Source organism: Haliotis rubra, unplaced genomic scaffold, assembly GCF_003918875.1.
Source record: "Haliotis rubra isolate DU_JTF1 unplaced genomic scaffold, ASM391887v1 Scf71, whole genome shotgun sequence".
In the NCBI taxonomy this organism is placed as follows: Eukaryota; Metazoa; Mollusca; class Gastropoda; order Lepetellida; family Haliotidae; genus Haliotis; species Haliotis rubra.
Window position 1 is genome coordinate 2,332,571 of NW_025767424.1, and position 72,089 is coordinate 2,404,659.

Genomic DNA, 72,089 nt, shown 5'->3' on the forward strand with positions numbered 1-72,089 from the left:
GTTCAGGATAATGTTATACGTTTGGAAAAGAAACGCAACAGCATGATTGATCATCTTTTCAACACAGCATACATTGTGCACAATGAAAACATATATAGAAGCAAATGCAGTACTGTGCAACATAAAAAAATCACTCAAACTAAAATTACTTTAATCAGAACCTTAAAAAATAGGGTACTGTAATTTTGACGTAAGTTTTAAAAGGAAACGTTGGTTGATGTGCGAAGATACAGTTATATTTATGCACAGATGAGAAATTTACAGCCATTTGAAAATAATTGTGCGGTATTAATAATTTCTAAAATTCAGTTTTCCGTTTTTCTTTTCAAACTATTTGAAATAGGCTGTCGAAAGTACATAATACAATTTCATCAGTCATGGAATGTTGACGAGCGAAATCTTTACTGCATAAATATAAAATAAAATGAAAATGATTTTTTTAATAAAAGTGAAAAACAATTTCCGTAATCGTAAGAAAACGTCATAACAATTTGTTTATGAATCACTATTAAATATCATATTAAAAGGAGAACGTATCTCGTACTGAATCCTTTTCATCAGAGAATGAATATATCACATAAAAAAGCATTCAAACTTAACACATGTGAAGCAAATAATCTAAGAGGACAATTTTAGTTAAAAGCGACAAGCACTTCACAAATGGCGGTGTAAGTTGTGAAATATGAAGGATTGAAAAAAATACATTATTGACATCGATGCCGTTTGTGAAGCATCGACCGAAATATATGTAAAGATTTACGACGTATATTTTACACGAATATTTATGAAAGGGCAACCATATTTTTCGCCCAATTTACTTGTTAAATGTCTCCTATAAATACTTACAATTTATTGACTGCTTCGGCATGAACCGGTTCAAGATATATCATCCATGTTATGGTTTTATTTTGAGAGTTTAATTAGTAAGTCAGTAAATATCGTCTATCCAAAAGTCATCTATAAGATTAAAGGTAAGGCTATAAACTTTATTGGTTGTTAAATATGTATGTTTCCGACGCATAATGAAGTTTTATTTAAACATGACGCCGAATGGACCTTTAGCGTTACCATCATGGTATTATACACGATGTGTTTCAAATCTTATTTGTTAAGAAAAATAATTTTAGACTGTCAACCATCTTGGTATACGTTGACATCGCTGGGCCATTCACATGCGCGCGCGCACACACACATGTACACACACGCACACATGCACACACTAGACTAATGCTAAGTCTCTGAGTATATACTGTATATATAATTTTGATAGTAACAAACAAGCCCATTTAAATTGAAAAGGAGCCCTAGGCAGACAAGAGATTCCTGAACCTGAGGAAATCTAGACTTGCTTTATTTAGGGCTTTAGCACTGCAGAGAGGGCTAGGCATTAGGGAAAATAATGTGGTTCAGGGACTGTGAGACAGACTACTGTATGTCAGAGTGCATGCGTTTGTGTTCAGTACACTACACCGCAAACAAACGATGTTAATGAAGTCTTACACACTTGTTAGGAAACTCTTCTCCGCAATAACACTCTTTAGTTCTGGTGTTCAGGTGTTCACTTCCTGGTGTCAGGTGTTCAAAAACAACACGCTCTGTCATCAGCAATGATGTTAAACATTCACTACCAGGGCACGCTCTCCCTTGCATTGGTGTTTACATTCAACATCAAGAAATATGATCCCTGTCTTTGGTGTTCACTGTTCATCACCACGACGTTGTCGTCGTGGGAAGTGTTCTCTAAGACGCACTGATGTCCAAAGTTTATCACTAGGAGCTCTCACCGACGTGTTCAAGAACAACAAGCTGTCTTTGTGATATAGATGTTCAACGTTCATCGCTCTCTCTGTTGCACTGGCACTTCTGTTCATTACGAGGGTATTATGCAGTTTCTGTTCAACAACATAACACCATATCTGTGACATTGGTCTTCACGATTCATCACCAAAAAACTCCTTTTTTTGGCAAGTAACTCTCCAAGTTCATCACCTGCTCACATGCTTGTATGTGAAGTTCTTCACGGAGACCCCTTTGTACAAGTAGCCAATGTTCAACCAACTTTCCACCCAAGGGCACTGTATACTTCGTGTTTAACAACATAACGCATGTTCGCATGTATCACCTGGAAGCTGGACGCACCATCAGTACACTCCTTCCGTGGTACGTGGCGTCGAAGAGTTCGACAGCATGACACTCTCTGTATGGGACTGGTGTTCGGCAGCATGACCATGTCGGTGGCTCAGGTGTTGGACACCATGACCTCTCTGCGGCTCTGGTGTTCCACAACACGACCCTCTGTGTGGCTCTGGTGTTCCACAACATGACCCTCTCTGTGGCTCTGGTGTTCCACAACACGACCCTCTCTGTGGCTCTGGTGTCCCACAACATAACCCTCTCTGTGGCTCTGGTGTTCCACAACACGACCCTCTCTGCGGCTCTGGTGTCCCACAACATAACCCTCTCTGTTGCTCTGGTGTTCCACAACACGACCCTCTCTGCGGCTCTGGTGTTCCACAACATGACCCTCTGTGCCTCTGTGTTCGGCTCTGGTGTTCCACAACATGACCCTCTCTGTGTGTTCCACAACACGACCCTCTGGTCTGTTTCCACAACATGACCCTCATGTGGCTCTGGTGTTCCAAACATAACCCTCTCTCCCACAACACGACCCTCTGTGTGGTACCACAACAAGTTCGACAACATTACCCTCTCAGTGTGGCTTGGTGTTCCACACAACATGACCCTCTCTCTCTGGTGTTCGAAACATAACCCTCTCTGTGGCTCTGGTGTTCCACAACACGACCCTCTGTGTGGTGTTCCACAACACGACCCTCTCAGTGTGGTGTTGGTGTTCGACAACATGAGTATATCTATGTGGTACCAGCGTTCGACAACGTGACTCTCTACTTGTGGTACTGGTGTTCGACATGACGGTGTTTGAGAACATGACCCTTTCCCTGCAGTACTGGTGTTCGACAACACGATCCTCCCTCTGCTTTTCAAAAACAGGCACGTCTCTGTGATGTTCAACGTTCAAGATCATGGAATACTCTTCGTAGAATTTGTGTTCAACAACTGGACATTCTTTGTTACACTGACGTTCAGCATCCATCACCAATATGTTCAGTTCATAGATCATAGCACTGTACTCTTCAGTTCATAGATCATGGCACTGTACTCTTCTGTTCATAGATCATGGCACTGTACTCTTCAGTTCATAGATCATGGCACTGTATTCTTCAGTTCATAGATCATGGCACTGTATTCTTCAGTTCATAGATCATGGCACTGTACTCTTCAGTTCATAAACGATGCTTTGCCAGGTGAAAAAACCTGCACACTATATCTGTTTTCCATCCTTATACTTTACTAAGACCAAATACCAAGCACAAAGAAATATGTTAACTATTTCAGAAAAAGTCGAAGGAACACCACTAGACAATCAAGATTTGTTATTGGCAAATAAAGGTGGATTTGTAACTAATTATTAATGGAAACAGACTATCAACCATTTCACAATTGTACCGATCTGGCAGTATTGGCTTCAACGCGATTAGCAAGACAATAATGACATATTAGTGTCACATTTTCATCTTTCGTACAGATGTAAAGTGCTTGTAACTGTGTAGTGCTTTGTGTAAAACATTCATAAACTCAAAACTATCGCTTATAACAGACCGCTATGATATGTAATAGTTCCAAGCGTTCGTGCTTCAGCATAATGTACATGTGTCATGTTAGACGTGTTACCATGGATATCCATGCTAAAATTACATATGGTGGATTAGCACAGCGATCAGAGTTCTGTTCATGTAAGAAGGTGATTTACTTTATGCATTTGGCATTGGGACATGAAAAGAATCCAGATGCAAAATGACTGATTACTGATTCAGAACACACACAACACATTCATATTTATGAGCTAAATTCACACAGCATTTTCAGCCCAAACAAAAGGTTCATGCTCATGGTATTATGTATGGTAATTCGGGAGTTTAGAACCTTTCATGTTGTTTGAAACATGAAACCGAAAAAACACCCGAATAACCCTTTACACTTACCTTTCTATTTACATGGAGTTAACATGAGACAACTACCTATATATCAGATCCAATATCCAGATAACGAAGCGTATTAGGTAACGATTTGTATCGATGCAATGAGGTCATTACTTCAATTTGTACAGAATTAATGAAACCAATCATATACTCATGCCAATAATGGTTGTCACCCCACTCTCAATCCCAACCCCACACACACCTCACACCCCCAACCCCCACCCCCTCTCCAATTAAAAAAATTGAAGGGGGTGACAACCATTATTGGCATGAGTATGTATGTGACGCATGATGTAGATAGTAAAAGTACAGAACTTAGAATAAATGCAATAAACCCGCAAATTGGAACCGAATGGAGAATAAGTCTTGGATGATTGTGGCGCAACCTTTATTGACATCTGTTTAATTATATAATTTAATATTATTTGAAAATAATAAGTATGAACTGTTTTTGCCTACAAAACTATATGTTGGTAAATAAAATAATGAATAAGACTCCATCTACCATTTATGTGTTAAACTGAAACACATGCTTTGTGTTTGTGGAGATTGTGTTAAGTTTGTTGTAGCGTCTCGATGCGAAAACAGTGCCACAGAAAACGTTGCAAGAACACTGGATTACCTCCCAAAACTTCCCCGGCCAAGTCCCCACACTAAAACATGGAGGTTGTAATGTATTACAATAGTGCTCCTAGCTCATTTGGCAGCTCAAACTAGGTCAGCAGAACAACGTCACGTGACAGCTCCCCGACTTTGCAGCAGACTATCGCGATTGGCTCTCCGGTTTCCGTACTGCGCAATCGGTGCAGTGATTGGCTACGGGCGCAATGATTGCATTGACTGGCACAGTGCCCAGCGGTAGGGGCGAGCTCGCGGCGTGACGTCATAGCTAAACACGAACATCCACCAATCAGACAACATCCACTATACCATGGCTTGCATAATCACAGCTCCTGGTTGACGTAGAAACCTTGGTCTAATGTGGCAAGCCCTTGGCATCTTGCTTCCAATACTAAATCACGACGCCATACACATATCAGCAACACCTTGCGTATTATTGAAAGTGATTCATCGTTCACTTTGGGAAGCTCAAATAAACTTTAACCGGCAATTACCCCTTCAAGATACTTTTTTGCATCAGCCCCCACGCAATAAACTAAGAAACCGTATTAGACAACATCTGTTCCTGTTTAATTCTGTTCTAAAACCACTTTGTAGTTCTATGCTCATTGTTACAGCCACAACTGCGTCAATGTGTATCATATTTATATTTTATACAATAATTTAGCATTGTGAAGATAATGCTACTCAACATGTTATTGCAGCTACACATGTATTTGATTCTTCAGTGCTATGACAATATATCATTACCTCTGTATCTAACTTTACTACAAAATCTTCATCATCATCTATAACAACAACAACTACTACTACTACTTTCCACTACTACTACTACTACTACTACTACTACTACTACTACTACTACTACTACTACTACTACTACTACTACTACTACTACTACTACGACGACGACGACGACGAACTACTTCTAACTACTGCCTGCTGAAGCTCTTCTACAACTACTACTACTACTGCTACTACATCTACTTCTACTACTACTACTACTACTACTACTATTTCTACTACAAGTACTATTACTGCTTCCACTACTACTACTACTACTACTACTACTACTACTACTACTACTACGACTACTACTACTGCTTCCACTACTACTACTACTACTACTTTCTGCCAGTACTGTGTTCTATTTCCAAATACCACTTCTGACGTGTTGTCTTGAGAGTTACTACCATGGCTAAAATAACTTCTAATATTAATGATGTTCACAAACAAAATAGTTCGCTGCTCCACATAAAGAGAACAACCTGGATTTCTGCCAAACTTTCAAGATCTGAGCCTTGTCCAGATCACGTGACCTTAACCTATCATTATGACCTACTCTCATCTTTACAACTGCGTATATTACTCGTGTGTTGTTCTCTATCGTGGTTCCCAACGCTGGAAATTAGCCAAGACCATTTGTCATACATCCACTACCCTTCATTTCCCCAGTCCCTCCCCTTTCCCCAGTGATAGTAAACACAGGCTTCTTCTTCTCAGTACGATGAGAGACCGATGATACACTGACCATCGCCCAGTAGCCCCTGGCCTAATCCCCTCCCCACTTACCCCACCCCATGGTCCGACACCGGAGAGGGTGCAGACCAAAGGTGATCCATGGGTCAATTATTGTTTGTTATTGTGCACACAAAGGTCTGGCTGGACAGATGATGGTTTTCACACACGCCATGCTAATACACCATACGGTAGTATACTTTCTCAGACATGTTTCCATGGATTCTTTAGAAGAAGCAATAAAACATACACTAGCAATTTTCGAATTTTAGAAGTCTTTATGACACTGGGTAATTGCATGTTTCAAAGCACACATCTGCATCATGAGCCCTGTCTCGTGTTACAACAATATATCGGACAATGAGTTGAATGTGGCTATATCATATTTATAACCCATACTGTCATGGATACGTGCAATCTGTTCTTAAAATTCAGAGTGATGACTTCAATTCGCACGGGTTGGCTACGAGGGTTGTTGCCAAAAGAAGGATCAAACATGTAATGATCACACATGCGATTTATTGTGTATCATATTCCATGTTGAAACTATTGGGGAAAAAATACATTGTTATTATAAAAACTGTTATTTTGTCAGTATGTCGGTAGTGGTGTAACGAATATATATTATTGCAGATAAATATGATCTGTGGTCTTGAGTCTTAAGATTGCTAGAAAAATATTATATTTAAAAAAGTATATAGTCATTACACTTTCTTCAGGAAGTTTGTGTTATATTGAAGGCTTCATTTGTAACGGTCCAACAAATTAACATTTCCAAACACCTGATGAAGGACTCCGAAACGTTGTGTTCCTCATAATAAAGTAGTTGACATCCATAAAACTCTCTTCTTTATGTGTATCACTTCTTAATGTAATTCAAAGACCTGATTTTCTAACAGGAAAACGATTACGGTTATACCATTGACACGAGTTGGATATAAAGTGATGCTTCCATGATATAGACATTCAATAGAAACTGTTCTTTTTCCAACAGAAAAATGGGACAAGGGTAGCTGAAACTTAATAGTGCTGATAACACCAGAAAGCGTAATAATCTTTGCTGATTGTGTAAATCACGCAGTACCTTGTTTCGCACGTTAATCCATAATGACATTATCGATATATTGGATACTCATAGTGAATAAGAACTTCCAATAACAGACATCCAGTGGGATAAAGGACTATAAAATGCCAATAAAATTTACATAAGTGAGTACGGTACCACGTTGTTTGGTTATTTAGGCAATATCCTGAAATGGATACGTAGCTGTTTTGTAACATGTAACCATTCAATATAGCTAAAAGCTGAATAAAGACACTGTCTTCAGTGTGTTACAATGTGACAAAAGCAGTTGATGAAACACGGTACAGCAGGGCATGCTTAGGCTCATGGCGAACACCCGGTGTCATCACTGATTCTCGGTGATTCGTTCACGTAATGCTTTAAGTCAGAACAGAAGTTTTATTACGTTCAGGCCGAGATACCTGGCATAAGAGGTACACATATACAGTTCAGAGTACGCAGATTCGCTGGATTGATTACATGGATTGATTGATTTCCAGGGCAATATATTTCGGTAGGTAATCGATATTTATTATTTTAAAGAAACTCGGCAACAGTCACCTTAAAACCTTTAGTATGTAAATCAAGTAAAACTATACTCAGCATCACTTAATTCAATCTGAATCTTTTGCCCCGAAAATTATCCATATCGTATGAAATTGTTTAAAATCCATGCTATAAGTAAAACTCTATTTGGTATCCCAAAACTAGTAACCAAGTCAGGCATTATTTTAAATAAAAATAAATTAATCAAGAAACTAGAAAATCAAGTAACACCAACTTAGCGTAAAGTAATCCGTCTTCTGTAAATCAAGTAACTCATCATTAGTAATCCGTATGCTGTAACTTAAACATATCATTTTACGTCAAGTAAAAACCTATACAGTAAATCAAGTGATGCATCACTTAAGATTAAGTCATGATAATCTGTAAATCAAGTAACACATCACTTAACATTAAGTATTCAATATTCTGTAAATCAAGTAACCGATCACCTGACATAAGTTTTCGATATCCTGTAAATCAAGTAACACATCACTTAACATTATGTATTCAACACCCTGTAAATCAAGTAACACATTACTTAACATTAAGTATTCAATACCCTGCAAATCAAGTAACACATCACTTTATATTAAGTATTCCATATTTTGAAAACCCAGTGAAACAATGCTTAACAATACGTAATCCATATTTTGTAAATCAAGAAACATAATTTAACTTCAGGTAATTCGTACTGCGTAAATCACGCAGCACATTATTCGACACCCATTAAACCCATAATGCAAACCAAGCAGCACACCATCTGGCATCCAGTTAACCAAGTAACACATTACTTAGTATCAACTATTCAAGACCAAGGCACAACAGTAAGTCAAATGTTAACAAGTAATCAGTAATTTGTAAATCAAGTAACACAACACGCATCAAGTAATACATATGCTGTAAATGAAGTAACACATTTTACAATATGAACCAGTTCCTGTTATGTTTACGCAGTATGAAAATTCAGTAAAATTTTATATCTAAAGTCATTTTATATCAAGTCATCTTCAGTAACCAGAGGATGAACAGTATTAGTGTTTAATGTGTAAATCAAATCTAGCAAGTCACCCACATTGAGTACATGCCCTTAGAGGTAATATCAGACAGTAGGAGATTAATGTCAACTCATATTAATGTAACTGTGTTATACATATTCCAGACTAGTTATATAATCCAAAATAGAATTTAGAGAATAGGTTGTTTCAGACATCCATGAAACTGGAACACTGCCACAATTCTAGACCATTGTGTCCGCTATATGTGATGTAATCCGATGTTGGCACCGCAGGTTGATTTGATGGGAAGATTTGCGCGTTTCGTGTGTACGGATAGTAATAGCAAGGTTGACAGAAATGAAGAGCGTAATGCAGTCGAACTGAGTTAATCATGGAATTGTAGTTGGGTTGTTCGTGTGGCATTATCCATAGGCATTTACTGTTGAATAGGAATGAAATATATTTTATTGCATGTCACGAATCATTATTACATCGATTTGCAGTTAGGATTAATTAGGTTGGGTATTTGGAACACATTTGCCAACATATCTTTATGTCACTCTCTACAAGAATTCATCCAATGTTTTTCTCCAATGCTAGGACATTCGAAAAAGACTGGATGCCATGCCTTTTGTTTGAAAATGCGTGGGAGTCCAACTAAAACTATTTGACATGCACATTGTTACATGTTCGGTCAGCCACCCACTCATCCTTCTCCAGACGAATTATTCATGCCGTTCTAATTCAAACTTCAAACACTTTATTCTTGAAATGCATGGGCATCAAATTGAAACCGATAAATTAACCGACATTTGGCTCTGAACAAAGACTTTCCTCCCACGCAAATTCTGAAATATTGAACAGCCAGCGGTTCGTAATTAAACGGATTTCATCTCAAGAAAATGCGCACTGAATGCCCATCCTGACCGCTTCAAGGTCAGTAGATGACACGGGTTTGACCCAGCTGAGCATTGATGCAATATTTGTTCTACATTGTCTCCTGTGAGATCTTGTTTGAGCGTTTTTGTTCCCTCGGGTCCAGGGCAACCCATGACAAACTTAACCAAGTGTAGCTCAAAGATTAGGTCTCCGTATTTAGAGTTCACTCTTGCCACTCTTGGCTTTTAGTAACGTACTAAGTAAGAGTGGGGTGATCTCGATGATAAGTGTTAAAAACTGTTTTGTGGATAATACCCTAATGGTTGTGCATCCATTAATAAAAGTGACAAAACCATTTCCACATCCATACAAACAAGTGACACACTTCTTTGCACATTAATCAAAATAGAGACAAAACCATTTCCACATCTTTAGAAATAAGAGACAAAACCATTTCCACATCCATAAAAATAAGTGACAAACCCCTTTCCATATCCATATGAATAAGTAACAAATCCTTTTCACATCCATCAAAATAAGTGACAAATCCATAAGTGACAAATCCATAAATATGACTGACAAATCCTTTTCACATCCATAAATTTAAATGCCAGATCTTATCCACGCCCATAAATATGAGTGACAAACCCCTTTCCCCACCCATAGATATAAGTGACAAATCCATTCCACATCCATAAATATAAGTGACAAATCCATTCCACATCCATAAATATAAGTGACAAATTCATTCCACATCCATAAATATAAGTGACAAATCCATTCCACATCCATAAATATAAGTGACAAATTCATTCCACATCCATAAATATAAGTGACAAATCCATTCCACATCCATAAATATAAGTGACAAAACCATTTCCAGATCCATAAATATAAGCGACAAATCCTTTTCACATCCATAAATATAAACGACAAACCCCTTTCCACATCCATAAAAATACGAGACAAATCCTTTTCACATCCATAAATAAAAGTGACAAATTCTTTCCAATTCAATAAATGTTAGTGACAAAACAGTTTCATAAACTGAATCGACTGTACAATTCTGAATAATGAACATGCGTTCATGAATCACTATCACGAAGGTGTTTGCGGAAAGAGTAGCGTATTGCAGTTATCATATCATTGTCCAGCTGGTCATTCATACAGAGGAGTGTAATTAACACCCACCAGGTGGTTCAAGCTAATTTACTCAGGTGAGCCTATGAGAAATGAATTTACGTTTTTTAACAACATCCCAATGATGACGTGTTTTATCTTTTTATAGCCTTGAAGTCAGTGGCTCAGGGTAGGTTGCCATTTTACGATCTCCTTTTATTATTGTTGTTTGATAGCATTTCACTGACACATACTTATGATGTTGTCGGAATCGTACAATGAACACAGCTCACAACAGAGATGTCTTATGATTACGGAAATGTTGTCGCTGTTATTTACTCAGATTCAAGGGATTATAACGTTCAGTAGTAACTTATGTTATGAAGCATACGGTCGTGATGACGTTGTTAGCGTTTGTTTTATCACATTTTTAATATCAGTACACTGACAATATATTAAATCAGGTTGAACGATCAGGTCCCATCTTAACCTTTTGTCAGGATGGTTATATATCCAGCAAAGGTGTCAAATTACATAGAACAGGTTTTTATCAATGGAAATGTGTAATAACAGTCGGATATTTGCATTAACGTTTGTTGAGGTTCTGTTGTCGTTAAACACCTTTTACGATACAATCAATTTACTTTGTGTCACAAAGAGATAGCATTAACGATTAGGCTAAAATGGTTAATGACTCAAGGTGCTTGTCAGTATGCTTAGTCACGGTAATATTTCATAATCGACGTCTTAAGTGATCTCATTAGTTGAAAGCGATGACCGTTCCACACAGGAACAAATTAAAGGTAACTGTCAATGTGTTTTAGTATCAATAACAGATCCATCACCTCTCTCTAGGCGCTTAACAAACATGTATGTTTTTTTATATTACTGATGTAAGTATTCGCTAAGAAGCCGAGAGGTGTTGGGTAGGTTAATGGTGAAAGTGTTCTCTCATCACTCCGAAAATCAGGGTTCGATTCCCAACATGGTACAATATGTGAAGCCCATTTCTGGTGTCCTCCGCCGTAGTGTTGCAGGAATATTGCTAAAAAGGGCGGTGTAAAACGATACTCACTCACTCGTAACGCCGAACAACTGGTTAAGTTTCCCGTATTGGTAAATCTTCTGTGTATTCCCCGTATTCAACAGAGTTGCCCTTGTCTATAGTTTACTTTTTGTCTTGTACTTCTTCCTCTCTACGCGTAGATCTTCGTCTCGATGTGGACTATCGCCGTGATATTGGAGTTTTTTGAATTATATATGAACCTTTATTATTTCAGTATCAGTCTTATCATATGAAATCAGTCATGGTTAGATTGTATCTTGGATATCGTTGTGAAGCTGCATCTTTAATCAAGATTCCGCACAGTGTGTGTTACAGTGGGCGAAGTTGTGATGAATCATGGCCGGTGTGGGCATTTTTAATATCGCTAGGATGTACAGAAGTTACATTTATACCAGAATCGACATTGATATTAAAATACTTATTGATAAGAAAAGTGCAGTCTTATAACAGCTTGTATGTTTTGATTAAATATTTCATTTTACATATATTATGTGAAATATCACTTTATTATGAATTAACTGACAATCCGTAGTGAGTGAGTTGAGTTTTACGCCGTTTTTAGCAATATTCCAGCAATGTCACGGCGGGGGACACCAGAAATGGCCTTCACACATTGTACCCATGTGTGGAATCGAACCCTGGTCTTCGGCGTGACTAGCGAACGCTTTAACCACTAGGCTACGCCACCGCCCCGACAATCAGTAATTTATTATATTAAGTGTTAGCTCATTGCAATGTAATGTAAATACTTAAATATGCAGAAAAAAGGAGACCTACTTTATGTCTTACGACCACTTATATGAGATCCTTGAAGATCAGGGTTAGAAATGATCTTCACCAACCTGTGCTTGTCGTAAGGAGCGACTGACGGGATCGGGTGGTCAGGTTCGGTGACTTGGTTTGTGCATGTTATCGTTTCCTAGTTGCGCAGATCGATACCCATGATATCATTCACTGGATTGTCTGGTCCAGACTCGCTTATTTACAGGCCGTCGTCATATTCCGTTAAAGAGTTAAACAAAAACAACAATGAATCAGAAACAAAGTTTCACTCGTGATGTGCTGCAAAAGAATTTGATATTTCATCAAAGGCTCTTCTCATACTGATCAAACTGATAACTATCAAAAGTCAAGTTGCTATTCTTTTCGATTTATTAACTTTTTGTGAGGTATCTCTCCATTACCTATAGCGTGCCACGTGTGTGCGTGCACGTGTTGTACTTGCAGAACGCCATTACACGGGATAATGTAATCAATCACGGACTCAATTCGATGAAATTAGATGGTGCTTAACCAAATATATGCCAATACCTTGGGCATAATCCTAAAGCAATGTTCTAAATAAAAGTGGCATTTAAGAAAAACTGTACGAAATTAATTGAAATATCACTCTTTGTTTTTAATGTGCCTTAATAGCCTTGATTTTGATTTTTTTTCACATAGGGGTTGGGTGTAACATTAACTCAAACAGCGGCTATGATAACAGTAACGCAAACAGTAACTACGGTAACATCGACACAAACAGTAACTGCGGTAACACAAACAGTGGTGGTTAAAGGGGTCACTTGTCAGACCGAAGCCCTTGATACGCCTCCTTTCTTGGATAAACTCTGTAAAACTCGGTACTGGTCTCCCCCGCCGTGAGTTTGCTGAAATATGGGTAAAAGAGGTGTAAAACCACACCGAATATCTCAGTATTTTACTACTACTACTACTACTACTACTACTACTACTACTACTACTACTACTACTACTACTACTACTACTACTACTACTACTACTACTACTACTACTGCGCTCAGCATTAATGGGTACAACAAGGACTGGTCGGCTCGGAGTCAGTATAATGTGTCTGAGTGGGGTATTCATGATTCACTGCGGCATGTCATCTCAGTTGGCTAGCACTATAAAACCAGCTTCAGTCTGGGCTAGTACAAGCAGCCGCACATACACATACACACGCATGCACGTCGTCATATGAGCGAAATATCCTCAAGTACGACGTTAAACCCAATTTCACCTCACCTCACTACTACTACTACTACTACTACTCCAACTACTACTACTACTACTACTATTACTACTACTACGCCAACTACAACTACTACTACGACTACTACGCCAACTACTACTCCTACTACGACTACTAGACCGCTGGAATATTGCTAAGTGCGGCGTTAAACAAACTACTACTACTACTACTACTACTACTACTACTACTACTACTACTACTACTACCAAAACCACTACTACTACGACCACTACTACCACTACTGCTTCTACTTCTACTACTACGACTGTTGTTGTTACGACTACTAAATCTATTATTACCACTACTCAAATTATGACAATAACTACATCAACTACTACCACTACTACTACTACTACTACCACTACTACTACTACTACTACTACTACTACTACAACTACAACAACTACTGCTACTACTACAACTACAACTACTACTACAACTACTACTACTATATGCTACAACATCTTATACTGCTTTTATTCCCACTACCATATTGTTTATTATTTTATTTTCACCCTACTAACACAAGCTTGATATCATTCTGTTTCTTGCTACGGTGAACAACGCATCACATAACTCTAACCCAAACACCGTCACGTATCCACCCAGACCGCCGTTCTGCCTGTCCTATGAGCACTAATAGTCATTCATCACCGCTCATCTCAGAAAATTAAATCAGGAGGCTAATTTATAAGACAGTTCATAAAACTTTGTTTCATAATCAAACGAAACAAGAGGTCCTGCTGATACAATCATCTCAGTTATGTTTCATATTCGACTCCATGGACTGTCATACGAACGGCAACATAAGTGAAACGATGTAACTATATCGCTAGCATTAGCGGTAACAAACTATATTTTAGTCCACATGACTGACTCCGTCGCATTATTGACGACCCCAGCACATGTTCGTGTAACAAAACTTCCCTACCCGCATAACCGACCCTGCTCACACACCTGACGTGCCCCCAAAGACATGCAGGTAGGCGCGCGCAGGAACCCCTCCGTCCCTCCTCAGGTGAGCGGTACGCTGGCCAATTAGCTTCCGTCTTCGCGGGGAGCAGCTACGAGCGTAATTTATTTGTCGGTTTGGAAGAAACGTAATCAATTAGTAAAATGAAATGGGATTTTTTTGGTGAATTGTGGAACTATGATTCATAAAAACTGCGCAGTTGAGGAAGCTGGGCTTTAAAACTGAGTCATGAGAGATTGGGATGGGCAGTTCGGTGAGTAACGAGCTTACTCCTAGTTTACAGTTGTCGGCATCTCCTATATTCGTACACACAGGCTTGCCTCCCCTGTCTGAATTCATGTGAAAGTGAAGGGGCGTTTAAATCGGCCTATTCACCCATCTCAGTATCATCACGATATATAATGTGTTTGTTTCTAGATAACTATTCTCTCCTCAGTGTTGTATGGTTGTATCGCGTATCGTATGAGAATACAAAGAGAGCACGAGTGCGCGCACAACTCGCGTCCCCTTTTAGATTTGAGATAAGATATTCTGAAACCGCAGTGGTGTTTAAAGGAGCATGTACGGCCTTTTTCGTCCTCTGAAATCATAAACCTCAATGTAACATGTTCACATGAATATGTGTTTTAATGTCTTTACTTTCGGCAGTTCTATGTGCTCTAAATCGTTTAGTGTTTGTTTTTGAGCGACACTTAGTTAAACATGTAGACTGATGACAAGGTACAATGGCGCTCCGATTTTGTCTTTGTCGTTATGTCTAGAGATGAGTTTTCTCTTATGCCACAACTTCCTATTTCAAAGTTGCACGTTCATAGCTAATGGAAAATATATGAGAATTATATAGAAGTACTTTGCTTTGAAATTGTATCACCTTATAAATACTTATGTATTATGAAGACATGTGGAGCGATATTATGGACAGTGTAGAGCGAATCGAATTATTGTACGTGAGATGTACTTAGAACGAGATTGTGAGGGACCCATTCATGTATTTTTCAGCACTTTTTTGCTGTTATGCTCCACAGAATCTATTTTGGTAGATGTTCCAGACAGATTATAGTTTGGTGTGTAGTGTTTGCATGATGCTTTAATGGATATATAAAATGAAATTACGTTGGTAGTTATCACGTGATGAGATGAATCTGTTTTATTATCTGTTACATAAAACATAACAAATCACGATCTATTGTGATCATATGATCCCATAGGCTGACATTTCATTTATGGACACATCATAAGCTGCTAACGTTCGTAACAATCACACTCGCTTCTGGTTATGACCGTTCATTGTTTCAACCTCAGTAGCTCGGCGCTTTCATGCATGGAAGTTCTTACATTAGAAGGCACATTGCAAGTACAGTTTTATATTCAGCGGCTATAAGAGGCAGCAATATGACTATATAATAATATTTTTTAGGAATAGAAATATATGTATTGTGCATGACTAAAATTAATATACCATGCGAAGTGTGTGAAATAGGTTTTGAGCGACAATGGAAGAGTGTGTGGTTAACGTAATACCATTAGGTGCGTGAAGTAACATCTGTCTCAATTTGAATGAATTAACAAACAAGTATCTTCCTTTCTATCTACATTATTCATAACTAAACGATTGGATAACCATGCGATAAAAGCGCTTGTCTTCCACGCTCATACTCGTGTTCATTTCGTCGTATGGGTACATTTCTTGCTGTCTTTTCTTTGTGCCCTCCGCGAGAATATAGTAATATTGATGAAAATGTCGAAAAATCACATTCACTCACTCACATATAACATAATGCCCCTGTTTGGGGTTCTCTCTCATACTGAGTCGACACCTCGATTTAGAATAGGATGCCATCGAAGTGGAATATTACTGTGCGCGGAACTACACATTACTGCGCGCGCGCCCGCTCTCTCTCTCTCTCTCTCTCTCTCTCTCTCTCTCTCTCTCTCTCTCTCTCTCTCTCTCTCTCTCTCTCTCTCTCTCTCTCTCTCTCTCTCTCTCTCTCTCTCACACACACACACACACACACGCACGCGAAACCATGCTATACGTCAAGTCATAAGTATGCTGACATTAAGTACTGTATGTCTTCACTTACATCTTCAGTGGCCTAGTGGTTAAAGCGTTCACTCGTCAAACCGAAGACCCAGGTTCGATTCCACACATGGGTACAATGTGTGAAGCCTATTTCTGGTGTCCCCCGCCGTGATATTGTTGGATTATTGCTAAAAGCGGCGTAAAACTAAACTCACTCACTCATTTACATCGACAACGCTCAGTGACGCTCACAGCATGTCATCATAACTCGGCACTTTGGTTTCTTCATAACATCGATCACTAGACTGTCTGGCGACTACACGATTCTGTACATACACCCGTCATGCAGCTGGGACAAGGCGGTGTTCTCAAGCAACAAACGAACATAAAACTGACGCGAAAATCTCCACAAAGCAACGTTATTGCCAACCCACTACTCCATTCCCATAGAAGTGAGTGAGTGAGTGAGTGAGTGAGTATGGTTTTACGCCGCTTTTAGGAATATTCTAGCAATATCACGGCGGGGGACACCAGAAATGGGCTTCACACATTGTGCCCATGTGGGGATTCGAACCCGGGTATTCGGCGTGACGAGCGAACATCCCCATAGTAAACCCTATAGGATAGAACGTAATTTGCATTGAAGCAGAATCCCCATAATCAATATGCATGTTTTCGATGTCTCCTACCACTCTTAAGCATCCCTACGTTTCCAGCATGAAAACTGCATTGACATATAGTGTGTTTCTTCGATATATATTTTGTGGTATGCAGTGGTCAAAAGTTGTTCTGCAGAGACATCAATGTTATAAAGTGTAAATTGAGTTGTCTGAGTTATCTGAGTCTTGTTTCGAAAGTTAATCAAAGATGTCATAAAATCTTCATCGGGTGGTTCCAGTGTGGAAGAGATCTTGGAGAAATAGTAACAGGTTTGTCGGAAGTAGGTCAAGGCATATTAGATTATTGTGTAACGACCACCGAGTGATCATAGAATGGTCGTAAGATATCTATTGATGACAACAAAGGCATCAATAAAGCTGTGAAATATATGAATGTAGATGCATTTAATTTTCAAACTTTCACATATCAATGGCTAAATTGATGTCCATGGAAATGACCCTTATAAGCAAGCACCATATGGTTTTGTGTTTGTTCAGATGGACATTTGACTGGCCTTTGCATGTGTTTGTGACGCGTGCATGTGTTTCTCCTGGACTCACCACTGTTTGAGAGTGAAACACATTATTTATTATATAGCACGAGTCGCATAATAGACTCTAGCTTTAGCAATTTCTCATGAATATGGAAGGTGTTGCGTGCATTCTCATGAATATAAAATAGGTTTCATATTTTGATCACGGTCACAATGCTACCTCAGAGGTGTCATCAAGTTATGAACTGTCACATCACATGTACCAGCTGATGCAACAAAACCACGCAGCTGTCACAGGGTGGCTACAACAGACTATATACTTTGTCAGTTTCAAAATATACAGTTAGCGACTCGCTATATAACGACTGACTGACTGAGTTTGGTTTTACGCCGCTTTTAGCAATATTCCGCTATATAACGAAAACACTGCTTAGGAGTAAAGGAAACAAGGCGATGGAGGTGTCAGGCAGTGGTAGAGCTGTCAAGTTGTGGTAGAATTGTAAGGTAGTGGTAGGGTTGTAAGGTAGGGGTAGAATTGTAAGGTAGTGATAGAGTTGTCAGGTAGTGGTAGAGGTGTAAGGTAGTGATAGAGTTGGCAGGTATTGGTAGATTTGCCGGGTACTGGTTGAGGTGTAAGGTATTGATAAAGTTGTTAGGTAGTGATAGGATTGTCAGGCAGTGGTAGAGTTGTAAGGCAGTGATAGAGTTGTCAAGTTGTGGTAGAATTGTAAGGTAGTGGTAGGGTTGTAAGGTAGGGGTAGAATTGTAAGGTAGTGATAGAGTTGTCAGGCAGTGGTAGAGGTGTAAGGTAGTGATAGAGTTGGCAGGTATTGGTAGACTTGCTGGGTACTGGTTGAGGTGTAAGGTATTGATAGAGTTGTCAGGTAGTGATAGGATTGTCAGGCAGTGGTAGAGTTGTAAGGCAGTGATAGAGTTGTCAGACAGTGGTAGAGCTGTCAAGTTGTGGCAGTAGAATTGTGAGGTCCTACGCAATATGACAAAGCCGTCGTGCGTAGTGACTTCGGTCGCCAGTGGATAAAAGCCGCGAGTGGGTAGTGGGGAGCTGGAGGTGAAGGGTAGAGTTCATGGTTGTGATAGTTGCCGGTGGTGGTGAAGTGCCAAAGGCAGTGGGCAGGAGCTGGTTGCGGGTAGGTGGTTTTGTCGCGGGAAGTGCGATTGCCTGGCAGGCGTGGTATTCCAGCTGGCTTAATGCTTGTCGTGCGGCAGCTGTAGAACCGGCCGCGATAAAGCCGGGTCAGGAAGTGGCATCTCTTTACCGTTGTGATAAAGCTTGGTGATGTAGCGGTAGAGTTGGAGGGGAAGTGGGTAGAGTCTCGGCGCAAGGTTTCGTGGATGAAAGAAAGCCGGGTGGAAGTGGTGAAAAGCCAGGCAGGGTATTGGTCAGGTAGTGTAGAGCCGGTTCGTGAGTGGGTGGAGCCGGTTTGTAGTGGTAGAGGCTCCCGCTTATTGCGATATTGGTGCTTATTGCGGCGGCAGGAGTTCGGTGGCGATGCCGCGAAAAAGCATTCCCCTGGCGCGGAGTGCAGGAGTTTCCTGCGCACGGGTATTTTCGTAGTAGTGGCAGAGTCCTAAGTGATCAGGATAAAGCCGGTCAGGCAGTGGTAGAGGTAAATGAGTAATGGTGATACCTGCGAGCGCATAAAGCCGCCAGGCATCGCGTATTTCCGGCGTTTAGCGGCAAAACCGTACGGCTGCGATAAAGTCGTCGCGGCAGTGGTAGAGGCGCCCGCAGCTTGAATTTTGTCGTATCAAAAGATATCGGCGCGGTGCGCTGCATGCGGAATGCGAGCCGCAAAAATGACGGAGCCAGCGCATTCCAGCGGCATAGCTCGTGCGCGGTATATCGCCGGCAGTCAGCTATCTAAAGCGCATCTGCAGGGTGCGCCTGGCATTTGCGCATCCCCAGCCCCTTTAGCGATAGCCCACCAACCCTGTAAATGGTGACGGGCGGCAGCGTTTCAAAGTGGTTAAAGTTGTTGGTCCGCCCACCGAAGAATCAGTCTGAACTCTACTACGGCAATAAATCGCGCAGCCCACTGCGTCCGTCCCCGCCGCAGCCGGTTTTAAGATTGCTGGCGCCGCAAAACCTAAACCCAGTCAGCCAACGGTGACAAATTATGTCGTCATTTTATATCTTATCATAACGTCGGTTAAAATGCGACAATAATCGAATTCATCGATGGCGACTGCTAATGGCGTCGCCATGGACGCTTAACTGCAAACACTACGTGAATCGATAACTCTCCCCTTTAATAAGCCGTTACAACTGAGTATTGCATTGAAAGAATTTATAGCGGATAATAGGTATATCGCTATCCCGCCAGCGAATAATGAATATTTGGTGTAAATCCACATGAAATCTCAGCTGATTGTTGATTAAATATTATCGCCGGCGATTCACACCTTCAGCGGAACTATTAATGGCGGATAAATATAACGGTTGGCGATTATCAATCGGCGGACAACATAATATTATGATTATCATATCCTTCATGAAACTATCACAGAATGGTGACGACATACTCTTATGATTATCACATCCGTCATGACACCATCACAGAAGGGTGACAACATAATATTATGATTATCATATCCTTCATGACACCATCACAGAATGGTGACGACATACTCTTATGATTATCATATCCGTCATGACACCATCACAGAAGGGTGACAACATAATATTATGATTATCATATCCTTCATGACACCATCACAGAAGGGTGACAACATAATATTATGATTATCATATCTTTGATGACACCATCACAGAAGGGTGACATCATAATATTATGATTATCATATCTTTGATGACACCATCACAGAAGGGTGACATCATAATATTATGATTATCATATCTTTCATGACACCATCACAGAAGGGTGACCACATACTCTTATGCTTATCATATCTTTCATGACACCATCAAATAATGGTGACAACATAATATTATGATTATCATATCCTTCTTGACACCATCACAGAATGGTGACAACATAATATTATGATTATCATATCTTTGAGGACACCATCACAGAATGGTGACGACATAATATTATGATTATCAAATCCTTCATGACACCATCACAGAATGGTGACAACATATTATTATGATTATCATCTATTCATGAAACTATCACAGAATGATCACATTTTTTTATCATGTCATATAAATGCCTATAGGTGATCACAAAGTTCTCATTGAATTACCACTCATGCAGCTCCATGTAAAAATTGTGATAGTATTTCTTCAGTGACCACATTCTTTTTAGTATCATGCTCTTTGAATGACAATAGGTTATCACAAAGTTCTCATCGAATGATCACAGTGACGTGGGGATGACATTTTCATTACAATTCTTCAAGAGCATATGTGAAGTGTAATCACAGAGCTTTCACTGAATGTTGACAGTGACAAATGGTGATCACATTCTCATAATAAAGTTGAGACAGGTTTTGGACAGTGTGATCACACGGATCTCACTGAATGGTGACAGTTGTATGGTGATCACATTATCATTACAAAAGTCCACAGTGTTGTCAAAATGTGACCTCACAGTTTTCACTGCAGGGTGACAGTGACAAATGGTGATCACATTACACTAAAAGATTTCAAATTATTGTCATGATGTGATCACAAAGTTTTCACTGAATGGATACAGTGACAAATGGTGATCACATTCTCATTACAAGATATTCAAGCATTGTCATAATGTGATCACACAGTTTTCACTGAATGGAGACAGTGACAAATGGTGATCACATTACACTATAAGATTTAAGAGTATTGTTATAATGTGATCACACAGTTTTCACTGAATGGTGACAGTGACAAATAGTGATCACGTTACACTATAAGATTTAAGAGTATTGTCATAATGTGATCACAAAGTTTTCACTGAATGGTGACAGTGACAAATAGTGATCACATTACACTATAAGATTTAAGAGTATTGTCATAATGTGATCACAAAGTTTTCACTGAATGGTGACAGTGACAAATAGTGATCACATTACACTATAAGATTTAAGAGTATTGTCATAATGTGATCACACAGTTTTCACTGATTGGTGACATCGACAAATAGTGATCACATTACACTATAAGATTTCAAAGTAATGTCATAATGTGATCACACAGTTTTCACTGATTGGTGACAGTGACAAGTGGTGATCAAATTACACTATAAGATTTCAAAGTATTGTCATAATGTGATCACAAAGTTTTCACTGAATGGTGACAGTGACAAATGGTGATCACATTACACTATATGATTAAAGAGTATTGTCATAATGTGATCACAAAGTTTTCACTGAATGGTGACAGTGACAAATGGTGATCACATTACACTATAAGATTTCAAAGTATTGTCATAATGTGATCACACAATTTTCACTGATTGGTGACAGTGATAAATAGTGATCACATTACACAATAAGATTTCAAAGTATTGTCATAATGTGATCACACAATTTTCACTGAATGGTGACAGTGACAAATGGTGATCACGTTACACTATAAGATTTAAGAGTATTGTCATAATGTGATCACACAGTTTTCACTGATTGGTGACAGGGACAAATAGTGATCACATTACACAATACGATTTCAAAGTAATGTCATAATGTGATCACACAGTTTTCACTGATTGGTGACAGTGACAAATAGTGATCACATTACACTATAAGATTTAAGAGTATTGTCATAGTGTGATCACAAAGTTTTCACTGAATGGTGACAGTGACAAATGGTGATCACATTACACTATATGATTTCAAAGTATTGTCATAATGTGATCACAAAGTTTTCACTGAATGGTGACAGTGATAAATGGTGATCACATTCTCATTACAAGATATTCAAGCATTGTCATGATGTGATCACACAGTTTTCAGTGAATGGAGACAGTGACAAATAGTGATTACATTACACTTTAAGATTTCAAAGTAATGTCATAATGTGATCACACAGTTTTTACTGAATGGTGACAGTGACAAGTGGTGATCATATTATCATTACAAGATATCCAAGCATTGTCATTGTGTGATCACTGAATGAGGGATTATCAATAGGTAATCATGTGTTAGCTTGTGATTATGTCAGTTGTTATTAGGCTACAAAGTTTCTATAACAATATATTTAGAGACAACATACTTTTCAGTTAGAGGTAATGCAATCTTCAAGTTGTTTTTACATCACTTTTTGACCAGTAGCTAATTAACAGTTACCTCTATTGTACCATTAAGTAGCCATCAAGTGATGTCATCGTTTGCAGAGGATTAATCTAAATCTAAAGGGAAAATGTTTATCAGCTATCAAGTGATCCTGAAGCCTTCTATAAATACAAACAATTTCTTGAGTGCTATGAAAAAGATATAATGAAAATGAATCTTATAACAAGGGGGCCTTATGAATTTATTAGTCACCTTTCAGTAGGACCACTGTCTCAGGATATCTTTTCTGTGAATCATACTGGGGGATTGTCATATTATCAAAACTATATTTATATTGCTGTCAGCAATATTCAGTGCGAGGGAATTAATTACTGAGCGTGTGTTTAATCAATAACAACTCAAACATGAGATCGATGAAAAAAACAGACTTACCTGTTCTTAGCATTTGCTTCATGCAACTGTTTTGATCCCAACACTAAAACACGGAAAACACAAAACATAATTATGCTATTTGTGCGGTATATTCACCTTGTTCTGTTTGATGAAGGTGTGTGGCAATGATGTCTACTTGACATGCCTTGTTTTCTCTGATTACCTTCTGATACATCAGGTCTAGCTGCCTTGGAATCTATACATTATTGATTGTGTCTGTATACGTACACGTCTATCTGACCTCATTTCTTGGGCACTGTGGGGCCACCCTGTCCCCAAACACCTTTGCCGCCCCATATAATCACTGGTGCGCTACCTCGATTATCTCGAACATTAACGTTCGTATAACACAGGGAATTATACACTTTTATGAGTTGTACAGACCACGGAATTAGAAAGTGGTGCTATTTTTAGCATATGCACATGTAGTCTTGCAGAGCGCTCTAAGGGGAGTGGATATATGTGTGTGGCATGAATTTCATACTGTCCATTTCTGACCAGCCAAAATATATTTGACTGACGGGTCACGGGACAGCTGATGGTCAGGTGGGTGGAGCCAAGGAGTGGACAATACTTGATGGGCTGGCTGTGACGGGAACCTCCCAGGACTGGGATCGGTACACGGTACACAGTATTGATACCTGATTGTGTATGTGGTCCGATCGATACACAACAAACATGCGCGACCTGACCCAGACCCTTCTTCCATGGATTACAGATACAGATGATGGCTGGTGTTTTTAATTCTAGCGGTGATGGATCACGGGCGGTATGTGAACATCCACCCCGTGAATCAACCTTGAACTGGCCGTTCGGTTCTAAACACGGTGGCACTAGCCTCGCTTTTACCCCTGCACTTAAAAGAACCGCGGAGACTGGTGAACTATGCTACTGGCAACTCTTTTCTCCACTAAGCACGCCATTGTGTTTTATATGTGTAACCTGTGGACGCGCTATTTATACTAGCATACAGGATGCCGGACCCTGCTTCCTAGTCCCTCCCACAACGTCCAGCCCCAGATACTCGCCCCCTCCCCTTGATCGTAAGCGGGCTATAAATACTCTACACACACTCGTTTCTGGGGCACATCTCACAGAAAGGTAGTTGGGGTGTGTTCTAGGAGTGAAAGACTTGAAAATTTAGCCTCTATTTCCTTGAAATATTCACAACACGTGGTCAACCCGGTGAAATGGATTCCAAACTGTGACAGGGAAAGCTGCATTCTGATTGGTGGTTTGCTGGCGGATAAATTGTGAACTATTTGTAATTAGTACAATGAGCGAATAATTGGGGGTCACGTGTTGAAAGGCTAACTGAGTAACCGATGGCCTCTCTGACGAAATGAGGATTATTCTAAGAGATAGGATTCGCTTAGGAGAGTAGCAGGCGGGTGGTCCGCTGACCAGTCAGGCTAGCTACGAGTTGGAATCCGACTGACAGCTGAGACGGAATAACATGGCCTCAGGTACGGTAACAGTATTTTACATATTTCATTCAGCTTTCACGTGACCCTCGTGGTCAAGATCTGGCCCCTGTAAGCCACTGGGAGCGTGTCATGCCTCTTCTACCCTTTCTACACACCCTCACTTCCCACCCACTCAAAATGGGGTCAGACCTACCCCTCGCGCTTTCAGAATGGGCGCATTTTTTGCTAATATGTTCTTTGTTGAGTGTGTGGCCCCTATTCTATAATGGTCAATGGCCCTTGGTACAATCATGAATGTGCATTTCTGTCCGTGGTCACTCGTGGCCTAAGACAAGGGAGTGGATGAAGGCGAGAGAAGTTGACACACTTTCGGCTGAAGCTGATAGTCTCGCGGCATGACAAGTCGGCGTGCGAGCCTTGCGTTCACCCTCCCTTAACCCGCTCTATTTACAAGTGTTTTGTAGAAAATTTGAAGAATGCGATTACGACACAAAAAAGCAAATAGTAGCACTGTGGTGACATGTCTTTTTTCTGTTGATGCTTGCAGTATTTGCAGTGTCATAGCACTGGTACTGCATAGTCTTAATCATGTTTGTTATTTTGTCACTCGCGTGTACCATTGGCAAGAGTTTTCTGTTCACATCTGATAACGTTAGTCTGACCTCTTTTCTTCTCGAGGCCGGATACGGGCATTGGGGGTAAGGGATGGGGAAAGAGCACCAGCTGATCCTTAAAGCTGGGTTGAGACCCAGAAAAGGGGTAGGAAGAGGACGGACAGCCCCCCTGCACCCCCCTATAAGCCGGCTCAGCTATCTCGGCGATCAGCTGATTGAGCTTGCTTCGCTCTACCTACCGGAGTGAAACCACCCATGTGATCGGGAAATGGGGTCACGGGGGACCACCAGTACTACAACTATCACGGTATTCGGGTCAACATTGATCTATTGATTGAAACGGATTATCGGTGATTGATTGATTTTTGTTTGCTATAAATAAAACTGTTAGATTATTTCACCAATCAGAATGTTTTTGCCCTCGACTCGCAATGCATGCGATTTTCATAATAAGGCTAGGCTGTGAGAGGGTTTGCGAGGCGGTCACATGAACATTGTTAGTTGTGCCAGGTGATCGTAGGTGAAATGATGAGTTAAGGTTAGCATTGATAGGTCCGCGTCCTCGCTCCCTCCCTCCTACCTCCGTCTGTCATCGACTTACGCGGATCTCATGGCGCTTCGTTCGAAAAAGCTAGCATTCCTTATCCTATGGCCTCGGTCAAGCAGCGAGTGACGGTGATCCTGCGCTCAGTCGGAGTCGAGGAGGTGGACAGTGGTCATCTCAACGTGGACACAGCCAGCTTCTATGAGGCAGCAACCGACTCAAGGGAGAGATCTGAGAGTCGGGGGGGAAATCAGCTGATGGCGTCGTGCTCACCTCACCAAGGTAGTCCTCCATGTTTCTAATGGCGTTCGCCGGCTAACCCCGGCCACACTGGGAGAAGGGATAAAAGCAAGGAATAAGCATGTCACGGGAGGGTTGTTGGGACACTCGCAGAGTTGTGGTCATGCCTGAGTGACCGATGGTCAGACCTAGGGGACTGGGAGTTTGGGAGGGCGCTGTGTAGTTTAGGCAAGCACGCTTCCGCTCAATGTAAGTGCGCACTGGCCGTGATGTCCATATTGCAGTGAGCGAGAGATGCGAGTAGTCGGCGGCCAGAGGTGAGGGAAGGAGTGCCCGTCCATTTCATCTCTGTGGCCCGGACATGGCCAGCTGGCTGACCAGTGGAGATCCTGGACACCAGCAAGGTGAGCTCAGTCGACCAGTGAGGTACAACCAGGCTTACACAGGCCGGTAGCCGCGCATGGATACTGCGCGCTGGCTTGGTGGGGTCAATGACTCCTCGGACAAGTGCGTGTGTATGGTAATGGTCGGTGGGAACCCCCCTGGTAGGATCTGTTGCATAACATCGAGACACCGGGTGTCTGACTCTCTACCTCTTTATGACCACATTACATTGTAAATGAATGTGCATTTCCAGCCAAACGCTCATGTATAATGCGAATCTTACCAAATATTGATTTTTTCCCATTTTATACTCTCGTGGAATGCACTACCATTGTGGATTTTTTGTGAAAACAAAAGTGTGTGTCAGTATTTCCCAGCATCCGAATTCCTTCCCGTGCCCCAAGACCTTCCTGTTCGTTGTGGTAGATGTTGGCAATGTCGTGTTTACATCGTGTTGTCAAGGCCATCTCCCAGTGTCTGTCGTCAAACTTTGCCCAATATTCCAAATCTAGCCTTACAACTTGGTGCTTGTATCCATCATACAAGGCTATGGTAGAACCTCCGGCACGGTTTGGTTGGGCAGGGAAAATAGGTCGCTTACTCCAGGGTATAATTTCCCTGCGTCTACTAGCTGGTTTTATCATGTACCTCTTGTTCATCGTTTTTATGCCTCCCTTTCCTCGTGGTACTCCCCACAACCTTGCTCTAAACATGGCTCCACACTGAGGACACTCTCAGCATTATTGCTGACTTTGCAAAAATAAATAATCATTAGGTCAAATAATATAACACTATTTTCATAAGGCCGAATTTTGTCATTTGAGTATTTACCTTGAACAAGAAAAATATCAGTCAGAAATGAAAGTAGGTCTTTTAAGTGTAAATATAATTGATTACCTTTACAGATGAACATACTTTGATAGCAAATTTGCTGTCAGCTGTGTGTTTAAAAGGAGCGGGCATTTGACTGAAACAAACGCTAAATAGAACTGTTGACATCTTTGAAGGAAAATAGTAAAAATCTGCTGCATAAAAATATGTATGTAAACAAGAGCATATCAATATAATTTATATTTCACCTGAATGTGAAATTTTACAGAAGACAATATAATTACCTGCTTTGTGTGATTATGTTCAATGATAAAATCCATGGAAACATCTCTATGACTTTCCAGCATCTTTCTGTTTAATTGCTACACAATCACACCCATACTGCACTGTTACAGTTATGTTTACAAACTGCTTTATGAATATGTGATTTGTATTGGAAATGTACTATATATTTTCAAATGTAAGTTTTGTTTTTTCCTTATTTATCTAGATAATATTTGGAAATGTTATAACAAACAGCAGTAAATGTAGTGATGGTTTCTTGATACTGTCTAGCAAGAGATAGATTTATGTGTCACCCTGTAAGCTTGACGTGGACGTACATCGCTGTTTTGTTTTGTTTTGTACCAACGTTGGTGGGTTCTTCTGAGAATAGACAAACTGTTAAGACCATAAACAATAAGCATATGAACCATTATATATTCATACTTCTGTTAAAATGCCCAACCATTAGTATTGTGAAATTTCAAGAATCACAGTCGTGTGCAAATTGTACATTGATTGGATGCCACATCTAAGGTTGTCACATCTATTTTACACCTTTTTATTCTATAGAAAATGATAATTCATATGTGTTTTACAGAGCATGTAATATGACACATATTGTAGCTCGTGTTGTGTCATTTGCTTCTATTTGCAACAAGACATATTAATATGGTTTTCATTGATTTTCGTGTACATAATATTCATATGTTTTACTTATACCAAGTATATGCTGTGTAAACTATCCTTATTAATCATGTAACATCTGCTTTCATTTCAATACATATGTTGATATTTCGGATAAAAAACCAGTATCATTATTTAACAGATTTAACCTCATGTTATCGAGTATTTGGTAAAGAGCAAGTAGAACATTTATTCCCACCCAGAAGACAAGCGTTTGAAGAGTTGTCAAAGCAAACAACGAAATGTAATTGCTTCTATTAATATATTTGTGTTTAAAGACGTGCACTACTTTTTCAGGCGGAGGAGGCCGGAGAAGAGGCATGTGTAAATGGTTCAATGTGGCCAAAGGATGGGGCTTCGTGACCCCAGATGATGGAGGGCAGGATGTATTCGTACACCAGGTAGGAATACATATTATTACTTATGCAGATTTGTCACCATATTAAGTGCAAACAAAAGCCAAATTCTGAGTTATGTAACCCAAAACCGTTTCACGCAGTCACTTTTTCTGTGTTCAATACCTGCAATTAAACAGTAGTAAGCTTTAGCAGATAAAGGCATGCTATGTATATTTTATCACTAAACAAATAATGAATCGTAGCTAAGTTATGAAGTATTCATATGGCGTGTTCTTGGCTATACATAATTAATTTAAATATTCACATTTTAGCATAAGTATTTTGAACATCAATGCCATAATATACAATTTAAAGCAGTGTCCATTTTACCTAACAGTTTATGTATTCATATGTATGTACATACATTGTAGGAACCTCCTGTTCTTGATTAAACATTATTAACTTCACTATTCACATCTTAGCACAAGTATATGGAACATCAGTGCAATAAAAAGGATTTAAGACAATATCCAGTTTTCCCTACCATAAGGAATAACAATAGATTAAGAAAAAGAACCTCCTGTTCTTGATTAAACAAAATTAACTTCACTATTCACATCTTAGCATAAGTATATGGAACATCAATGCAATAAATAGGATTTAAGACAATATCCAGTTTTCCCTACCATAAGGAATACCAATAGATTAAGAAAAAGAACCCCCTGTTCTTGATTAAACAAAATTAACTTCACTATTCACATCTTAGCATAAGTATATGGAACATCAATGCAATAAATAGGATTTAAGACAATATCCAGTTTTCCCTACCATAAGGAATACCAATAGATTAAGAAAAAGAACCTCCATATGAACGAAATTACCTTCACTATTCACTTCTTAGCACAAGTATATGGAACATCAATGCAATAAATAGGATTTAAGACAATATTCAGTTTTCCCTAGATTTTGTATATGCATGTAGACGTGTACATGCATTGTGAGAACCTCCTGTCCTGGGATATACATAATTAAATTATACATTCGGATCTAAGCACAAGTATGTGGAACATTAATGCCATAATATATGATTAAGACAATATTCATTTCCCCCTGCATCATATACTGTAGGTATAGACATGCACTGTGAGAACCTCCTGTTCTCCTCTATACATAATTAAATTATACATTCACGTTTTAGCATAAGAATGTGGAACATCAATGCCATAATATATGATAAGACAATACTCATTTTCTCATCATTTTATATGTGTATGTACATGTACATGCATTGTGAGAACCTTCTGCTCTTAGGTATACAAAATTAAATTATACATTCACATCTTAGGGCAAATATGTTGAACATTAATGCCATAACATACGATTTAAGACAATATTCATTACCCCTACATTATATATGTAGGTATAAACAAAAACATGAATTGTGAGAAGCTCCTGTTCGTGGATATACATAATTAAATTATACATTCACATCTTAGGGCAAATATGTGGAACATTAATGCCATAACATACGATTTAAGACAATATTCATTCCCCCTACATTATATATGTAGGTATAAACATAAACATGAATTGTGAGAAGCTCCTGTTCGTGGATATACATAATTAAATTATACATTCACATCTTAGGGCAAGTATGTGGAACATTAATGCCATAACATATGATTTAAGAACATTCGATTTAATAAACATAAACAATATTCATTCCCCTAATTAAATTATATGTCTTAGGTATAAATTAATGCATAAACATGAATATGTAGATAAACAAAAACATGAAGCTCCTGTTCGTGGATATACATAATTAAATTATACATTCACATCTTAGGGCAAGTATGTGGAACATTAATGCCATAACATACGATTTAAGACAATATTCATTCCCCCTACATTATATATGTAGGTATAAACATAAACATGAATTGTGAGAAGCTCCTGTTCGTGGATATACATAATTAAATTATACATTCACATCTTAGGGCAAGTATGTGGAACATTAATGCCATAACATACGATTTAAGACAATATTCATTCCCCCTACATTATATATGTAGGTATAAACATAAACATGAATTGTGAGAAGCTCCTGTTCGTGGATATACATAATTAAATTATACATTCACATCTTAGGACAAATATGTGGAACATGAATGCTATATTAGAAGATTTAAGACAATATTCATTCCCCCCTACATTATATATGTAGGTATAAACATAAACATAAACATGTGTGAACTTTCTGTCATTATATGTTGCTAGATACACGATACTGCATGTTAAGTCCACCTTAATCTTCACCATCACTTCACAGATCAAATAGCAAGCACGTTACACGTCCAATGTATTTTATATACATATTACCTATATCAAATTTATGTATTAAAACAAATAGATCATGATATCCTTTAACATAACCATCACCATAAGGAATACCAATCGATTAAGAAAAAGAACGTTCAACATAAATATATATATACAGATAGATCCCATATAATATTTCAGGAAGAAGCATTATAAGTATATTTTCATACTGTTTGTGAAACCTTTCTTGACTGAACAATAATTCTATGCAGAAGAGATCGTTTCGTTAAACCGAATCCATCCCCAGAAGCAACGTTTAGCATAGCATACATGCTTGCTATTTATGTAACAGTGAAGGGACCCCCTGTTCATGTTGCTATTACTATCCTTGATGTGCATTGTGTATGTACATATGTGCTCATCTGTACGTACAGCTTTTTGTGATACTTTGGTGCAGATATTCCTGCAAGTCGTATGACTAAACGAAGGCATATTTGATTTACGATCCTTTATACTGTTAACTCTACACTTGATCATCGTGATTCATTAGCATATGTCAATATATATTTGCCTGTGTGTGAAAAGAAACATTTCAAAATGCCCCCGCTGCCTGTACCTTATTACTGTTTTACTGAACACATAAATACACTCACACACAGATACTGACACACAGGAACATCTTATATATTATCTAATATCTACACACACACGGACACACACACACACACATACACACACACACACACACACATACATACAAACATATATTCAAAAGCTATTTATTCATTTTACAGAAATAAACAAGTGTCATGTCTGTGTCATGTATTCCAAAACATAGTTGCACATGTGTTAATAAACACAGCTTGTTTATATATTAAATACATTTGACATCAGACAGTAAACTCACTCGGTTATCAGGCGAATCAAATACAAAAGGGGTAAAAAGCAAAGTAGGTGTGAAAGTTATTTTAATGGATCATTAAAAATCAATAATGACTCCATGTGCTCGCCAAAATGCCCAACGTTAGAATCCGCTCTCACACAATATGCATAAAAAGTAAATGATTAGAACTGCAAGAAATAGTAATGCATTACATTATTATATATTAGGATAAATGCATAGCATAAGACCTGTATTGTTTATAAATTAATTAAAAGAAAATGCTCTACAAATGCTTACAATGGAAATATATTATTATATAATATTGAATATTATGTAATTATGCAACATACCAATATCAGGATTAAATTTGTATTCCTTCATGATCATGAATGTGTTGTTTGGATGATAACATAGGTGGTCATTCATACCGGTCACATATAGACTTAACAGTAATACCTACATCACATATTCACGAATTGTATATTAGTCATCTGGGACTATCACTGTTGCAAGTATTATATATACATATGTCTTTCAAAGGATAGAAAATTGTACATCAAAATCACCGTGACCGTGTTTCCCATGAAAACGATATTCAATAAGCTGTAGTAACCAGTCAATATCCTTATAATGAATTCTGTTGGGGAGAAATCAATTCCAGCTTGATGATTCTCCAGTAAGTGCATCATATGTATGTAAGATATAGTCCTGACTTTGCGATGTAGATACTGCTAACAAAGACAAGGAAGCAGAGACTTGGGGGACCCAGGAAATATGGGAGTTACGGGATGGATAAAAGAAAGGCCTATCGAATATCTACTTGAGTGTGACAAGCAAGAACATATATTATTGTCAAAGAGCATACAAGCAAGGTCCTATTTCCTGTCACTGACTCTCGAACATGGAAGCGTAAATTTCGTATAATCCCGAGGAAAGCAGCATAATCCACTTTGTATAAGCCACTTGTGTTCTTATACTCAGTTTACTATTGTTGAACAACATGTTTTTATCTCTGTATATAACGATGTGGCAATGTATGATGTCAAGTAAGTAATAACATTGACCTATCATAAGTTCATATTGCCATGTATCTTCAGATTGAGTAAGATGCACTAGTGCTTGTCATGTTGATAAGAAAGGAGAACCTTAAGCACTGTTTATTTCTTTAAACAGATAATAGATGAATCAATTTAGCATCAGTAAATATGCAAAGGGCTGTATGGAAACTAATCACGTTATGGTAAGTCATGTAATGTTAATGACTTATCTTCTTTGGCCACTTGAAGTCTAGTATCATCAATTCCTTAAAATACTAACTCTCCTTATATGTACCTTACTTTGTTTAGTTACATTGAAACTTAATCAATATTATTAAAAATGCAAAGCAATAAGAAATGTAAGGAACAGATTTAGTGTAAACCTTTCCGATATTTTGCTCTTTATCTGCATGTGTTTCTTACCACTGAGCCCAACGTCACAGAAACACAGTTGAACATCTAGGTTGTGGTTAATCCTGTTTAAGATAGAATTTGGTGAACACTAATGACAGCTTTATGAGTTTCATGTTTGATGTCACACGGAGAAAATATGTGAGAAAGTATAATACATAATAAATGTGCTGCCACAATGATTTACTAGTACAATGACTGCCGCTGTTTCTCCAACATTGTGGATGCTGAAAAGTAGGTCAATGGTGTTGCTGCAAATTCAGTATTCTGTTTGACGTTTAGTGGCTGGCGGTGATCGAAGATTATGTCCTTAATGACTCGTACTGCTGCTTGAATTTAGAGATATATTTCCTTCAGGTTAAAAAGAATCCATATTGGTATGTCATAAGCGGTTGCGTAATAAAAAAATGGGTTATGCCATCATGATATCTGAATACCCCCAAACCACGCAGGGTCATAGAGTATACTACATACATGCAACACATAGAAGATACACATTATTTTTGCATGGCAGCTGGTTAGACCAAGATATATCCCATTGGCATGCTTCTAATTAGACCTACGAGACACGATAGGTAAAGGTGCGATATCAATAGCAGTAATGTTAATAATTATTCATCACAGCTACATATAGCCGATATTTCTTCTTTGGTTCTTGATACAACGAACCAGCAAGGGAGTGGAGGGGTCTGCATCTCTAGTTACTAGTTCCTGAAGAGAGACAGATATTGACCAAGGTGAAGGTCGGCCGGCAGCGGGTCGCAGTTCCCGGTGTTTCAACAGTGATTGATCAAAATGGTCATATCTTCTCAACCTCCTGCCCCATCCTTACACTGTGTCCTTTGATACATGTTACTTTCGTGTCGTGGTTGTCAACGGGCCTTTAAGGTGTAAACAGCCTAGGATGTTTGGATATTACCTCTTCATTTGTTGTCAGTGCAATAATTGATTGATTTAAGATTGTATGTCAGAACGTTCTGCACAGGTACCAAATGCTTTTAATCTCTCTGAGTTATTTTCCAATGAGATGAAATGAGGCTTTTGCAAGTTTGATTCTTCAAAGGTTTGCATATAATTAACAAATAGTTGAATAAGATTATAAAATGATTGTTTCCAATGTTGATGTACCTTTAATATGTGTATTAGAAACGGGTTATGCATTGTTTTCACACATTCTAAATACCGATATAGCCAGCTGTTTTGAAGCATTAATGAAATGATGTGACTGACATGTAATCTCGCTCTGTTTGCTTTCACAGCCATGTCTACATGACGCACCATGTTTGAAAACAGTCAAAATGCCTTGGAGTTAAACTAATTTCTTTCTACAGAGAGGATAAACTGAATAAACCCTTTGATTTCTTCAATTACTTGTGGATGCCTGTGTGGTGGAACAATATATGTACATGTGTCATTCAATTATTGTATAAAGATGCTATTTTGACAACAACCGTGAAGCAATGCATTTGATTAAACCTCCAGGAGGCTTGTGATTTTGTTATCGGTGTAGTTGTGTTCATTTGCATAAGATATTATTATTATTATTATTATTATCATTTTGTTTGGCGTAAGAAAGACACGACATAGTAATTGTTCATGGAGTAACTAGTACGTTCCTTTCTGGTCTCCACACTGATAAGGTCACCACATTTATTGCACTTATTTGGCATGTGTAGATCAAAACCATTGTATTGTATGTATGTGTTTTCAGTCTACTATCGAAGACGGACACATTATTAAATGTCATTAGTTAATGTAAAATTGTTTATAAACCACCTAGCAAGAAATCCAATGATTGAATGGAGTCTGTAACCATGAAATGTAGACTTGATAAACGGCTCATGGATGCCGTATAATTACTTTGGCGTAAAGGAAGGCGAAGGATAAAAATAATGATATGGAGCCTATCAAACAGTCTGCACCAGGCTAGGTCTTTTACTAACAGTTGGTGCATGACCTTGGTCGCTTGGTAGGCACAGGGTGTTTTGTTGGGCGGAGAGGGTCTCCCAGACTTTCAAAGGGCGAGGGATCCCTGCTCTTGTTAGTCGGCGTCATGTTATCCCTCGCTCTAGGAGATAAAGGGAGGAGGGGTGGCGAGGTGGCGCTGTTTCCCGGGTCAGAGGTCACGTCAATCACTCTTCCACTCCTTGGAATACATAAATGCCTAAAATGGTTCAAATAAACTCGATGAGAAATCTTTGCTGTTGTGGCATAGAGGCTCTAGTTCCAATTATGATGTATAATAGGCGGAAATGGGACATTAATGAAAGTTTTCGGGAATATCCTGCGTCTAGTTTCTTCCAAATATATCAAGTGACATTTACATTTAAAAAAAATATAACCCTTCCTCTTCCTATGGCGAAATCATTAACCGATGACATGGTTAAAAGAAAAGAAGGCAAATGTGTGAAAAATGTCAAATGTTTTTGAAGACCATTGTACTCAGTGTATGTACAGTGTATGATTTTTCCTAATAAAGCATGTTAAAAACATTGCAATTTCCCCAGTAGTTTTTGTTGCTGCTTGAGAATCGGTTCAACATTATCATATAATATATGTTCGAGTAACACACATTTACACAATCAATGTGTCAAAGTGTGACAAAATATGATGAAGAAATATGCCATGAAGAAATCACGAAGAATGCATATCCCCTCAACAACTCCCCTCCATATCGTTGTGTGGGTGTCAGTGAAATGATGATTCAATTGGAAGAGCTGTCAGACAGAATGATAGAATAACCTTAGGCAAAGCACACGTTACCTAAACACATAAAGCCGTTCTGTTTACACTTCTATTTTCGGTATCACTGTCTTTGTTTTCAATACGTTTTTCGTTTCGTTTCCGTTATTAGACAGTTTCTAAACGCTCCAGTTTTCTTTCATGTGTCCATATAAGGATATATCAGATGATGGAGAAGTAGTACTAAGTATGAGGTTGAAAGTCAGTTCTCCCCAAAAGGAAGGCAGCTATTTCACAAAAGATGTCGCATAAATCCGGAAAGGACTCGAAGGCATGTCTCATAAACACGAATGACAATTATTTCATTAACGAAACACTAATTTAACCACCTAGGCATGACATATACGATCAGGGCACCTTTGATGTAAAATATGAATACAGGATTATATATCTCACAAAATATAATGGCAGTTATCACAGAAGTATTTTAATTAATCAAACCAAGAAAGATAGGAAATTGATTTTTTCGTTGTGCACAAAAAAAATGAGAGGAAAAGTCACACTGTTTCAAAGGCAAAGGGCAGTGTAGCACAGAGACAAAGGCTCTTATAGCTCAAATATAATTCGGAAATGAAAATATGGTTATAAGCATAAGGACACCTGTGTCATGAAACAAGGTAAATATAAAGGTTACTTCACGATAGGGAGTGTTGTCTCAAAAATGCGGATGGTTCAGGTAAAGAGTAAACTAGCAGCATATATAATGTGGAATAAACATAATAAACACGTTCACAGTAAAAACGAATATTTTGATCGCCCCATAATAAAACATAATTGATAGATAGGTAGATAGATAGATAGGATAGTTGTTCTTTAACAAAGATGCATATGTACCTACATAAGGATAGTTATCTCCCAAGAATAACAGGAATATAGGTTTCATAAATAAGCTGGATAGTTGCCTGTTAACATAACAAGGATGCATATGTACCAAAATAAGGATAGTTATCTCCCAAGAATAACAGGAATATACGTTTCATAAATAAGCTGGATAGTTGCCTGTAAAAATAACAAGGATACATATGTACCAAAATAAAGATAGTTATCTCCCACGAATAAGAATTGTATGCGTTACATAAATAAGCTGTCAGTTATCCCATCAAAAACGAAGGTTTTACCCATGAAATAAGACGGATTGTTATCTTCCAAACCCCATGGATTGTTGCATCTCAAAGTTTAAAGAGTAGTCATCAAACAAAAACAAGAACAATTATCTCCCAAAATAAGAAAGATAGTCTCTTAAATACATATGAAGTTATATCTGGAAAAGGAGGTTTTGTGTGCTGTATTGGGAGAATTGTGTCTGTAGTTAGGATTTATATATGTCATATATTACAGTGACATAAAAGCAGCAGGTGAACCTAAATTCTGTCTCAACTGGCAAGGTAGTCCAACTTATCAAGACATCGTTTTACAGTTAGCATTCCTCAAACCACAAGGGTAATATTTTTTCAAATTAAAAATTAGAATGGTCTCCACTAACAAGCAGTTAATTTTGTTCTTTTGTGAAAGTGATAACTCTGCCACAACACATGCTTGAACAAGAAGGATAGTGACCTCCAAAAACTAATTTATGTGTTTGTCCTCTTAATTCTTTTATGATTGCCCTGTGATATAAAAGGATGGGTTTATTCCGAAGGAAAAAGGATAATTGTCAAATGAATTAAGCTGATTCGTTACACCATGGGCACATAAAGAAAGATATCTACAGTCAATACTTTTAGGGGCACATAGGCAACCACATTAATACCTTAAACACACACATAGTCAATCACACAATCACACACATATACAGTGCACCCTGGATATAGTGCCACGTTTTTGCCAGAACGGATTTCCTGCCCTTATAACACCCTGGTTATAATGCATATACATATGAACATACATATATATTTGTCCCATAATTTATGTGTAGTTAGATTCATAAAAACAATGACTTACTGTTCCCATAATTTCAGTTGTGTATACAAGGTCAGACTGAGGCTAGGAGATCAATTTGGTTATGTCACTTACATATGTATGTCTGACAATAGCGTGACTATATCTCATGCCTCACAAGTGCTATATCGTCTATGATTTATAAATAAGGAAGTACTAGTACTACTATATAATTAATACAGGGATATCGCTATACTACATGTCAGACAATCCATTTGTAGCGTTAGTATCTTTCATTACTATACTCTCTCAACAACTCAGTCTAATTTAGGCATGATATTTAAAGGTTAAGTAGCCAAAATCAAGTAGTAAGTTTGTGATTAGGTAGACTGACAGTTTGTCTCTGAAATGATCATATTTTACAGAAGATAAAGGTTTATAAATTAAATTTATAAATACAATAATAAAGAGTCCACGGTCTTTTTTCATTTTCAAAAACTGCGGTAATCTAGACTCGTCACATACATGTATTCTAGACTTGCATGGGCTGCATTGGGTATACTTGTTTCAGGGTCTCTATGACAGACTAGTGATTGGGGTGAAACCTCACTATTAGATAGATGTGCAACATTCAGTTCTAATTTTGGGATAAACCATCTGATCAAACATGCTCAAAAATCTTACATCTTAAAAATAAATTGTTGAAGGTTGTGTCAACTAAAACTATTTCAATGAGGGTATCTGTTTAAGGTATTGTTGGCTCATGTGTGGCGTGAACACCCGATATTATTACTGACGACAGTGATCCATTTATAAACTTTTCAACATTATTTTGCATTTTGCGCCCAATGGAATCTCTTCCACAAATAATAGGGACTGGTCATTCTCGGTCATTGGTATTTACAACTAACATACCGGAAACAAACTCCGGTATATTTTCTTGAGGAGTGTTTTTCTTGTCTCGAATACAAAAGTTTTATGAATTATTTTCAAAACCTGATTTCACGACCCGGTCATGGTTTGTTGCTGTGACCTCTCTATGACCCCGGGTCATGTGACAGCAGGGGACGGGACCGGTGTTCCGTCGGTCAAGTCTTTGTGCTATTCAGGTCGTTTAAATACTTGAATTATGTTGTAAAAATCAACTATACACGGCGCAATGGTTGGGATTATAAGGACCACGAAATGTGTAAGTCAATCAACATATATTTATTCACTACATCTCCGAAAATATAATTTCGAATTGTATACAGGTTCCTATTGATTATATATATATATGGTCATTACCAACCATCTGTCGATGTTTTATGAACTGTCCGTTTTAGTGTTATAAAAACTATATGTCTTACATGCGTATTTACCAAAATTAACAAATTAAAATATATATTTAATTGGCGTGGTACCATGTTTTTATTTCAAAACATATATCTGAGTGTAAATATCAACATTTATATGATTACTGAACAATCGTTCCATCCACTTCTTACCCGTAAGGTTATGATCATGCGTTTACACAAAGAAGGTATCACAAAATCAAATGAAAAAGTACTCATTCTTCCACGTGCCATAAAATATGTAATAATATGTTTCTCATGAATAGTGCATGGATGTCTGTGGAACCTGATACTGGTCTGGCTATTCGAAAAAATAAGTTTATGAGGATTTTCAGGATACAGCCTGCCACCTTTGTTTGTCGTTAACTCAAATCACACCAAAGGATATCATGATGTATAGTATATTTTGGAGCATACTGATCCCAATAAAGGGCATTAGGTGTAGTTCAAAAGCAGTGCTGGAATCGTGGTAGGATGATAAATGTTTCTTTGTGTGGTATTCTTTTAAATGATTTGTTCTTCCTGAAAAGGATCACAGTATGTTACTGAAGGTATCGCAATATCTCCTGTCACTGTCTTTTCCTTTTATGGTCTGTGTGAAATATGAAATGTCCACGTTCTGAAAAGGAACTGATATGATGTATTATATATCATACATTACACCATGATCTCCGAGATTTACATCGTCCTATTTATATTTCTGGTAACATGGTAGATCAGTGTATGATCCTTTTGTCTATAATGACCAGGTGACATATTGCAGCACGAACAGGGCCAAATGTCACTGCATAGTGTGACAGAATTGAGATTATTGATCAGATTCGCCTGTGACGTCAAAGGTAGAAAGTAAACTATGACATCGTTTGCGGCTTGACGTGTTCAAACCAGCGCTTTTAGTTGTCGCTATTACACTGGTTTTTGAAACTCGGAGCTCTCTAGTACCAGTGAGTGAGTGAATTTAGTTTTACGCCGATTTTAGCAATATTCCAGCAATATCATGGCGGGCTCTAGTACCTGCAGTCCTGTGTTATCGGAAAATAATTACACAAGGAATTCACTATATCTAAAAAAAATGCTTGTTAGTATACATTATATATTTTGATCATTCAAACCATTTGAAGATGTATCATAACTTATTATATTGTTATCATACTCCCTCATAAAGATCCTACTGTTTTCGACGTTAAAATGGTACTTTAATACACAGTACATTATTACACCATTCAATTCTCTTAAATTGGCACGATCGGTCGAAAAGCAATAGTAAGGCAAAGCTGGTTTTTCAAATCTCAAATAACACATTTTCAAACTGTTTTTATTCATTTGAAATCAGGGGTAATGTATGATTAAGGTTTGTGTTGAATGTGTTATGTATTGTTATTAAAATAGTTTTGTAGAAATACCTTACCAGCATCACAGACTTGATTACCCATTAGGATAACGATTGACGTTTTCACTTCCATGTCTTATTCTGTCAATTATTACCCTATAGTTAGTAAGACCATGCAAAGTTGCCACTAAGAGGATAAGTAGTGTACAACAATCCCCAGAATTCAATATGGCTCGGGATTAACAAAATACTTGTTGATTAAGTAACAAATGAAATTTTATCTCCAGTCTGTGATTGACAAGATGCGATGCTTAGTCTATACACCAATCACACATTGCTCTTTACCGTTTTGTATATGTTCACTGCAGTGGAATCAGCAGGAACATGCTCATCAGCCAATCATATTACAGGAAATTGGTCAAGCTAGCTACTGTAGCGTGGTCAGGTGGTAACTAGGTCGGGGGGTAATATTGACCTTTATTCAAGACGAAAATAAAGGGGTCTAGCGCACTATTATATCATCCACTCTGTACTTACAACCCATATTTGTTCAAAATGAATAGCGTTAGATTGCCTCTGAGAGCTTCAATGTTTCCTTGTGGGTTGGTAGAACATTCTATGCTGGCTTGTGTGATTTACATATGAGGACAGAGCATTAAATAGCAGCTCTGTTTGAACAATGTGCACAATTGTAATGCGTTGATGTTGTAATGAATATGATTACGGTATATCAAAGATCGAATTTTACGTATTCATTGATAAATCGATACGCGTGACAAACGATCAAGGGATGTACTCTAATTGTTTGAGAGGCAATATCGATAAATGGGTCAAACATCACGTGTAAACCATTAATGAAATGACTACCAGGGCAAGGTTTCTAAGACGAACGGGGTGGTCATTTAACGTGCATATATTATTCAAGTTTGCACGATTTCTCTCCCCTTACATGTGCCCGTTAGATGGCGTCGTGCAAAAACGAATGTAAAATTTCTTGCAGACAATCTGAAAACACGACAAAAATTTCACTACAAATTGCACTGCTGTGATAAGGGTATATTAAATATACGATACATACACATGTGTTTGGCAACGCAAAGACACTGATATACTTGACATTAAGAACCGGTGGCGATCTTATCAGGTATGCTCTCATAAATGCATCATGTGATTCCCCGATATATTTATAGATATTAAATCAGATAATAATAGCATTATTGAAAATGAGAACATGGTACTTTAAATCATGTGTAAACTACCAGAAGCTCATTTTTGTGTCATTTTAGAAAGGGTTATTGCTCGTTCATTCGATGGACCTTCCCCACGTTTGTGGAGTATTGGTATATGAGCTTCAACATGTTCAAGTATATGATTCATTGTTATTGAAGACTCATTTCACATTTACACACGCCCGTTAATCTTGTCCTTTTAACCGTTTCATCCATGATCAAACCTGACCACAAGACACAGATTTTCAGATAGATATCGATTCACGTATTGTACTAATCCTGAGAATACCATACCTGTTGATTTTATAGTGGTATTATAATTCAACGGAGAGTTAATGATATTTGTTATTCACTATTTTACGTTAATGTTTAACTCATTTAAAGAAACAAGCTAACGATGCTCAACGAAAAAACTTGGTTTCATGCCGTTAGATAGGGAATAGTCGAGATACTTTCATCATTCTATGATCATTGCCATTGGTAACTATCTCTACGACTACTGAAAGAGCGTGTGGAAAATAGTTTCATTTAGCATATATTATCAATAGCTAAACCACGGTTGAGATTCGAGTTCATGATTTCCTAATTTAATGGCTAATTCGAGTTGATATATTACAACGTGTTTTTGTATTGAATGCTGTGTTTCAAAACGTATATTTTATGTCACTGAGTTTTCATTGAAAATTAATCTATATTTTCTCAGTGTATTGATGTAAGTAAAACAACATTAACGAATATGTATCTGCTTGATAAGACGGTTGCTATATGTCATACTCGAAATATACACTATCATATCAGATGATTTAATATGTTCTAAACATTCGAATCGATGAATATCCCCTATCAGCTTGTTTTTACTGACAAATGATCAAATCTAAAACATCTCTAGATATGAGAGATCGAATACGCCTGGAGAAGTGATATCCCTACGCGTCTGTCTGGAACCGCTCAGTCAGTCAAATGCATAGACTCTCTGTGACATCGATTTTATTCGAACATTCATTCTTCAAATCTCCATCCAATTTTGCTACCCGTATATGCCTTTAACCAAGCTTATGATAATATCTATGTGGATGTTCGTGATGCACAAATGAAGACTTATCTTAGGTTAGAGGCGAAGACACACAGTTATAAATAGTTCGGCTACTCGGCCTCAGCACCGCGGACCATTGTTGCCAAGGGGACGAAATTAAAGCTAAATTCTACTTTAAAGAAATCAGGAAATATGAATGCAAACAAGCTTTAACATATAACACTGAAATAATGTTATATGCGTTTGTAGTGTTGACAAAGGTTAAAAGTGTCCTACTTGCTGTAGATATTCTTTTATTTTATATAATTTATGCATTTCTTGTAATGGCTGTGTCCGCACAATAACTTGAACTGGGACTATTTAGAACAAAAACATATATATATATATATTTAAACTAGCAGTATTAAGGAAACCCAGAATAAATAATTGAAGCATGCTGTTATTAAAATCAAATCCTTTTTCAACAAGAATTGATGTTAGTCATGTACCATCGTTCAAGAAAAGACCGAAAAATCGGTAAAAAAACACAGGATATTTGTACATGTTAAGATAAAGTGACAAAGCCATTTCCACAATAACAGTCATTATCATATAAACATACCCCCTCTGTATCATAATAATGTGTTTTTAAATGTGAACATTTGGGATTACGAAATAGAAAATTTGTCATAAGCCTCGCTGACACGAAAATACAGTTTTCGTTTACTTTTGGAAATACGAATTATTTTAGCAAATATTTATATACATCATATGAACATGGGTATAGTAATGTGAAATATGAAATGAACACAATACACGAGAAGGTTTGAAGCCAAACTTGACATTAAACATTCGTATTTATTGCGTATCTAATTTTGTAATCCTTTGACATGTAATAACTCTCATTGTATATAATTCAAAAACAATAGCTTGTATTGTCAGAATAATGCTAAAACGTGTGTACGATAAATCATGAAATAACTACACGGTTTAGTTACTAACACGCAAACAAACACTTTTATCTTGACAACATTGCATTCGTTGTTTGCATTTCATAGTAAAATAGAAAACATGGTATAATAATAATTGTTATAAATCCATGGTAAATTAAAATCAGTCCAAATGTGAAAGCATGTTCAAGCTTTCATTATGATAATCTCTAATATACATCAAGTTAAAAAATACACGTCGGTCAAGCCATCAATGAACACTGGGAATTTTCTTTCCTCATGAAAAGAAAGCTCCAAGATCGTATTTCATAAAAATTCGTTTAAGTTAGCAGGTATTTAACTAAATCCTAGCGGATGTACAAAAGAACACATTTGAACAACGTATTGGCACCACATGTAATTTCGTAGATAATGACCATCACTATGCTCTATCTTCTGTCAAAAAAACGTCAAGAAAGAGAATTGTTTTAACTAAATAATCATCAACAATGACAAATAATTCGGTACACTTTGTAATAAGAAACAATTCTTAATTGTTCTTAATCACAGTTACTTAAAACAAATCCCAAGATATGTCCTCATATCTATTTAGTTCAATACAGTTCCTGTATGTACAACTATATCACAATTTTGCGCATTTTCCATATGATTCTCCTAAATTACATTTATGATAAATTTACATTGTTAAAACCTACCTCAGTTGTGTCTGGAAAATATCTGTACGTTTTGTATGCATATTCAAATCTTATATCCATGGTTTGTGGAATATTGCGACTGTTTCTTCAATGGAACGTGACCCAATAATTGCGTTATCTTTTAATCTTATCTCCAAATCGCTCACCTTTTTCACGAACAACTGGTGTAATTCACTATCTGATAGAGATTCATAAATACATGTTTGCAATATTGGAGTCCTACAGTCAACTTTCTTAGGTTAGATTTCTTATAAATATGGAAACGTTTCTTGCTTTTATTATAATCTTTTGTTATAAATCAATACTTCATATTCTTCTATAAAATATAGCAATATATATCTGTTTTTTAATTTTCAACTTTAGGTGATATTATGTTGATATTTTCAAAATACCCTTTACGTACATTATCAAAATGATTTCCTAATTTATTGAAACTAGTGCGGTACATAATCTTTAAAACTGAAACAATGCTCATCAACAACTTATTGCCATAAGTAATGGAGGTAGAAACAGTCACGAAAATTCTTAATCCCTAGAACTAAATACTGGACTGTATATTGCAGTAAACCGTGCATTTATTCTACAGCGATAGCATATAATAGGTCAATTACATTCTTCATGTAAAGGCTATTTTCTTGTGATATACATGAAATACTAGTGCAAAAGAATATCCAGTCTCGAACATCGTCAGATTTCAATTTGCGAAAAGGCATAATAACTAAGATTATATGAATATTAAATTTTATGAATATCCAGCGTTCCATTATCAAAATGTATAAATGCAAGTTATATATATGTCTCCACATTCGCACGTCTTTAGAGTCAAACGAGATGCAACACATCTTTGTAAATAAATATCTCCAAGATACTAAATTAATTCTACCTGAGACGTACCATTTGAAATCTATTCTTGCAAGCGTTGAAAGAATCTGATACTAATCTTAGTAAGTACTTGTTTACAGTCGGTGATTAAGAAGTCTGGATTTCGGAGCCTGGGGGAAGGTGAGATCGTCGAATTCGACAGCAAACCCTCAGACAAGGGGATGGAAGCTACCCTTGTGTGCGGCCCCGGGGGTACGGAGTGTCGGGGGAGTGACAGAAGACCCCAATCAAGGAGGAAATTCAGGAAAATCAGGTAAAGATGCCGAATAATCATTGGAAGGTTTAAATGTATCAAAATAATTGAAAATATTGAATAAAAGGCGCAACGAAACGTGGAATAACACGAAATTATTATTTTTTCCCCTCCATAGATTTCACAAAATACCTGTTGTAGTTTTCACTTCCGTCTAACTTTGATAACCAAATAAATGTTTGACGCGAATACGAGAATACTCAGTGTCATTAATTCTTTGTATTTTGTTAAATTTTGAATTTCCTTCAAATCATAAATATTTTAGGATTTCAACATCCCAAACGCTAACCTTTTCAAAAACGTACATTAATTTTTATGCCAACATGACATTTCGGTGCATGGAAACATGATAGCAAAGTTCTATGACAGTTTTGGTTTTTACAACAAAAAATATACATTGATTGACATGAATACGTCTACATGCAACACACAGCTCTTTAAGATATTTATTTCCGCATATACTGCACTTTGGTGTAATTCACGATTCATTCATGCTCTACTGTTACTAGGGACAGAAATATGAATATGATAGGTATTAGGAAACGAAAAGGAATACATATAGCATTAATAATTCAATGACAAGAATGGATTGTCACATGTGAGCGTGTCTATCATGGGCGTGAAGTGGAATCTTCTTTTTGATGAGTAAATTCAAATGGGCATAACACCAAGAATAAACGCAATTACACAAAAACTAATTCCATAAAATATAAACGAGGATTTATCAAGGCTTATCTGGTATGTCGTTTTTTGTATTTATATCACGAATAATTGGACCTTCACACGGCATGTGACGTACATCTGTAACTGTTCCATTAGGTTTTAAGACTCTATTAGTCTTTCTATGAAACAGTCACAGGGAAGAAGGGTGTATAATAGGGGCATATTTTTACAGAATAGAAACGCTAATATATTATTCCAGGGGAATATATGACCTTATTCTTAAGTTTATTCAAGATAATATTCCTACCCAAGATAAGATAAGATATTTCTCGCGTAATATTCCATGGAAAAACAATGGCATTATTTCATACTCTGCAAATATATACATCGTGAATACTAAACAAAATACAAGTGTACAGATGGCCGTTTTATGCTACACCTTTGTCAACAAATCTTCAATCTTATGCATATGAAAAATAATTATTTTTACCATCGTCTTTTAGCAAAATTTCTTATGGATGTGGAGAGTGTTTTGTCGTTATGATTTACCAGGCATATGAAAGAACATGAACAATATTTGCACCTGCTACTGTTAGTGTTAAACCATGATGTATATTGATGTACAATGTGATACTGTGCACGCTGCGCGTGCATTTAGGTTTTTGCATAAGCTTCAGATGTAATAATCGAAATACTCTGATAAAGAGACCGATGCACCCGACTGATTGGAATCTCAAGACCATTAGGGTGTTACAATCTTTTCAGTATATGTCCTTACGAAAAGGTGGTTGGAAAAGTTCGCCAAGTTTATTTTTGTCGTCGTGTACACATCCCCTGCAAACAGAGTATCATCCCTGAACATCCTCCACATGCTTTTTACAAGAAACTAGCAGGAAGATCGATATAGTCTAACATCTACAGCAGCAGCACCCGCGACCTTTCACCTTCACCTTGAAAACGTGACCTCTAGCTGCTGCAAGATGTCGGCGTATCTCATCCCACACAAAGAGCTGCTGACCGATGGCTAAGCTCCACCCACTGGCCAGTGAATGTAGGTCATAGGGAGACGATATTGACTCGCTTGTGTTGTTGTGGTATCGGTCAAGCCCAGCCCAGCGGTCAATGCTGAGCGACGTGCGTGGTAATGACTTGTTCGCGAAGATGGGTTTGACTGTTCTCGAAGATGGGTTTGACGATGATAGTAGGAAAGAACCTTGAAATAAATGTCGTCGAAATAATAGTGCCGCGTCCATCGTTGGTTTTAAGTTTGTAATTCCAATTCAAATGAGCCAACATTTGTTTATCTTTCTTTCTTACACTTAAAATTTTCACTGAAACGCCAAATTATTTGCCTATAGGATCGCGTAATGAAATATCAACCATTAAGAGCAAGTAGGTACAAGATAAGTTGTACCAAACTAAATGTTATCATAATGAACTCCAAAATACTGCCAAAGAAGTGACAGAGGTAACACACAAAAATGAATCTGAACACCCACACATACTCTATAACCTAATATATAAAGAAGTAAGGTGAGATTACAGATTACCATCTTCACCATAAAAATCTCTGATCGATACTGATAATTGGATCTGTTCGATTAATTGCAACAGTTTGCCATCAGTCATACTATGGTCTCTACTAAAAGTCGTAAAAGTAAATGCTTAAAGAGCGAACATCTCAAGGCTGCCAATTTGAAATCGTTTTTCGTGATACTCTTCTCATCAGAGTAGCAGTTGTAAGACGATGATGCGTTTAATGGCCATAGCTATTCCCATCTTGTGTGGAATACTTATGGTGTTTCTACCTGTTGTGTGCATCATAGATGTTGAGCTATGGGTTATTTGGCCTACTGAAAGCATGTTGTATGAAATACTGTCAGAACCATGCGTTGACATACTACAAATATATGAAGCCCTTGAGATAAGACGCAAATTGTCTGCGGTTTGAGCGTAGAACCACAGTCTCTGTTTGGCTGGTTCTGCTCTGGCTTCGCCACTGCTACTATCGATTTATGCTAATACAAGCAAGTGTCTATTTATAGCTACGGAAGATGTAAAAACGATTTTATGCAATTTCGTATGATTGCGTAATACAGAAAATATCAGTTTAGTTATAACGAGGTTAAGCCACTGTTTTAGATGTTATTTAGTGTATATTTTCACCCGTGTACGACTACTGATTCTTGAAGCCCGGCCGAATCTGAAGAATATGCGTTGATACACACATGCGCCAACGCACACACGCACATACACACATATGCATGGCATAATGAAACAGATATTACACAGAAATCAAAGCATAACAGTGATTTGTACTGAACATGACGGTATATGCATTATGCAAGGCCCATTTCTGTAAGCGCAGAAATTGTTATAGAGAAAAACAACATTTATGTACGGGAAACGATGATGTATGTACGATTGGCAAAAGATTCCATCTGAGTGTGTATCACTTTTTTTAATACCACATTAGCAGAATCAGCGGGGATATATCGTGTTACGAATATGATTGATTTCAATAGTCACACATGTCATCGAGGCTCAAGCCATCAATGCTGAAATGATTAATACCATAGTTAATATAGTACTCATTAGTAGCAGAACCATTTCGTTATCGACCATCAGGATGTATCGATTTGAATGTCACTCGGAATTGTATTCTTGATTCTTTCGGAAACATGACCAGTTCACAGTAATGGCCAGTGATTATGCACCTTATGTCTTTGAACATTAGCTTGTATAGTTGTAGAGGAGAACCCTGACCAGTTGTGCCATACTGTGTTTTGTTAGGGCCGACGAGAATTAATAGTTTAATGTGTTTAACTTGAAACGTAGGTTCTATTCATTTGGAAATTTAAGGTTTTCTAGGGTATCACTTTCTCGTCGGGAAAATCGAGACTTTGCGGTGTTGCGTTCTGTGTTCGTCTTGTCGGATCAAATTGTTAGTATGCAAACGATTTGTATTTGGCTTTGCTTGAATCATTGCTTCGGGGAGAACACATTAAAAACCTTTTAACATTTATTCTGTCTACAGACTGTAAATGTTAATGTCAGAGTTTCAGGATTCAATAAAATACTTCTGCAGAATTATCTGAATGAGTCAGTGTGGGTGATGTGTGCAGATATTGATTGGCTGATATGTGACAAGAACAAGAACATTCTATTTCATAAAGTCTTTCCGGGTGTTACTATATACTCATGCCAATAATGGTTGTCATCCACTTCAGTATTATGTGTGAAGCCCATTTCTGGTGTCCCCCGCCGTGATGTTGCTGGAATATTGCTAAAAGCGGCGTAAAACCAAACTCAGTCAGTCACTTCAATATTTGTTATTGGAGAGGGGGTGTGGGGTGGGGTTGTGAGGTGTGTGTGTGGTTGGGGTGGGGAGGGGGTGACAACCATTATTGGCATGAGTATAATTGGTTATCCTTTCTGTTCTAGATGCTACAACTGTGGGGAAATAAGCAACCATATTGCTGCAAAATGCCCATGTGGACCTCTGACGAAACGCTGCTACAACTGCCGTTCTGAAGACCACCTCGTGGCCGACTGTCCACACCAACAACAGCAGCAACAACAGTCCCACGTCTTTACCTCACCTAGTACCTTAGGCAGGAAGGGACGCAACGGAAACAGCAACGGGAACGGCTATGACAGCGGCGACCCGTCCATGGGAATGCCCCAGATCGGTCCAGTATGACGTCATACTGCGTCGCTAGGCAACGTTGATCAGAAGAGGACAAGGGCGGGTTTTGAATTATCGCCCCTGTTTACTAGGAACAAACTTGTTACGCTGTAGTGAAGTACGAACGATTTGACTGTCAGTGTATGACATATATGCCGCCATATTTGCTCCAAACCACGTCATGCTGATCTCAGTAGAGGCCACGTGCTGACGTGATTCCACGTGATTGTAGTGGTGCTATGTTGCAGGATATGGCCGGACTGACAAGCCCTTGTCACCTCTAATAGATTGGCGTCCATATTTCAGTTGTGGATACCCGAGCGAGCTCGAGTGTGAGTCTCGTGTCACTTACATTCTCCTGGTGTTCTTCGTTAGATGTGAGATGTGTTGCAGTCAGTAGTACTTTAGATATGTCTCGGGACAGGGACACCTTGCTCCCTAACACACGGATATTATCAAGCCAAAGAAATATACAAGTTTATTGTGGAAAGTAAAGATACCCCTAGCAACGTATGAAGCTGTATATGCTGTCACGGAAACAGTAGTGAACTCGACGACGTCATGGCGACGTGATGTCGTCACGTCGCCTGCACGAAGTCGTCGTAAGTGGACAGAGAGTTGCGCAGAGTTCAGCTCCAGACTTACTGTGGACACATCGGCGTAGGACTCGGGTATCCGACCAGTGAACAGTGATGTCACCTGTGACGTCATGCCCTAGGCATTCAGTGACGTATCAGCTACCTCAAACAGCCACTCGCTAGGGGGGTTGTCAAAACCTGAGCACATGAGAGTATGGCTCGCTGGACCAAGTGGGGGATGGAGGGAAGAGGGGTTAAAAATTGGGGGAGGAGAAGAGAAAAGAGGTCGGTGAGCGGGTGGGTGTGCACAGATTTACTCCATCATCTATCTACCTCACTGCCCAGATTCAGGTATCTAAAGATGCTGTCTCACTTGAACTCTCACTGAATCAGTATTCCAGTATGAATACATGTAGTTGCGACACCATGACTGTCTCTAGGCGTCGTGCGATATAGATTTGACTTCAATATCTAGATTCATGCTTCATTTCTGTTTTAAACATTTCGTTTTTCTACGTTTATTCGGTACACTTTGTGGAATGATTGTGCAATATTTCAAAATCATGTTAATTTTTTTCCCGAACTGTTCATCCTCATTCTGTGAATGGGTACCAAGATATGCAGGAACCTGATTATCAAAATGGTACTCAATATCAAGCGTGAGACAGCGTCTTTACTATATATTATTTTTGCGGAGGTACGTTTTTTTCTAGATGTAAATTGTACAACATTTATGTTGGGACATGTTAAATTTTATTTTGTTGATGATTTTGTATTGCGTGACGTCATCTTTGGTGGAGTCGTTGATTTTTCAAAGATTTGTCTCCTAGTCATTCTGGTACTTGTGAGTCGTCGCCCTTTGTTTCTCATGCGCCGTCAGGAATAGTACGTGTAGGTCCATATACCACTGATAATCAAAATAACGCAAATCGATTGAGATCCTGGTCCGATCAGAGGATCCTTGAGCTGAGACTGATGTAACCCGAATACTCGGACATAGACTTACGTTTGTCTTAGAACTGGGACCGCTTTTTGAAAGCGGGCCTGAGGTTGTGTCAATTTTTCAAAATGGCGGCGTATGTGAAAGACTGGATGATGGCGCGCTGGCCGGATCCACAGCTACGTATGCCAATGGTGAAGAAAGGGAGTCGATAACCAGAGTAGAATTTCACACTGTCATATTTATGAGAAACGAACGACATCGATATTTTCTGAACACAATCGAAGAGTTACTGGCAGCACAGACCTGGGATGTGAACCCACAATTTTATGGTTTAGGAGGCATGCCCAGTAAACACGCGCATGCGCAATCATATCAAACTTTACAGCCGAGGCCGGTGAATTGTAATCCTATTTTTATACATTTAACTTATATCTTAATCTGTCCTTAAGTCTTTGAACAACAACTGAGAGAAATTTGTTGCAAAATGGTTGTTTTAAATGAAAACGGTAACAGGAGTACAATGTTTTAAACATTATAAACTACAAAATATTTCATCCAAGCATCATTTTTACCATTGTGTTTGGACCACTATACAAATGGTTGGGATCAAAATATTAACTGGAGCAATACTACGTGCATTAATGGGAGTATGTCAAAAGTTTCCAAAGCATATTGGTTGAAGGATAACAGCGATGGTTCGGGGGACCAAATTTTGCTGAGGCTAAAGTCTAATGAGACACCATTCTAACCGTCTGTTTGGGAACTTATGAAATGCCTCATATGTTCATATAACATAAATTCAGTCCATCATGTGGAGGCATTATCGATATCTTGTGAAAAATACTTTAGCCTTACTAATACGATGTCAGCTGTATTATCGCACATGAGTGGGATATGTTGGTACATCTTATGTTATTCAGACAATCTCTACATATATGTCATCTGAGCCAGGATTTCAGTTCACGTTCATTACAGAAAAGAATGTATGAAGAAAATAGTATATCGTCCCTTTCTTTGATCTGATAATTTACGTAATTTACATATATCAAACAACATTTTCATTAGCAAACACACTTCTATGCATGGTTTGGCAGAGGTATTCTATAAAACAATATAATATAGGCAAAGCTCCTGAGCGAGCGTTTTGACTATCGGTTGGCTATTGGCGAACGTAGAGGACAGAGAGAGAATTGACCTTGAGCCGTATGGTTGTCTAACCTTAGGAACTCCCATAAATCTTTGTTCTTTTACAGTACAATTATCTTGTATATTCTTGTGTGGGTGACAGATATTGTCATTGCATATGTTGTCCGCATTGCGATAACGTGCCCTTGCCATTATGCTTTATGTCGTGGAGCTTATTCGTGAGCAAGGTCAAAGGTCAGAATCAAATATTTGACATGTGCGGTGTTGACTTTATTTTGATTAGCTTGCCTTTCTTTGAAGAGTGCATATGTGTTAGCTAGTCCATTCCTCGGTATCATTAATCACATGCGTGTTGTGAGGGAAACCCGGGCACAGAACCGGTGTTGTTAGCCGTCATATTGGCGGAAACATGTTACTTGGCGATGTGCGCATGCGCTGAGACACGTGGTTCAGCTCGTTGATGCTAATGATCCAAAGATCTCTGATTTGGGTAACTATTTAAAGATTTACAATTTCCACTGTTATAGCCCGCACGGTGTTCTACACCACTATTAGCAATTGTTGTTTAGGCTAAAATCTAAATACTTGCGTTTCCCGTAACCCGTTATCTAACTTGGAACCCTGAAAACTGTTTCACATCTGCAACCAGTCGTCAAATAAATCGCAAGAAAATGTATATACGTGGAAAAGAACCGAGTGACCAACACAATTTTGTTAAGGACACGTTACCTGAAACACAAGTATTTCTTTTTATTGCCTTAGATCAAAGTTTATTTTTCTATTTTGGGCGAAAACAACGATAGTTGAAATTCAAAGTTATTGACCGTATCAGTATAGCTGAGAAGTATATTCGCCGAAGGCATGAACTCAGCAACAACATCACATTGTGTCATTATACCAAACACTATACCAAAAGCATATGGAAACGTTTACTTCGGCGTTCAATAGTACCTCTTTTAATCATTTACCGTTCTGGCATTGTGAATATGGTAACCTGTAATAGCATTTCCAGCCACGAAGGGCATGGTTTTAACCCCCGAAGTTAAGATATGTAAAGTTACTGTATTGGTACATGCACATTAGCTGTAATGTTTACTTGTATAGTCAGTTTTAAGGTCAGTATTGGCATCGATGAAACAATAGACTCCCATGGAGCTTTGGATGGCTTTATGTGTAAAACCAACGGTAGGTCTTCATTTGGAAATAACACAAACAACTATGAAATTCTTAACGGAATGTATGTCTAGAAAGTGATGCACGTTTTCTAATCCAGTTAAGGGTAACGTAAGAGTGATGTCTATGTATGTGTATCTTGGATGATGATAGAGAATAAAACAGTTAAGCATCAATAACGGTAAGGTCATCATCGATTATTTCCAGTCAAAGAAAGCGCCACTGCCGCAATGGTTTCCTTTCGTGGTGTATGTACTTATGGTATAACACATATTGCAGGGATATTTATTGGATGGGAGAGGTGTTCATATGTGTGGTTCTGAGAAGGACATGTATTATAGAGAACGCAAGTCATGTAAATAGTCAACTCGTGCACTGCCGTTTGGACTTGTTAATGGCACTGAATTCAGGTGGATAGTCTGATTGCCACATATATTTAATTACCTAGTTGTAGAAATTGATCGTGAGACACACCAATCTCCCCAGGTATCTGTGCAGATATTTTTCCATATGTTTATTTAAATGTATTTTTTCTACAATCTCCAATCAATAATTAGTGATATACTGCGAGTGTTCTCATCAGTTTTTATATATTTCTAAACTAGCTTTACTCCATGATATTTAGAATGTTCTTTTTCCCCAGTTTTCATAAACCACACTTTAGACTAGAGTAAATGTATTTATTGCTTACATTTGAAATCGACATTGAAATAATCAAATCTTTGTCCCAATTGTTTTACAATTCTTTACTTGATCACTTTGCCAAAGACGCACTACATTACCGCGCGCAGTGTCTTCCGCCATACATGTGTAGCACGTTCCTAGTGTAAGTATTTCCGCTTTCAGCCACATCCGGGGCTCTCAGGTGAACCAATCTGATATTGATATAAGCTAGTATGTTTATTGTTATGAATTTGTAATGTGTATCACCGGGAATCCAGACACGTGACTCTGTATATGTTAATATATGTTTATGATGTATAATAACCAATTAAAGTACATTACGTCAATGTTATTCTTGCCAAAAGTTTGAAATATAATGAATATTATCTTTTACTACTATTATAATATATCTTGTAATATGTAAAGGCACGGTGAATTTTTACGTGATTTCAATATTTTGGGTGAATGAAAAACTATATTGTCGTGTACAGAGTCAGGTATTGGTACCGCATATCACTGTTTACAACAGAGTTCCAACCGCCCATCATCATCACCATCATCATCTTCATCTTCATCGTCATTATAATCATCATCGTTTTCATCGTCATTATGAAACCCATCAACTGTTCAACCTTTCATTCACTCACCAGGAAGTTCAACTTTCCTGAAAACCTTAAAAAAGGTTTAAAATCAGTCAGCCTCAACTAAAAGTTACCGGGTCGTCATGGCAACAAAGTTGTTTATATGTGTACATCGGATCATGTGAAACACTGCATGGTTATGGAGTCAGAATTGTTATCATTTTAATGTCATTTAAACATTTGATGATACATTTCGGGAGTTTTGATACTAAGGTTGTTATTTAGAAAAGTAAGGCTAAAAGGAGTTGCCGTTCATTTGCTGACATTAAAGGGTGGACAAGTTGAGTCATAATATAGGAGCTATCTCCCCTTTCCTAAATCTGATGACTTCCCGGAAATACGTTTTTAATACATTTTCTAAATTATCAAAAGAGGTTTAACATGTGATGCGGATCCACTTTGCTAATTTTGCCCATTTTCATAGAAAGAAGTTATGAAAGACTCGAAAAAAGGTGCAGATTTTAATAAATGAGGGGAGATAACTCAATTATCATAATACATACACATCAAATGACCCCTTCTTCTCTCGTTGAAATAGTCGGAAACTTTTGATCATTTTCGGAACTCATCGACAGGTTACGGAAATGCCCGAGAGTTTCCGATTGTCACAATATATCTCGAAAGAAGAAGTCCGAGTCATCTCCACGGTCCCTGCCTGGGTCCTGGTCAGGACGAATTACAACTCAGGGATCACTCATGCATGATACATTTGCTCTTTGCCGGATGGGGGCGCTCCTTTCGTGTCGCGCGAATAACATATTTTCTCACCCCATGTTAATTCATTGTGTACGAATTCCAAAGCTATGTGGTGATTTTTTCCTTTTGCCCATGCCATTGTTTGAATTATATTAAACCAAAGTACCTCGCGCGCTCCCATCTGGACATGACGCAACGTCTCGATGTATATTTAATGCAATATGACTGTAAAATGACCACAGCTGAAAAACAGAGTTTATTATTAAGTGTTAACGAAATGATTAAAGCTTTAAAAGCTATGGGGGAATTTCGTGCGTTAATTGTGAAAGGAATTTATAATTGACAGTGGGGATATTTTGGTTATGACGTCACTTCCTGTTTTCCAGCCCTGGTCAAACCTCAATGTACAGAGTAGCCGTTTGTGTCGCATATACAACTTTTAGCCATTGTACAATTTATTCCACGATGTAATTTCCATTGTTAAGTCTCAAAGACGAGATAAAGACGATACATTCATCAAATGTTGCTTGCTTTCGTTTTTTTCGTCAGTTGACATTCGCTTCCAGCAATGTGCCAAGGGAGTGTTTGCTCTGCCCAAAGTGTTTCAGTTTGGATGGAAACTACTACTACTACTACCATTACTACTACTACTACTACTACTACTACTACTACTACTACTACTACTACTACTACTACTACTACTACTACTACTATTACTACTACTACTACTACTGGACTACTACTACTTCTACTACTACTACTATTACTACTACTACTACTGGACTACTACTACTACTATTACTACTACTACTACTACTACTGGACTACTACTACTACTACTGGACTACTATTACTACACTACTACTACTACTACTACTACTACTACTGGACTACTAAGACGACGGCTACAACTACTATATTACTACTTCTACTACTACTACTACTACTGGACTACTACTACTACTACTGGACTACTACTACTGGACTACTACTACTACTACTGCTACTATTACTACTACTACTACTACTACTACTACTACTACTACTACTACTACTACTACTACTACTACTACTACTACTACTGGACTACTACTACTACTTTTACTACTACTACTGGACTACTACTACTACTACTACTACTACTACTACTACTACTACTACTACTACTACTACTACTACTACTACTACTGCTACTACTATACTACTACTACTACTACTACTACTACTACCACTGGACTACTACTACTACTACTACTGGACTACTACTACTACTGGACTACTAAGACTACGGCTACAACTACTATATTACTACTTCTACTACTACTACTACTGGACTACTACTACTACTACTACTACTACTACTACTACTACTACTACTACTGTACTACTACTACTAAGACTACGACTACAACTACTATATTACTACTTCTACTACTACTACTACTACTACTACTACTACTACTACTACTACTACTACTACTACTACTACTACTACTACTACTACTACTACTACTACTACTGGACTACTATTACTACTACTGACTACTACTACTACTACTACTGGACTACTACTACTACAACTACTACTGGACATATTACTACTACTACTACTACTACTACTACTACTACTACTACTACTACTACTACTACTACTACTACTACTACTACTACTTCTACTACTACTACTACTACTACTACAGGACTAATACCACATCTGTTATTACGATAAATAGCACCTAGTCTACAACTACTATACCACTACTACTACTACTACTACTACTACTACTACTATACTATTACTACTATTACTACTACCACTTCTACTGCTTCTGCCGCCACCACCACCGGTACTACTATCAACTGAAGTCTTAGGTCTGCCGTAAGATTCGAACTCTTAACTTTGTGAACGCAAGGGAACGCACTCACGCCTTGGCTGTCCAACCGCAGATTACACATCGATAATGACACATTGTTATTTTTTGTAGAATTGTTATCATTGTCAATTATATTTAACAGTGTACATTAATATAATACATCCTTTGATCTTAAAATAGAACATTCGAAACAAATTATTGACTTGGGAGTGTAAATTGAATGAGATATTGTACAAGGAGCTGTCTATACTTTGATCCCTTTGACAACACGTCTTAAGGTATAGTCGCCAAATACTGTTCGGAACAGATAGCAATTTTTATACAGAGTGCGCATGCATTTCACGTTACAGGTGCGAACATTTTTGCAGTTATGTTCATTCAGCACTACACCTGTGATTCATATTGTCTCACCAGTGTATCATAGATGTGAAACTGTGCGAGAGATCATCGATACCACGACGCCATACCAAAGAAATGCGAAGCAAAATGGAGACGTCGACTGTTCATGACGTCGCAGAATATTTTGATGTTGTTTTACAATAGTATTTCTGGAGCGGATAGAACTATATTTTTTGTCGAACAGACCGTTCTACATATAGACATGCCTTCTAAAGGATCTTTTGTGACTATAAGTTGAAAACTTATTTAATTTCTCGGAGGTCATGGACATATTGAGGAAAGGCAGATATTAACCATATGAAACTTATAAATGTGTGTACGTTTAAGATTCAAGATATAATTGTGCATCTTTCGTCAAAACAGTCAAGGAAATATCTAGGAAATAGATGAAGGGAAAGAAGATTTCCCTCGGATATATCATTGTGGAAATATGAAAAATACTTTCAATAAGTAAATCTGAAACATCAAACCTTCGTGATCCATTCATCAAAGATAATTGAAGCTTTCTTCAGGCGCCGGTCACGGGACATTGTACCAAATATGAACACATGTGCCAAACATGAACACATGTACCAAACATTAACACTTGTGTCCAACATAAATGCATGTACCAAACACCAACACATGTACCAAACAAAAACACTTGTACCAAACATAAACATGTGTACCAAACATAAACACATGTACCAAACATGAACTCATTAACCAAACATGAACACATGTACCAAACATTAACACATGTACCAGACATAAACATATGAGATAAGGAACAGACTTTATGGATGAACAACTTCTTTATTCGGAAGATGCGACGTTTCGATACAGATTCTTGTATCGTTGTGACCCATACTTGCTAGACAGCGATACAAGAATCTGTATCGAAACGTCGCATCTTCCGAATAAAGAAGTTGTTCATCTATAAAGTTTCTTCCTTATCTGATTCACCAACTTCTAAACATGCCACACAAAGAAGATAAACATATGTACCAAAAATGAAACACATGTTCCAAATATGAAACACATGTGCCAAACAGGAAGACTTGTACCAAACATGAACATGTGTACAAAACGTAAACACATGTACAAGACATGAACACATGTACCAGACATGAACACATGTACCAGACATGAACACATGTACCAGACATAAACATATGTACCAGACATGAACGCATGTACCAGACATGAACACATGTACCAGACATAAACATATGTACCAAACATTAACATATGTTCGAAACATGAACATATGTACCAAACATTAACACTGTACCAAAATGAACACATGTACGAGACATGAACACATGTACCAGACATGAACACATGTACCAAACATTAACACATGAACCAGACATGAACACATGTACCAGACATGAACACATGTTCCAAACATGAACACATGTACCAAACATCAACACATGTACGAGACATGAACACCTGTACCAAACATTAACACTTGTGTCAAACATTAACACATGTACCAGACATGAACACGTGTACCAGTCACACATGTACCAAATATTAACACTTGTACCAAACAGTAACACTTGTGTCAAACATTAACACTTGTGTCAAACATGAACACCTGTACCAAACATTAACACATGCACCAAACAGTAACACTTGCACCGAACATGAACACGTGTTCCACACATGAACAATGTACCAAACATGATCACATGTGTCAAACATAAATGCATGTACCAAACAAAAACACTTGTACCAAACATTAACATGTGTACCAGACATGAACACAAGCACCAAACATGAATACATGTACCAGACATGAACACATGTACCAAACATTAACACATGTACCAGACATGAACATATGTTCAAGACATGAACACATGTTCCAGACATGAACACGTGTACCAGTCACACATGTACCAAATATTAACACTTGTACCAAACAGTAACACTTGTGTCAAACATTAACACTTGTGTCAAACATGAACACCTGTACCAAACATTAACACTTACACCAAACATGAACACGTGTACCAAACATGAACAATGTACCAAACATGATCACGTGTCAAACATAAATGCATGTACCTAACAAAAACACTGGTGCGAAACATTAACATGTGCACCAAACATGAACACATGTACCAGACATGAACACAAGCACCAAACATGAACACATGTACCAGACATTAACACATGTACGAGACATGAACACATGTACCAAACATTAACACTTGTGTCAAACATTAATACATGTACCAGATATGAACACTTGTACCAAACATGAACACATATACCAGACATGAACACGTGTACCAGTCACACATGTACCAAATATTAACACTTGTACCAAACAGTAACACTTGTGTCAAACATGAACACCTGTACCAAACATTAACACTTGTACTAAACATTAACACATGTACCACACAGTAACACTTGCACCAAACATGAACACGTGTACCAAACATGAACAATGTACCAAACATGAAAACATGTACCAAACATTAACACCTGTACGAAACATTAACACGTGTACCAAACATCGACACATGTACCAAACATTAACACTTGTACGAACCGTTAACACATGTACCAAACATGAACACTTGTACCAAATATTAACATTTGCACGAAACATGAACACGTGTCCCAAACATTAACATTCAACAATTGTACCAAACATTAACACTTGTATGAAACATTAACACGAGTACCAAACATTAACATTTTACCAAACATTAACACCTGTACGAACCATTAACACGTGTACCAAACATGAATAATTGTACCAAACATTAACACTTGCACGAAACATGAACACGTGTACCAAATATTAACACCGGGCAATGACCATGGACATTGACATTTATGAAACAGTCATAGGACGTGTCATGGGTCGTTCATTCGAAGACATGTCACTTGCTTTCACCACGATACGTTTATAGTGAGTGAGTTTAGTTTAACGCCGCTTTTAGCAATATTCCAGCAATATCACGGCTGGGGACACCAGAAATGGCCTTCACACATTCTACCCATGTGGGGAATCGAACCCGGATCTTTGGCGTGACGAGCGAACGCTTTAACCACTAAGCTACCCCACCACCCCGATACGTTTATAGGTTGAGCATGACACATATTTCACCATCGATTAGTCACAGGTCATTTAGAAAGATATAAAATATGCTTTCATGAGGCGGGGGGTCATATATCATTATAAGATATGAAACATATTTCCCTGGAGCAAGCAGAGTTCATAGGAACATATGAAACCTGCTTTCATTAGGTCACAGAAGCTATGTAAAGTCAGAGACCTACTTTGGTCAGGCACCGGTTATACGTAATGGGGAAACATCAAACATTTTTCACCTGGATCCAGTCACAGTGAGAAGATATGAAAGCTGGTTCCAGTGTGCACCGGGTACAGGTGCACCAGGAAGGCATTTCATTAGTTGCCAGTCTAAGGTTATTTTTGATATATGACATTTGCTTTATCAACCGCGTGTCATATATCGCTGGAAGAATTTAAACTGCATATTTCACAAGGCGCTACTCATTCCATAGAAGGACATGAAACCTACTTTCACTTAGAACATGTCACAGCAGATGGGAAGACATGAAGCTTGCTTTCATCAAGCCCTGATAGACGATTTGAAGATATGAAACATGTTTTCTTAAGGCGCACAAATTACATGTTTGAAACATATGTTTCTGTTAGCAAAATAAATATAAAGCATAAGGAAGTAAATCCTAAACATGTAACGAATAACCCACAGTACAGTCGAGAGTCAGCATATATGATTAATTGATTGACTAGGATTGGACGTCGCCTGGGACAATATATTAGTTATATCGATGATGTCGACTTGATGTGCGTAGAAAGCTCGAAGTGATGTACGTCTTAGACACAAAGATGCATCACTTAAACGTTTGACAAATCATCTACACTTTAAAAAAGAAGAAGAAAGAAACGCATACTAGATAATAAGTTTACCCGTTTCAATTCAACTAAAGGTCGTCCGCGAAGTGGTATCCCTACTCCTGCACAAGATCTCTGCATCTCTACATCTGGGTCACGGGCATGCTACTGCCATGGAGACTGCAGACATGTTCCTATTTTGGAGGGACCAAATAACCAGGAATCGTGTTCGAGAGGTGGGAATTATATACCCAGGAAAACTGTAGTGTCAGTTATCCCCTTATCGAGTCGTTTGCACTGACGATAGGCGTCGAGTCTTGGTCAGAGATGAATCGCGGCGAAAGTGTGATGGTGTGGGGAGCCATGTCCTGCGCAGGAAGATCTGACCTGGTGGTGGTGGTTCAGGGGAATCTGACAGATAATCGGTTCATCAACCAAAATTCTTCATTCTTTTCACCGACAGAGGGAATTGTTTCAACAGGACAACGAAAAGTCACAGGTCGTGTCAATGTTGTCTTCCTTCATGATTCACCGTGGATTTCTATATCTCCGGATCTCTGATTGGATGCACCGGTTAGACATGGACGTCAACGTCAACATCCGCCACCTACACTCATGTATCTGCCAACGTGTTTGGAGGGACAACGGAGGAGAACTCGACAGTACAGAACCAGTAGACTATTCAGTATCCACCAAGGACATGTGTAGTATTCGTTGTCGTTGACGTTGGTCACACCGTGGACTACTCGGAACGTCCATCGCGCTGACGTACTTGTATTGTGACAAGACAATCAGTATTGCCATTATGTCTACAAAATGTGTGACTGACCCCTTCATCCTTGTATCAACCAAACTGAATGACATATACGCTATGTCACTGAACACAGTAAAATGTGCTATACGTTTCTTGTGAAGAGCGTAGGACGTTGAATGATATTCGACATTCTTACACCAACCCTAATCATGTATTAATTACATATATGAAAGCAGACATATATGAAAGCATGTCTTTCACCAGACATCAGCCTAAAGTTATCGGAAACTATGAAAGCATGGTTTCACTAAGCTTAAAAGGTTACTGAATGTGAAAACTGTAAATTCACTTATTAAGGAAAGCAATGCGACTAATATTAAAAGGACACAGGTCGTGTTCCAGCAATAACCCTCATTTCTAGCTTGCTTCGATTTAATTTGCCGCCGCAATATAAGATACATGCTATTTCTAACTGGCCCTAGAGCTGTAAAACGTCGTATTACATGCAAACGTTGTTACATTTCACATTATATGGACACATGTATATTTTTCTTGATCAGTTACCCTGATTAGTATTTAATATTCTCTGTTGTTCAAAATAAACAAGTCATCTCTGTATCTATATCTAAACATATTTGGAAGCATAAATAGGCATTCTAACTTCGTGTTAATTAACAGTGTAAAAAAATGATGAAATCGTTGTTTAACGCCGCAGAAAGCAATAGACCAGCTATATGGCGGTGGTCTGTATATAATCAAGTCAAACCATCCGGTGATCAACAGCATGAACATCGATCTGCACAGTTGGGATACGATGACATGTCAACCACGTCAGCGAGCCTGACCAGCCGAGGTCAGCTTTTACGCCAAGCATGGGTTACTAAAGACCAAATCTAACACAGATTTTCACTGGTTCCGTATCTATAGATATTTGGAGGGAACACCAATTCTAGATTTTTGTTAATTGACTGCGTAATCGCAAAAGATGAAGATGTTCAATCGATGTATTGGGGAAGAGTCCGTATTGACCTGGACTGAGCTTCAGAAACTGGTGCACAGTGGATATGCGTATATTATTCACCTTAGCCCTATGGTTGGCGACGTGACACTTCCATGAACAATGCCACAACACCATGCTGCAATACGTGACACTTCAATGAACAATGCCACAACACCATGCTGCAATACGTGACACTTCCATGAACAATGCCACCACACCGTGCTGCAATACGTGACACTTCCATGAACAATGCCACAACACCGTGCTGCAATACGTGACACTTCCATGAACAATGCCACAACACCGTGCTGCAATACGTGACACTTCCAAGAACAATGCCACAACACCATGCTGCAATACGTGACACTTCCATGAACAATGCCACAACACCGTGCTGCAATACGTGACACTTCCATGAACAATGCCACAACACCATGCTGCAATACATTTAACCGTCGTTCATTTGAAGACTAAGTGCTTGGTACAACACAAGAGGCGTGTTCCATTGCCCACTGCCAGAAGCTTAGCGTCACAACATGTAACGTTAGATCGACACATCATCTGTTGTGGTACCAGACTGCTATTATCAACTGTTTTTGTATGGCAAAAGCATACAAAGGTGCAGGGATGCATCCTGATGGACATACAAATTTGGAAGTAAAACTGATCATACAAAAAATCCAAGGCGTTAGACTAACGCTTAGTCCCTAAATATATATCATATTGATAGTAACAAATAAACCCATTTAAATTGAAAAGGAGCCACAGTGAGTGGGGAGATTCAGGGGGAATCTAGACTTGCTTCATTTAGTCTCTAGCATTGCAGGGAGGGCTAGGCTACAGGGCAAGTAAAGTTGTTCAGGGACTGTGAGACCATGGGGTCCGTGATGACTAGTTCCTGGATTGTAATCTCGCAGACCTTAAACCATATTATTTTCCTTCCGCCCAACCCTGTCTGCAATGCAAACATGCAATGCACTGCAATGAAGCAAGTCTAGATTACCCATGGTTCTGAATCTCCCAGCTCACTGGGGCTCCTTTTCAATTTAGATGGATTCTCCATAGTCAAAGACTAAGCTTTAGTCTATCTTGACTGTAACACCCGTTTTTAACTTAAATCAATCTTCTGAATTGAATCTTGAAGAAAACCATATATTGAAAATGTAAATTAATACATGTTGGTCTGAATAAGAGGTTTTACGTAATGAGCGGTGCCTGGGTGAGAACTACTGAAAATGTGATACCAAATGAGACACAGGGGGAAACAATTGAGTAAAAACTTAAAACGTTATTTTATGAGCCAAATTTTAACAATATTTGTTTTTGCTTCATTAAAGTTACACGACTATTAACATTGATATATACTCTCTTTGACATTAAAAAGCTATGGATAATTGTCCTCAGTGCACATTTTCCTAGTGTAAGTTCACCTAAAATGCATGTATTTCATCAAATATATTGGTTCTTCACTGTTCATCCGAAGAAATATTCTAAATTAATGCATCGTCAAACTGTCAAACCTATCCATGGTAAATGGAGGGAGCTTCGTAAGGAACAAAGTCCTTGAAAGAAATTTAGGAGAACATGAGTACACCCTTGTCAACACTATACTTTACTGAATTTAATTGAACACGTCCCACCCCTCATCTGTTAATTTCATTGGCTTGGTGATTATATTGTTATTTTTGTACATTCTCCAACCTTTTGTTGTTTAACATAACATGATCTATATACAAATATATATAAACTCTATCTATGCACGTACGCAACATTCACCCAATGAAAGAGCAAGAATTAGTTCTGAAACGTCATGCTCGTCACGATATGGCTGAAATATTGCCGATGTGACGTTAAATATTAACTCACTCACTCTGAAACGTCATAAAAAGGAAGCGGTTGTCCATAAAATGTTCATGTATTCTCAAGGAAGGTTTGAAATCCATCACGACAGAAAACCCGTGATGCCTTGTTAGTTTTTCATCATATTCAAAGAGAAAGGCATTTTTTTAAAGTCAATGAAATTAATTCTTATCGAAAGTTAAATCTTCTGTCGGTTCTCAAACAACCTCCTTCGAGCTACCGGAGTCAGAGAAGCAGGAATGTTTTGATTTACGACAGCGTTTGCATTGTCCTGTAATCACCATTAAGCAAAATGCGTAATAATTGTCTCATTTAGACCAAAACACACTTTTAAAATTGACACTCCATCTGGATCTTAGTAACACAAACTTTAAATCGTTATGCCTCATCGATCATGGCTAGGCACGTTCTCTATATAATGATAAGTTGTAGGGCATATTACCGCGCACCTCAGGTGAACCTGTCTTAGACGGTAAGGCTCCCGCTTCCTACGATTCCCCTAATTAGTGGGTTTCGTGAAACACAATCCATAAGAGAGCACCCCATGTTACTCAGAGTGTTCAAAACAAGCAGTTAAAGCGCATTCTCTCCTTTGCTAATCAAAAAGTAATGGATACATTTCAAACGCATTGACTGCTTTTAACATAAATCAGTAAGAAAATACGATACACTTTTAAACAAATTAAATTACAATGTGAAAATATCCCCCCCTGCATATGGCGTATTTAACACGCGGGGCCTCAAAGAGCTTACAATCGACGTGTAATTTGACGTTTCCTATAACGAATGGTTAAAACTGAATTCAAATGAATGACTAAAATACAGGCTCCATTTATATGACATGAAGCACAGTCGTTTGGACTCTACTCCTAGTCATTAAAGGTTAATTTTGTTAAGTGAGTGATATTATCAATTCGTGAAATCAACACTCTCATCACTCAAAACATTTTCTTTGCTGGAATCTTTACCTGTCTTGCATGATGACAACCACTTAACTATACGAGAAAACGTCATGGAAATACAACGCTTCCTGGACGTGAGCTTCACTAGTTAAGATTATAGTTACTATAATATCCCATTTGAACAAATTCTTTAACGTGATATACCTATGTGCATAGATGAATGTTATTGACACGTGTCACTATGCCAGGAACTGTGAATATTTACTCACTTTAATTTTGCATACTTTGACATTTTAGTTGCCTTTGTTGAGAAATATACCTTTGGGGTATTTATAGTTTTGGGTGGTGTGAAAGAACCACTTGGCTTATTGTTTTAGAGGAGTACTATAAGGTTAATTTCGTCGTTTGTGATAGTTCATGTACATTGGCCTTTATCATATGACAGACTTGTGTAATATGAACATGATATATTAGTCAATAAATGAATAAATACTGGCGAAGAAATGAACTATATGGATTGACATATGAATCCAACCTTCTGCATTCCCTGTTACGATTAGGATGGTAAGGTTGTTCTTTAACACATCCAGCAATATTACAGCTATATGGCGGCGGTCTGTCCTTGTCAAGAAGTATACTTAACATGCTTCTGATGCTAAAACAAATTCTGAATGTTTTTCTTTTGTCAAATCGACAAGTAACGTTAATGACATCTCAAAGACATTTTGCCTTAATATGTGTATAGAACGCAAGCATATATGAACATTTTATGGGGTTTCATTTCATCCCAAGCATGTCTACTTTCAGTTTTATTCAGAATCTTTTAACAAAAATGTTTGAGTTATATGCATGATGTATGTTTAATTTATATGCTTGATGAATGTTTGAGTTCTATGCTTGATGAATGTTTGAGTTCTATGCTTGATGAATGTTTGAGTTCTATGCTTGATGTATGTTTGAGTTATATGCTTGATGTATGTTTGAGTTATATGCTTGATGAATGTTTGAGTTATATGCTTGATGAATGTTTGAGTTCTATGCTTGATGAATGTTTGAGTTATATGCTTGATGAATGTTTGAGTTATATGCTTGATGAATGTTTGAGTTATATGCTTGATGAATGTTTGAGTTCTATGCATGATGAATGTTTGAGTTATATGCTTGATGAATGTTTGAGTTCTATGCTTGATGAATGTTTGAGTTCTATGCTTGATGAATGTTTGAGTTCTATGCTTGATGTATGTTTGAGTTATATGCTTGATGAATGTTTGAGTTATATGCTTGATGAATGTTTGAGTTATATGCTTGATGAATGTTTGAGTTCTATGCTTGATGAATGTTTGAGTTATATGCTTGATGTATGTTTGAGTTATATGCTTGATGAATGTTTGAGTTATATGCTTGATGAATGTTTGAGTTATATGCATGATGAATGTTTAATTTATATGCTTGATGTATGTTTGAGTTATATGTTTGATGAACGTTTGAATTACATGCTTGATGAACGTTTGAATTACATGCTTGATGAATGTTTGAGTTATACATGCTTGATGAATGTTTGAGTTATACATGCTTGATGAATGTTTGAGTTATATGCTTGATGAATACATATGCCATCACAGTTTAACCCCGTTTATGCGAACACCGTTTGTACCAGTGCTGTTTAGAACAGATGCATTATGATGGTCTTTACCACAGTTGCCCTATTCTTCACGAAATACGGCTTAATACGGGTACATCTAACCATATTCTCCTAGGGATATGTCCACAGGAGCGATTTTATGATTTCATTATTGATCGCAATCAGTAAACGTACAGTGAGTGAGTGAATATGGTTTTACGCCGCTTTTAGCAATATTCCAGCAATATCACGGCGGGGGACACGAGAAATGGGCTTCACACATTGTACATATGCGGGGACTCGAACCCTGGTCTTCGGCGTGACGAGCGAACGCTTTAACCACTAGGCTACCTCAGCGCACTAAACGTGGTGATTGAGACGCAGATCGTTAGCTCCAGACGACATGTACATCAAAGTCAACGTTAATATACATTAGGCGGCGCCTTTCTCTGTAAGGAGATGTCGTCAAACTGTCTTCGGGGATGACTGTGACTTTTTCAAGTAGTACACAGCTTTTGGTGGATGTAGACATTCATGAAAACGGGCCCGGACTGAACAATATTAAGATATATTACATTTTTAAGCTTACGTCCCATAAGTCCACGTTCCATAACCATTCGATAATCAGGTTAATCTGTGGAATTGTTCGGTTCAGACAACAGAGCTTCATGGTACCTGACTGTCTTTGGCTCCAGAATGATCACAGAATGAGTTCGGAGAGCGGAAGATTGCTGGTTCGAATTCGAATCCTGCCCGCGTGACACCAAACACCCTTTGAAAATGTTCAAATGTGACATATACTGGTCAGCTCTGAGTAGGAAATCTGAAAACTCTCTCTCTCTCTCTCTCCCACAAACAGAAGCGTTCTCTCTCTCCCCCCTCTCTCTCTCTCCCTCGTTCTCTCTCCTCTCTCTCTCCTCCCTCAATGACAATGTTTATGTTAATATCATGTCCCATGGAACATGTATACTAAAGCTATACATTTTTATGTGATTAAAAAACCCAACGTGTACACAGCTTGCACCACCCCCTCGCCCTTCTAGCCGGCCCTAGGAAAGGTGGGGTAGTATAGTGGTTAAAGCTTTCGCTCGTCCCGACAGACCTACGTTTCGATTCCAGAATCGGTACAATGTGTGAAGCTCATTTTTGTCTTGTGAGGTAATGTTGGTGGATTATTGCGTGAAAGTTTCTTCTCTCACATTCGACGGCTTTGACCATACCTCTCTCTCGTCTTCTCAATTAATGGTCATTCATAAATCGCACGTGATCATTGAAAGGGCTATAATCGATTTCCAATCATTTTCAGATATTCAGATCAGAATATTTTAAGCATGAAGTGCTTGACTATAAGAGCAGTCATTTTTCTCTTGAAGATTTATCACGGTCTCTCTACGCTAATTGTCCGATAAATAATTTCAAAATCCGTTTTTTTAATTTTTTAATTGACAAGTCGTTAGGATAACAGTCTTGCTGAGGTGATTATTTTATTAGACTCTTATCTTCAACGTAAATGTTATGAACTACGACTATGAACAGAAATACCTAATCGTAACAAAATTGCTGATTCCAAATATTTGCGGGAATCGCTAAAATTACTTCACTCGTTAATCGCATTCCCTCGTTAGTTATGAGAGGCGAGTAAATTTGTCATATCTATTATAAATGTCGATTACTGATGAGAATAAAAGATTGTGCACAGGTTCCACATGTTATTCAAAATGGACATTCTACCGTCTTAATGCTACCAATAACCTTTACGGTCTTAATGCCACCACTAATTCTAAAAAAAGTGGCGAATTTGCATTAAGTTCCCAATTTTCCATGTTTCGATACAATCCACAGTCATTTAAAAACCACATATTATGTCAAGGAATTTTATCATTTCGTTCGACACAGACATTAAGAGCTGAAATGACAATTATATCCACACACCATATGCATTATGAATGTTGATTTATATTTTTCAGTAAACACGATTGCATCAATACATTTTCTCGTTTGCTGATAAGAAATAAGTTCTCGAGGAAACCTGACCGTTACTACAGAACTAGGAATAAACCGTTATTCACCACTATACATGATATTCAAAACTTAATTTGTTCCTTGATGTGTCTTAAAATGTTTAAATATGAACCAAAGAGACCAAATTTGTGGAATATCTTTGAATTTAAACTGTCACACTGAAAGTGTACATCGTGTCTGAGAGATTAATCATCAGTGTCTCAAAGTATGAAACGTGTAAACTCAGGAATTTGTATAACTGAAGATCTGATACATATATAATACTCAGTCCAGATTGCCCATTTGGTCATTTTTTTCACAAATGTTTTTTTCCAACTTTTAAGACAAGTTTTGTTTCGCCCGAATTCATTTAAGAAACTTAACAGAAGCGACAAAACCCACATCCATAAGAAATCTCTGATAAAAAGCAGGGTAAATTGTACAAGTGTGACTATATCATGAGCATATATTTGTTTTCGGCAGTATTGTAGGTGTACGATGTTGTTTGTAAACAAATCAAGCCTGGACCAGACAATTCAGTGATTGGCACCGTGCGATACAATGACAACATGTGTTTATGAATCACTATGAAATAGTGATGATACTAGGTGTTTGCGAAACACTGATCGTATCCTGCCCTACCGGTGGCACCCGTCACAAACATATGCTAAGTCTAGTCAATTGGTCACCTGAAATAATTCGGGAACGTATGGTATAAGTCAAAATTGAATTGCAATGGACATAATTTTGGTCACTGAAAAGACATAAGCCTCTGAGAGTATGTGGAAAATGGCACCATGCAGGAACTTTGGAATGGTGATAATTACAAGAACGGAGTACCGCAGCAATGATCATCACCTGACGCTATACTCACTGCTGCATACAGGGGCTGGGGTTATATTTAGCCTTGGTTGGTTCTATATATATCTGCCTTCCACTTCACCCCGATCTGTTTCTAATGCCTATCGGGGCCCGTTTAAGCATCACCTTTCTATATCTGTACAGTGGTGCACTGCGTACCCTTGAAGTTGCACCAGTCAGTGGAAGTTTGGATGTGTTTTGGTATTTGCTTAACAAACACAATGCAGATAGGTACGAATATTATACAGTCAGAATTGTACAATCGACTCTACTTTTAGCAGAGATTTCTTATGGATGTGGAAAGGGTTTTGTCGCTTTTATCTCGTGTACAGGTGTAATTTCGAAATCAATTGCGGATATTTTTTCGTTGTTTCTGTTGAGAACATGAGTAGTGGCGTGTAAGAGAGGCAAACAATAGGTATAGAAATATAGGAGAATGTACGTATGGAACACTGTATGGGAAACACATCAACTAATTGCTTGAGAGGGCAGAATAGAAGATTACCTGAACGGTATGCATGTAAAAGGTAGGCAGGATAGTACATGAAAGAATAGACTTGCTTTTAGCTGGTATATTGTATATAATTAATGAAGTCCATGGATGCAAACTTCATTCTACCCGTGAAAATGAAAGTATTTCCATATAACTTGTTCTTAACAAATATAAGAAATATATATTTTATAGGAATTCTCATTTAAACTATTATTATCGCTTTAGATACTTGTTCGAGTAAAATGGATGGAGATAGAAATAAAGAGAGACCGAGAGTGAGACAGAGAAA

The 72,089-nt window shown here is 38.0% G+C and overlaps 1 protein-coding gene across 1 annotated transcript; it reads left to right on the forward strand.

The window, feature by feature from the left end:
- Window positions 1–26,207: 26,207 nt before the first annotated feature.
- On the forward strand, window positions 26,208–51,097 carry LOC124259107 (protein lin-28 homolog). Its single transcript, XM_046693201.1, has 4 exons — window positions 26,208–26,541; window positions 28,960–29,063; window positions 45,783–45,955; window positions 50,036–51,097. Exons 1-4 carry the CDS (start codon window positions 26,364–26,366, stop codon window positions 50,319–50,321), a joined length of 741 nt encoding a protein of 246 aa, XP_046549157.1. The 5' UTR covers window positions 26,208–26,363; the 3' UTR covers window positions 50,322–51,097.
- The last annotated feature ends 20,992 nt before the right edge of the window (window positions 51,098–72,089 follow it).

What these genes read in the sequence shown, in the direction of transcription:
- LOC124259107 (XM_046693201.1), top strand. Translation starts at nt 26,364, where the DNA reads ATGGCCTCGGTCAAGCAGCGAGTGACGGTGATCCTGCGCTCAGTCGGA. An exon ending in AGGATGTATTCGTACACCAG is followed by an intron (nt 29,064 to 45,782) that starts GTAGGAATACAT and finishes ACTTGTTTACAG; the next exon opens with TCGGTGATTAAGAAGTCTGG. An exon ending in AGGAAATTCAGGAAAATCAG is followed by an intron (nt 45,956 to 50,035) that starts GTAAAGATGCCG and finishes TATTGGCATGAG; the next exon opens with TATAATTGGTTATCCTTTCT.